Source organism: Myotis nattereri, assembly GCF_964212035.1.
Source record: "Myotis nattereri genome assembly, chromosome: 9".
NCBI classification, from domain to species: domain Eukaryota; kingdom Metazoa; phylum Chordata; class Mammalia; order Chiroptera; family Vespertilionidae; genus Myotis; species Myotis nattereri.
Window position 1 is genome coordinate 7,517,192 of NC_138084.1, and position 60,948 is coordinate 7,578,139.

The 60,948-nt window shown below is 57.3% G+C and overlaps 2 protein-coding genes across 3 annotated transcripts; one reads left to right on the forward strand and one right to left on the reverse strand.

The window, feature by feature from the left end:
• Positions 1–31,576: 31,576 nt before the first annotated feature.
• On the forward strand, positions 31,577–42,554 carry CCND1 (cyclin D1). 2 transcript variants are annotated; one of them, XM_081098496.1, is made up of 5 exons: positions 31,577–32,006; positions 33,496–33,714; positions 34,191–34,350; positions 37,706–37,854; positions 39,502–42,554. In XM_081098496.1, exons 1-5 carry the CDS (start codon positions 31,809–31,811, stop codon positions 39,664–39,666), a joined length of 891 nt encoding a protein of 296 aa, XP_080954622.1. In that variant the 5' UTR covers positions 31,577–31,808; the 3' UTR covers positions 39,667–42,554. The 2 variants fall into 2 exon arrangements, with proteins under 2 accessions (XP_080954622.1, XP_080954623.1); XM_081098497.1 differs by having other exon boundaries at positions 31,584–32,006; positions 33,499–33,714.
• Positions 42,555–46,920: 4,366 nt separating this feature from the next.
• LTO1 (LTO1 maturation factor of ABCE1) lies at positions 46,921–54,431 on the reverse strand. The gene is made up of 5 exons (XM_081098498.1): positions 54,255–54,431; positions 52,908–53,013; positions 51,818–51,888; positions 48,402–48,519; positions 46,921–48,216 (listed from the first exon to the last, which is right to left on the reverse strand). Exons 1-5 carry the CDS (start codon positions 54,302–54,304, stop codon positions 48,148–48,150), a joined length of 414 nt encoding a protein of 137 aa, XP_080954624.1. The 5' UTR covers positions 54,305–54,431; the 3' UTR covers positions 46,921–48,147.
• Positions 54,432–60,948: the final 6,517 nt, after the last annotated feature.

Genomic DNA, 60,948 nt, shown 5'->3' on the forward strand with positions numbered 1-60,948 from the left:
CTGACTGTGGTGGCGGTTACATGGATCGACACGTGTTAAAATTCACAGACCTGTGCATCTTCTCCAATAAAAGTGGTTTTACTGTATAATCATTTTAAACATAAAAAAAATAGAAATGGATGGAATATTAAGCAGCTTAGGAGACACAGCTGAAAGAAGACTTAATGAAGAAATTGTTTAGAAAGCAGCCCAGAGGAAGGATATGAAACTATGAAAGGATGCATTAGCAGTGTATGCAATACTTATAAAGAAATTTAGAGTCCTAAATATTCAGTGATAAGTCATATCCAAGTTGGGTTTATCTCAGGAATACACGATTGGTTTAGAAAATCTATTACTGTTCATTTACCACAGTTAACAGATTAAAAGAGAAAACCCAAATGATTGTTTTAATAAATGCAACAACAACAACAAAATTTAATAATACTCAGTGTCCAATCATGGTTTCAGAATCTTAGCAAAATAGGAATAAAAGGGAACTTCTTTAATCTGATAAAGAACGCCTATTAAAAATACCTATAATAATACTAATACTTAATAGAAAGATGCTGATAGAATTCCTTTTAAAATCTAATATTGAAAATTTCTATATAACCTCCATCCTAAGGTCCTAACCCCACGCAATAAGACATGAAAAAATATCAAGGAAGAAAGGTAGAGAAAAAATTCTTACTAGCTGTAGATGAAAATATTGTCGGCATAGAAAACCCAAAAATAACCTGTGGGACAAGCATTAATAAGAGAGTTAAATTAGATGAGTGGATACAAAACCAATATACAAAGGTCACCTGCATTTCTATAAAGCAGCAACAGTGAGTTAGAAAACACACACTTTTAAAAGATGCCACTTGCAATAGCAACAGAAACAAAGAAATAAAAATGATATAGCCTATGTCCATTGATTTTAAAAAAATTTTTTTAATGATATAGCCTTAGAAGTGAATCTGACAAAAACGCACCTATATATAAGATAAAAGACTCACTATTATAAAGGTATTGATTCTCCCCCAAGTTATATCTAGATTCAGCACAGTTCCAATACAAAGGAAAATTATGCCATAGCGCTGCTTTAATGTAGTGAAGTTTGGTCATTTTTACCATAAAGCGATGATTATACATTTGCCCTTGGACTTAGGACAAGGCCTGAGTTTCTTCACCTGAAAAACAAAAGGATGGAAATGGATGATTCCTGCCCCGAAAAGGCCTCTGGGGCTCTCGGGAGGGAGGGCAGGCCAGGTACAGCTGAGGGTTCTCTGAGGCCCCGCCCCTGCACTGCCCACCTGAAGGCGATGAAGTAATACCGTAAGCTTTGGCGGGAATGGGTCTAAGACTCCACCCCGAAACCTTGGTTTCTAACAGGACGGGAGGGTAAAGCAAATCACGACACGTCCAAATGTTATGTAACCACTGCAAACAGCTTTTAGAGGATTACATAAACATGGAAAGTATTCATGCCACGTTAAGTGGGGAAAACTGCGCCGGGACCATAATTACCGTTCTGAGCGCACAGACAAGATCCAGGATGCGAGGCTGCCCAAACTTAAGTGCCACCCGGAGACAGGTTGTGGTTGGCATACGTTTGATTATTAATTCTAATCGCTGGCCAAAACTCAAACATCCGGAGATTTCACAGGAAGGTCCAGATTTCTGGTGTCCCTCAAAAAGGTCAAAATTGACCAACACCGGACCAAATGCCCACGTGGGAAACAGTGGCAGACGTGAGCTGGGGTGGCCCCTCAGAAGGGGCCGCCTGCTGTCCTGCTGGCCACGCCCCCACCCCCGTCCCATCCTCCTTCTCCCCGTCCACGTGAGCGTGTGGCACCTGGATTGTGACGCTGTGTCAACACCTGCACGCTTTGTTCATGGACAGAGACACCCACGCGTGGGCTGGGCATCTCGCGCTTTCTCGTTTTCTCCTGCGGGCGCTCCTCGCTGGCTGTGTCTTACGAATCACAACCTGCTCTCAGGCCGTAAGCAGCTGCGGCCACTTGGGCATCTTTCTGTCTTCGTCACGGGCCCAGCCAGATGAGGCAGAACTCTTTCCTCCCCGAGTTCTCTTCCCTGCTCTCTACTTTCCTTTCTGCCTCCTCCTCCCCATGGCCTCTTCCAGCATGAGGTCTGTCTGCCTGCCTGCCTGTCTGTCTGTCATACCATCCCAGTTTGCGGACACTATGACCTACCAATCACGTGATACGAGAAAAGGTTTTTCCGAAGTGGGATGAGCGATGCCACGGGAAGGACACGCACCTGGGAAAACACTGCCACCTGTGCCCCACCCATCGCCCCGCATCCTACAAGTGCCAGCTCCGGGGTCCCTCGGCCCCTGTCCCTCGCGGATCAGCTTGTTCACTGGGAAGAAAGACCTTCCAGTCGGGAGCGAGGGGGAGGAGTGGGAGATGCGCCGTGTACCAGTATATGGAGAACGGGCAGAGGCAGGCTCAGGTCTGGCCTGCCTGCCGAAGTGGAGCATTTGAGCGCCAGCCCGGTCAGCAGGCACCACGAGCGGATCTGCAGGTTCGAGTCTAAGTCTGTTGGTATGTCCGGCCAAAAATTATTAACCTGAGCAGGAAGCGGCTGGCTGGGCCTTTTCGGAGAGCCAGGAGGACACACCAAGGAGAGGGGCAGGCACTTACAGCCCCGAGGCGGCCTCTGTCACCAGGGGTCATTCTCGAGGGAGAAGGAGCCGGATGGGGCTGAAGGGACCTGGGCACCTGCCCAGCTGGGACGGGCCACACGAGCTCCTTGGGTTCCCTGCAAACGAGTCCCGGTCACCACGGGGCACTCAGACTCGCGTCCCTGTTCTCGGGGACCTGCCCCCCACACCCTGAAACTGCGGGGAAGAGCCTGTGAAAGAACGTTTATAGTTTTATACTTCCTTTCCGTCTGTGTCCTGACTCTGGTTTCTGGTGGCTGCTTCTTTCCCATTCAGGTGAAATGCGCCAACAGAAGGTGGGCCATTTTAAAGCGAACGGTGCGCCAGCCCTGCCCCGTTCCAAAACGTCATCACCCTCCCCAAGAAAAGCGCCCCATTAGCCTCCGGCCCCAGCAGCCAGAAACCTGCCTTCTGTCTCTCTGGATCTGCCTGTTCTGGGCATGTCACGCACACGGAGCCTTACCGTATGTGTGGTCTCCCGGGTCTGGCTTCTTCACGGAGCACAGCGTTTGGGAGGCTCCTCCACACGCGATGGCTGAGTAACATTCATTGTATGGCGGGACCACAGCGTGTTGCTCCCCTCGTCCTCTGATGGACAGTGGGCTGCTCCCCGCTTTTGACTGTTGTGAGTAACGCTGCTGTGAACGTGTGGAAATAAGCTTTGGTGTGAGCACCTGCTTTCACTTCTCCTGGGCACGTGCCTGGGAGTGGAATTGCTAGGTCATGGGCCCCAGCTGCTCTCCTCCCCACCCCTGCTCCCCGGGGGCTGGGCATGGCCACAGGTGGGCGCGAGTGTGTGTGCATTGCTCTGCGTGTCTTTACGTGGCCTCAGCCAGACCAAAGCCATCTGAGGTCAGGGACAGACCGTGCACGTGTCTGTCTCCCCCAGGGGCCGGAGGTGGGGACATCAGAGGTGCCGCAGGGAGTCCAGAGCCCCGGAGGCTGGGGTTCAGTTTCTCTGCTGAAATGCTAAGAGCTCCCCCTCTGTCTCTCCCGGTGTGTCTTCCTGTGTCTGACTGTCTGTCTCTCCCTCTGTGAGTCTCCCTGTCTCTGCGTCTCTCTGTGTCTCTTCCTACACTGGTGACCGATGAGTGGGGAGTCCTCCCCTCCCCTCCGCCCGCCCGGCCCTCCTCCGGACGTTTCCCTCCCTGCCCGATGGGCTCTGAGGTATGTGGGATGGGCTTCGGCACCGCCTGGAGGGTTCTGGGGCTGAGGGGCACAGGGGAGAAGGAAGGGACCTACAGCACTGCTACGGCCTTAGCGGGAGGAGGTCCTGCCTCCCGTGGCTGCAGGGTGGCTCTGTCCTGGGTTTCAGGGATTCTGGAGGCAAAAAGGTCACTCCGTTTGCACATAGAATTGCTTCTCCTCCACGGGCAGCCTCCGGCCAGCTGTGGGCAGCCTGGGTGGGTTGGGGCGGGCAGTGCTGGCCTGGAGGATGGACTGGACACCCCCTCGCTCTCCCTGACTGAGACCCACACCCAGCCTCAATTTCCTCATCGGGAGAGGAGGGTGTGGCAGAACCGCCCCAGAGGCCCATCTGGCCGGATGTGGGCTGGTGCCGGCGGCTCCGAGCCCAGCTCGGTCCTTCTTTCTCGCTGTCCCCTCTGAGGTCGGAACAGGAGGCCTGCTTGCCCATCTCCCGAGCTGAGGACGTGAGGAAAGTTCTGGATGCAGGTCTGGCCTGGGGGTCCGTGGGCAGCACCGTGGCGGGTCAGGGCCCTGACTCCATGTTCCTCCAGGACTGGGCTGCCACCCGGCTGGCTCCCTGTTGACGGGGCAGCCTGGGTCCAGCCTCCTGGTCGGCGGGACCCTCAGGGGAGGCGCGGAGCTGCCGGAGGGACACGGCCTGGGCCACATTCGTGCAGGGAGGTGCCAGGCCGGCTGCTTCTCTGAGGAATTGCTCAGCCACACCAGAAACTCACTCCCGTGACTTGACCATCGCAGCCTGGCAACCCACCTCCCTGAGCGCTGATGGCAGCCGTCGCATGCGTCCCCGGGGGCCGCGGCCACCTCCGGAGAGTCCCAGCCACTCCGCCCGCGTCTGTCCCAGGATCCTCTCTCAGGAAAGAGAGACTCCGCTTTATATGGGGTTCTTACAAAATCTCACACTGCGGGCCTCTCTCTCGATATTTCGTTTTATAATAGACTTTTTGAGCAGTTGTAGGGTCACAGAAAAATGAGGGGAAAGTACAGGGTTCCGGTGTCCCCTCCCACCCCAGCCCCGCCTCCAGTTTCCCGTGTTAACCTCCTGCATTGGTGCGGAGCCTTTGTCACAGCTGACGAGGCAACGTTGCACCTTGCGATCAAGCAGAGTTCTGTTCACCTGAGGGCCCAGTCTTGGTGTGCAATGGGTCGGCACAAATACACGGCACGTGTCCACCACTGCAGGGTCCTACAGGCGGTTTCAGGGCCCTGATCCCCCATGACCCCCTTCCATCCTCCAGTCCGGACAACCACTGAGTTTGTTTGTGTGGGGTTTTTTAAAATATATTTTATTGGTTTTTTACAGAGAGGAGGGGAGAGGGATAGAGAGTTAGAAACATCGATGAGAGAGAAACATCGATCAGCTGCCTCCTGCACACCCCCTACTGGGGATGTGCCTGCAGTCAAGGTACATGCCCTTGACCGGAATCGAACCTGGGACCCTTCAGTCCGCAGGCCAACGCTCTATCCACTGAGCCAAACCGGTTAGGGCACCGCTGAGCTTTTGCTGTGGCCATAGTTTTGTCTTGTCCAGAACTTCCTATAGTTGGAATCATGCCGTGTATCCCCTTTGCGAATGAATGTTTTTCACTTCGTGGTTATGCATGTAACATTCCCTCACGCCTTCCCGTGGCTTCTGCGCTCATTCCTTCGTGGCGCTGAATGATATTCCATGGTGTGGATGGACCACCGTTTACTCATCCGCTGGCCTCCTGGAGGGCATCTTGGTTGCCTTTAAGCCTTAGCAATTATGGATAAAGCTGCTATGAACATCCGTGTGCAGGTTTCTGTGTGGACATAAGTTTCCCACTCCTTTGGGTAAGGACCCAGGAGTGTAATTGCTGGACTGTATGTTTAGTTTTGTAAGAGCTAAACTTTCCCCCAAAGAGGCTTTATTGCTTTCCATTCCCGCCAGCAACGCACAACAGTTCTGGTTGCTCCACAATCTCATCCGCACTGGGTGTTGTCAGCGTTCTGGATTTGGGCTGATGTTGTAGAAAACCCCAAATGATCCATTAAAACACTATTTCAAGCAAGAAAAGGGATCAGCAAGGCAGCAGACGATATTAAGTCATCAATAGCTTTCACACACACACACACACACACACACACACACACACATGCACGCGTGCACAGAAACTATACTGGAAGGGGAAAAAAACAAGCCTCAGTTAATTTCTTTAAAGATAAAATACTAAGGAACAAGCATAACGAGAACTTTAAAAGGCCGAGATGAGAAGTAAACTCGTCAGTGACTGAAGAACAGAAAAGACGACCATCGGAAAGACGAGCGGAGCGCGAGGTCAGTGCTCCCACGCTGCTCTACAAAGTTAACTTGGTCAAACCAAGGAAAATACAGACGTTTTCTTTGACTAGACCAGGCGGTGCTAACATTCATATGGGAAAATGAATAAGATAGCCAGAGGCACCCTGAAAAAGGGGGGAACAGGGAGAGGGGTTATCCTGGAAGATATTAAAACATATCAGAAAGCATCAATCATTAAAACAGGGTGGGACCAGAAATAAATAGACAAAGACATGGTGCGGAAGGTCCAGGTAGACTCGAATACAACCAGGAAAGAGAAGGCGTCTCGGAGAAGGCAGCCAGCAAGTGGTGGGGCAAGAGGGCAGCTGGGGGGGGGGGTGGCAAGCAGGCAGCTGGTTGGGGGGCAAGCGGGCAGCTGGTGGCATATGCCAGGATGAGCTACCAACTGGGTCCAAGAGTCAAAGGAGAAAAGAAACCAGAAGTGCCATAAAAGTGCTAGGAGAGCACAGGGAAGGATTCTTTCATAGCCCCACAATAGGGAAGGCCTTTCCATTATGACTAAAAATGTAAAAGGAACCCAAAACATTTAACTACATAAAAACTGAAATCTTCCACACGGGGGGTAAAAAAAGCACCATGAGGATAATCAGAAGGCCAGACTAATCAGGCTCCTAGAATTTTAGAACTAGAAGGACCTTTCATAGGCATCTTAGGGACCGTGTAAAATTATGGGCTGAACTGGGTCCCCCCCCCAAAAAAAAATCATATTTTGAGGTCCTGACACCAAGTGCCTTAGTGTGTGATCACATTTGGGGACAGGGCCTTAAAAGAGGTGACTAAGGTAGAATGAGGTCACTAGAGAGGCCTAGCCCTTATAAGCAGAGGAGATCATGACACGGACACACACAGAGGGACCATCTGGGGACACAGCGAGACAATGATCGTCTACACACTGAGGAGCGAGGCCTCAGGAGGAACCAGCCCTGTTTACACCTGGATCTTGGACCTTCAGCCTCCAGGACTTACAAATGTCTGTTGTGTAAGCCGTCTGTCTGGGGCTTTGTTATAAAAGCCACTAGAAATGAATACAGGGAGTATCCTGAGGACTAAGAGTATCTTGCTGGTAGGGAATATCTTGCTGGTGGGGAGTATCTTGCTGGTGGGGAGTATCTTGCTGGTGGGGAGTATCTTGCTGGTGGGGAATATCTTGCTGGTGGGGAGTATCTTGCTGTTGGGGAGTATCTTGCTGGTGGGGAGTATCTTGCTGGTGGGGAGTATCTTGCTGGTGGGGAGTATCTTGCTGTTGGGGAGTATCTTGCTGGTGGGGAGTATCTTGCTGGTGGGGAGTATCTTGCTGTTGGGGAGTATCTTGCTGGTGGGGAGTATCTTGCTGGTGGGGAGTATCTTGCTGGTGGGGAGTATCTTGCTGGTGGGGAATATCTTGCTTACTAAATCCAGCAGATTTTCCCATGAGACTCTCCCTACAGTCCCATAGGAAGCTGCTACTGATCCCACAGGTGACTGTTGGCCCTGCCCTGGCCTCTGCCCGGCTCCTGCCCCTTCTTGTCCCTGGCATTCTGATGCTTCCTGCCTGGGCAGAACCTTCCCACCTGGAAATGGTTTGGGGTCCCTTTTGGCAGCTGACTTCATCAGCCCCTCTCGGTCTCCCTTGGTGCCCTGAGTTTGACAGCCCAGCCCTCCCCCACCCCCACCCCCAACACCCTCTTTGGCATCACATGTCCCCAGCCAGTTTCCCACCCTCTCCGACGCTGCGTGGCCCTGGGTGAGGAGCCCGCCCAGCCCAGGACGGGGAGGCTGGGAGGCAGGGGCTTCCTGGATGGAGGGGCCAGGACTGATGGGATTTCCCCCCGTGAGCACAAGGAAGGGAAGACAATGCTCCGCCAAGCCACCGTCTGGTCACCCCAGACACTGGGAGACAACAGCAGCCGCTCGTTCTCTGGGTGTTAACTCGCTACAGGTTCCTCTGAAACAGCCTCCCAAAGCAGTCACGTTCCTCACAGCCCTTCTCTGCTCTGCGCCGTTTCAGACTCTGAGTGTCTGAGAGAGATATTCAGTCCTTATGCTCCAGATTTATTTATACTGAAATCGTCAAAATGCTTATTGGTCTGTCTAAGGGGATTTGGGGCTCTTTTTATAGACCCATTTAAGCCATGTTTGCTTTCCATCATTTCCGGCAGCTATAAATGAATGCAGACAGTCTCCACACACATTTCCCCACCACCACCCGCCCCCCATTCTTTCATTGTCAGAAAGTGCACCTCTGCACAGCGCCGGGAGCCGCTGACTGAGCGCCAGGACGCGGGTTAAAGGCGCTGCCCGGCGAGGAGGATTCCAGGCTCCGGCTCACCTTGCGCAGCGTCTGCGCAGCCTTCGGGAGGTGTTCTTGGGAGGCCGGTGCTCTGAGAGCCAACGACCTGTCCCTTGGAGTCCCCCCCACACCCCAGACCCCCCCCCCCACCCCTCACATACCTCTGCCCCGGGAAACCAGATCCCACACGAGCTAAACCTTCGGATGCCTGTAATTCCACGGCTAATGCTTAGCTTAATTAAGACATCGACTTTAATGGCATTCTCACCGATTACTTTAAGAAATGGCAGGTCCGTAAGGCGATATTTCCTGGTGTGTGCAGGGATATCATGATGAAATCTCCCAGTCATCATTTCAACACAGGAAGTTATCGGCTCCCTGGGGCGGCGCTCGGCCCGCCACACAATTGGCCCGCTGTTCCGGAGCGTTATTCAAGAGGCCGGGCATCCCCGTTCCCCAGCGGTCGGTCCAGGGGGGGAGAAAGGATCAATTGAGTACTCTAGCTCGGCGTATAGGCCTTCTCAATGTTTGGTTTGCTTTGATGCGAACGAAAAGTAAGCTCGATACATTTGAACTTGTCGCTTTATCTTTTCCAGATTTCTGTCGCGCCCCCAAGTCAGCTAAAGAAAATAGTCAGCTCGTTAAGTCAGCATTCCTCCATTTCCTTCTTTGTCTGTCTTTGTGCCCTTTAGTTTTAAAAACAAGCACCGTATTTTTATAAATTCGAGGGACCCGGGTGTTTGCCGTCCAGCAGTCACTCAGGTTCGAGGCCACCGAGCCTGGGCCACGGGAAGGCCAGCTCTGCCTGGGATCCGCGACGCATCCGCGTCCATCTGGTGGGCAGAGTCGTGGGGGTGGAGAGAGGGAAAGAAGACCTGTGTCAAACAGAATTGAGTACATGGTTTCTGAAATGAATTCTTCTCTCTAACCTGAGGGCTCTACCCTTTGCAGGATGGTGTCTTTTTGAGGCGTGCTGCTCCCTTTCCAAAGAGGACTAGCTGCCAGCCATGAGCAAATGTGACAACCGCCCTACGCTGCCCGCCGGGGCGTTCCTGGGATCCTTCTCCATCGTCAACACAGAGTCAAAACAGGGCACCGTTAGAGCGCGTCAGCACCCACGCGCCCTCCGCCCTCGCAGCCCCGGGCAGGCTCAGTGGGATGGCGAGTGAAGCTTCTAATGTCCTTCCTTAACCAGCTCGCCACGTGGGGTCCTAGGAGCTGCCCCACCAGCGTCCGCGGTGGGAATAGAGCCGGGGAGTGGGCCCCGACCTTGTGCGTGTGTCTCTTGTGAAGCCTTAAACCATGTTGACGTGGGAATGGGGGTCTCCTAACACGTTGTCACCATGACAACCCCTCCCTGCCTGCAGTCAGTGCCAAACGCAGTCCTGGAGACACTGGTGGGTGCTTGGGAAACTCAAGTGCGTAATCATTCCCCCACACATGAGGCTGACCGTGAGGAAACTGGGAACCCTCACTCAGACAAACAGTGAATGGAGCTGGCCGTGCAGTGTGGCCAGGACACCCCAGGGAGCTGCACGGAGCTGGCCATGCAGTGTGGCCAGGACACCCCAGGGAGCTGCACGGAGCTGGCTGTGCAGTGTAGACAGGACACCCCAGGGAGCTGAACGGAGCTGGCCGTGCAGTGTAGCCAGGACACCCCAGGGAACTGGATGGAACTGGCCGTGCAGTGTAGACAGGACACCCCAGGGAACTACACGGAGCTGGCTGTGCAGTGTAGCCAGGACACTCCAGGGAACTGGATGGAGCTGGCTGTGCAGTGTAGCCAGGACACCCCAGGAAACTGGATGGAGCTGGCTGTGCAGTGTAGCCAGGACACCCCAGGGAGCTGCACGGAGCTGGCTGTGCAGTGTAGACAGGACACCCCAGGGAGCTGGATGGAGCTGACCGTGCAGTGTAGCCAGGACACCCCAGGGAACTGGATGGAACTGGCCGTGCAGTGTAGCCAGGACACCCCAGGGAACTGGATGGAGCTGGCGTGCAGTGTAGCCAGGACACCCCAGGGAACTGGATGGAGCTGGCTGTGCAGTGTAGACAGGACACCCCAGGGAACTGGATGGAGCTGGCCGTGCAGTGTAGCCAGGACACCCCAGGGAGCTGCACGGAGCTGGCTGTGCAGTGTAGACAGGATCATCCCAGGGAACTGCATGGAGCTGGCAGTGCAGTGTAGCCAGGACACTCCAGGGAACTGGATGGAGCTGGCTGTGCAGTGTAGCCAGGACACCCCAGGAAACTGGATGGAGCTGGCTGTGCAGTGTAGCCAGGACACCCCAGGGAGCTGCACGGAGCTGGCTGTGCAGTGTAGACAGGACACCCCAGGGAGCTGGATGGAGCTGACCGTGCAGTGTAGCCAGGACACCCCAGGGAACTGGATGGAACTGGCCGTGCAGTGTAGACAGGACACCCCAGGGAGCTGGATGGAGCTGGCTGTGCAGTGTAGCCAGGACACCCCAGGGAACTGGATGGAGCTGGCTGTGCAGTGTAGACAGGACACCCCAGGGAGCTGCACGGAGCTGGCTGTGCAGTGTAGACAGGACACCCCAGGGAACTGGATGGAGCTGGCCGTGCAGTGTAGACAGGACACCCCAGGGAACTGGATGGAGCTGGCTGTGCAGTGTAGACAGGACACCCCAGGGAACTGGATGGAGCTGGCTGTGCAGTGTAGACAGGACACCCCAGGGAACTGGATGGAGCTGGCCGTGCAGTGTAGACAGGACACTCCAGGGAACTGGATGGAGCTGGCGTGCAGTGTAGCCAGGACACCCCAAGGAGCTGCACGGAGCTGGCTGTGCAGTGTAGACAGGACACCCCAGGGAGCTGGATGGAGCTGACCGTGCAGTGTAGCCAGGACACCCCAGGGAACTGGATGGAGCTGGCCATGCAGTGTAGACAGGACACCCCAGGGAACTGGATGGAGCTGGCGTGCAGTGTAGACAGGACACCCCAGGGAGCTGCACAGAGCTGGCGTGCAGTGTAGACAGGATCACCATGGACAAACTGGGGAAGAAAACAAACCCAGCCAATATCTGTCCCTCTCCCTCCCTCTGAACACCCTGGGCCCTATGCCCCAGCACATGCCCCGCCTCATCTCTCCTGGAAGGGGAGCCGGTACCGGCTTTGGCTCGGAGGCTGCCTTGCCCGGGGCTGTGAGATGTGCAGACCCATTATCCACTCAGTCCATTCAATCTACTCATCAGATTTCAATCACCAAAGCGTGGGTAGCACCCCCAGAAGCTGAGGCGGAGCCCCCGCTGGCCCACGTTTTCCGGGAACCCCTCTGGCAGGTCCCTGACACATGTGGGGCCACTGGGTGCAGGTGGGGGTGGTGATGGGACAGGGAGGTCAAAACGAGAAGCTGTCCCCGAGGGAGCCTGGGGTGGGACCTGCTGCCCCGTCCCCCTCGGGGTGGGGCCGACCAGGTGTTTGTGAAGAGGACCCAGGCGCAGGGCCAGCAGGTCCCTGGGCAAGTCCTCCCACAGCCGAAGTCCAGGCTCCTGCTTGGCTGCCAACTCTTCCCAGACCCTCTGCTCTCCAGAAGCTCCCAGCCCCACCTGCCACCTCGGGCCCCTGTGGTCAACCCACCGGAAGCCACTCCCCTGGCCCCCAAGCTCGCTGTGTCTCTGGGAAGCTGTGGGACCCGCCCAGGACCTCCTATTGGCTTGGCCACCATGAGCACTGGCCTGGGTTGTTGGCTACTACGAGCTCCCAGCCACCTCCCTGTCCAGAGGGCTGCGAGACAGTCACTGTCCCAGAAACCCACGCTGCAGCACCAGCCTGGGAGAGCCGCGGCCAGCGCACGGCCCATGCCTCCAGGGGGGCCAGCTCTGGGCATGATGGTCAGACACTTCAGAGCTCCCTGCGGGCTCAGGCAAGGCCAGTGCTCAGATGAGACCATTTGCTGAGCTTTCCCTTGGCCCCATCTTGCCTTCCTCACTTCCTTCCTCTTGAGCGCTCCCCTCATGCTCTGCCCCCAGGAAGCCTGACCCTACATCTTGCCCTTTTCTATCTGGCTCTGCTGCCCACATCTCCTCCGTGGAGAGACCTCCTTCTCCCTTGTTAAAGGCCGAATTGTCTCCTCAAACCTTCGTGCATTCAAGTCCTAGCCCCAGCCCCTCTGGGTGGCTGTGTTTGGAGACAGGGTCAGTAAAGAGGTCATTAAGATTAAATGCGGTCAGGAGGGTGGGTCCTCGTCCCACGTGACTGGGGTTCTATACAAAGGGGATATGAGGACACACGCAGGGAAGACCGTGTGGGGACACAGGGAAAAGACGGCCGTCTATTCGCCAAGGAGAGAGCCCTGCAGACACCATGACCTTGAACTTCCAGCCTCCAGGACGGGGACAGTAACAGTCTGCTGCTAAGCCCGGGGCCTGTAGAACTGTGTGCCCGCAGAAAGCAGACTTGCCCACCCTCCGCCCACCCACACTGTTTATCCTTCTGCACCCAGCTCTCCGCCCCAGGTCCTCTTGAGACAGAATAAGGCCCCCATCCGGAACATGCTCATGCTCATTATCATCATCCCTTCCCATCGAAGGTTTCCTTTCTTAACATTTTCATCTTTGCATTCCGCACAGGACCTCATAATTCTCAGTCTGTTGTCACGTTAAAAGCGGGCGCTGGGATTAAATTCCTTGACGCCCGCAGGCAGGCTGCCTTCCTCTCCCCAGCAGACCAAGGTCAGGGGCAGCCCAGATGCTATCGCAGCCTGGCACAGCGCAGGACGAGATCCTGGCCGGGCCTCAAACGCCGGCTCCATTCAGGTGGCCCTGGGGACAGCGCCTGGGAACTTAAATTTCTTCCCCTACCGCCGAAACCTTCCTAGGAAGTCGCTGACTGCACACACCTCGCCCGAAAGATTACAGGCGAAACCGAGCACCAAGGCGGTCTTGGTTCCCGGCGGGGCCCCTAATCTGCAGAGCCGGCGTGCCCCGCGAGATCCCCCCCAGAAGCGAGGCTGCTGGGGGTCCCCGCACCCACAGGTCAATTGTCCGATAGCGCTGGGCCAGAGCTATCTGCCCGCCAGACAACTTATCTACGTGTCAGAATCGGCAGCCATCCTCCAAGATGCTGGGGGGTTTTCTTCCTCGTTGAAATGGATCTTTTGAGAGTCAGTCAAGAGGAAAGAATGTGGAAGGATGGAGTGCAGTGGGTGCCTCGGTGAATGAGGCCCTTGATTATCCCGGGAACATTACAGGCGGGACCCGCTCTCTTCGCACACTTCCTTCGTTTCCTATAAATCTCACTGTCAGAGAAACTGCCCGTTTGTTTTCCCAAAGAAGGGGGAGGAAGCGTCCAGCGCACGGCGCGTCCACCCCAGCGCTCTCCATTGTCGCGGGCGCGGTTTTGAAGTGAGCGAGAGTGCAGGGTTCTCCGGCCCCCCGCGCCCTGAGAATCCTGAGAGCTGCTTTGCATAAGCTGCCTGTCGGGCAGAAGGGAAATGCAAATGCCATAGGATGGATTAGGACTGCCCGGCCCTCGCCCCGCGGACAATGGACTTCTCGCCAGACCCAACATCGGCGACAGCCAGGTTGCCTTTTTAAAAGGACTTTTGTGCATTTTTCTCCCTCGTAGGATTTAGCCGTCCCTTACAAGACATCAAAAGTGTTTGGTGCGGATATTCAGAAGAAACGAGACCTTTTTTTTTCATTTTTTTCCCCAGTGTGGCTGCCTTTGTAATAACAGACTTCTTATGTGCTGGATGCTTATGTAACTTAAGATGAAACGACATTTTATAGCCTCCTGGCAGCATGACGGGAGCCGAGCAGCGTACCTGGGGCTCCCGGGTGCCAGGGGGTGAGGAGGGGGGTCCGTGTGGGGCCATGGGAACGGGGCTTCTTGGGACCCACCTCCTGCTTTGGGATATTTCCACACAACTTTTCCTAAAGGCATGTAAAAAAAAAATATACCTCGGTTCATTGTGATGAGAGAACGAGATAGCACCGTGGTCACGGAGACCCACTGAGGGTTTGCCCGAGAATTCCTTAAGTAACTGGCCTCTGAGTCGATTTGTTTAAATGTCTGTGTCCCTCTCTGATTTGGAGACATTGAAACAAACCGGGCACGCAGGGGCTGGAAACAGAAAAGCCCGAATGGCAGGCTCTAACGAAGCGCGTCGGCTCATCTTAATGGGCCTCAGATGACCCAGCTAAGAAATGGGTCTAATTATACCCACTGCGTCAGACCGTTTTTGAAGTTTAATTAACACCTGAAAACGTTCTGAGATCCTCGGGTGAAAACAGACCAGACGGCAAGCACAGAGTGTTATTACGGGATCCAACGGGCCGCCTGCCTTTCCGCAATCAAACGCTGGGGCTCCGTCTGAACTCTGTCCCTTGCAGCAACGGCGGTTCCTGGGAGGTCCCTCTGTCCCCGACACCTGCTTCCCAGCCCACGTACAGGCTCTGACGTCTACGGGCCACTGAGGCCTCAGCCCAGTGCTCATCATCAGCCTGAACACACTCCGGAGCTACCCCATCCCCAGGAAGGGAAAGCAGAGCTTTGCCGTCTGCTCCGGACTCCTGTCCGTGTCTCCGCCATCACCCGTGTCATTTGGGGGCGACCGTGGTACCCGCCACGCCTGGCTCGGATTGCCCACATCACAGTGGTCTTTCTTAGTGAGCAGCCCAGGGGAGGGCTGGTGCATCGTCTTCTATTATTCTCTCCTGTGATAATGAAGTAGACGGACTTGACGGGTGGCAGCTGACTGGGTCTCTAATAACGGGGTGAGGGATGCAGGCAGTGTTGTGTTGCCTTTTGATCTGCCATCTTGGAGACCCGGGTGGGTGTTTTGCCTGGATCGTGTGCCCCCCGGGCAAGGAAAACGGACGGAGGATCCTGTGTGGTCTGACGCTCCCGGGCACCGGAGGACGTGAGGCTGCTGGGTAATCCGCTAAGCCATTTTCTCAGGGGTATTATGTGAAATTGAATAATTTTTATTTCTAACCACTGAATGGGCTGGAATGAAAGTGACGCTCACCTCCCTCGTGTGGCCTCGGGCTGTCCCTTCGGCCCGGGTCACGTCACCCCCGATGGTCACTCGATTCCCTCCTCTGTCGCACTCAGAGCTCCACACAGATGCCCCTGCTGTCCCGTCCCGCTGCCCCCCGTCCCTCTCCACCTCTCACCTAGCGCCATTTCACTCGGGACACACTGAGTCCCGCTCAGGACGCGGTGTCCACGGGGCGGGGGTGGGGCTGTGCCGGGTTCATTGCTGTCCCACCCCCACCCGCCCTGTGACGCTGCCTCATGCATCATGAGAACGAGAAACGGCCTCAGACAACTGGCCTCAGCCCCCGGGGCCCAGAGCACGCGCCATCCCTTTGAGCTCGGGGTCCTCGGAACGTGGACGCAGAAGCGAGTGCTTAGGCGCGAGTCCCCGTGGAGGAGAGTGGCCTCGGGGCCGGTGAGCAGGACAGGACAGGAGGGGAGCCACAGGGATGTGGGATCGGATCCGAGACTCCAAGGTGCTGCGGGAGCCTGTGGCTGCACTCCAGAACCTTCCTCTTGAGAGGGGGCGGGTCAGTGCCACCGTATCTGTCCCGGCCACCCTCCCCTGGGCAGAGCCAGCCCACAGATGTTGACGTCCTAGCGCTGCCAGATCGTGGGGTGTGAGTGGCAAGCACGTGCCCACAGGGGTCCTCAGAGAAGCCCGAGGCAGGACGTGCGAGGCCGGGCAGCGTGCACCTGCCAAGAGGCGCGCAGGTGAGTGAGGGCGACAATGTCACTCCCGCTTCCGGCCTTTGCTCTTGACTCCATGACTTCCTACCTTTGGGGACATGGCCCCAGAGAATGGCCATTGTTTGGGTGCATTCGCCACACAGGGCGAATGGAAGCCAGGCGGGCCCCCAATTCTGCTGGGTGCCCCCCCTTAGCTGAGTCTCTGAGAGGCAGCGCCCGCGTTCCCTCAGGCTGGCTGCTCCTGCTGACGGGGGTGGGACAGAGCTCAGGTTCCCACTGGGTGCCGTGACTCCCAGCTGTGAGCCAAGTTCTTGGTCCAGGCGTGTGGCAGTGTCCTGGGGCAGCTTCCGTCCGCCCTGTGATGGACGCAGAGCACTGGACAGTGTCCTCCCAGAGCAGAAGGGGTTGGAGGTGATCAATTATCACTAGGTGGTAAGCTGGTGCCCCCACGAGAGGGCCCTAGACAAGGTCCCTCGTGGACCTGCTGCTGAAAGGCTGGGCACCCCATGAGGAGTGGGGTGGCTGGAGGAAGACTGGCTGCCCCCCAGGACCGGCTGCCCCACCCACCCGGTCGCGGAGAGCCTGCCTGTGGGACAGGCTGTCTGGTGGCATCGAAGACCCACACGCTGTCTGCTCTCCTGCAGGTCCAGCACCTCTTCTCCAGGCAAACTCGCCGCTGATCCAAGCTCGTTCCTCCCAGGCTCCTGTCCAATCAGCCGAGCCATCTGTTCATGTCCAGGAGCCGTGAATTCTCTCTCTGGGCACGTGGGTGACGGGGGATGCTGCCTGAGGGTCCCCGCCCCACGCTGCCAGGGCCACTCCTCACTTAGCAGATATTGAAACAACCCAGGGAGCCGATGTGATCAATGTATCAGGCCGCGTGACCTGAGATTCAGGGTGACTCTGGTCCCTGTGAGGTATCTTGCCGGCCGCCCTCTCCTTGAACTCACCTCCACCTTCCTCCCGGGGACTCTTACCCTCCTGTAGGTTCCCGCTGCGCTTAAGGGGACATCCCCGCGCCCCCAAACCGGACCGTCCTCTCCTCCGTCTCCTGATCATTTTCCATTGTTTTGCGATGGTTTTGTAGGAGTCCAAGTCCCACCGGCTGGAAGCTCCATGTCAGCGGTTCTCAACCTGTGGGTCGCGACCCCTTTGGCGGTCGAACGGCCCTTTCACAGGGGTCGCCTAAGACCATCCTGCATATCAGAGATTTATATTACGATTCATAACAGTAGCAACATTACAGTTATGAAGTAGCAGCGAAAATAATTTTATGGTTGGGCCACCACATAAGGAACTGTATTTAAAGGGCCAGCAGGTTGAGAACCACTGCTCCAGGTGGAGCAAAGGAAGCCGGTACCACCCCGTCCAGCCCAGGAAGGTGCAGGAAGTAGCTCTCGGGTGAGCAACTGACGCAGGTTGCCGGGGACTGTGGCCCAGGGCACGGAACGGACAGGAGAGGGGCCGGGAGCATCAGGAGGGCCCCTGAGTGGGGCAGGAGAGGCAGCAGACACACCCACCCTGCCCTCTGAGGTCTCAGGCCGGAAGGAAAGGGTCCCAAGGACGGACCTACCTTTGAAATCTGCAAAACTGTAAAAGCTGTTAAGACAAAAAGGAAGCTTGGAACGTCCATGCTCTCCTCTCCACCACACACCCCTCAACCAAGCAAACACCGCAGGCGTCTCTGGCCCCCCGAGGGCAGGGTGAGGGCCTGGCAGGCCTGGCTGGCTGCAAGCGGAAACTCTGCCAAGGCGGGATGCTGCAGTCGGTCTGCTGACCAAACCCAGCCCTTCTGCAAATTGGCAGGTGGAATTGGCCCTGCGAAGATAAAAGCCTTGATTTGGGGGTTTGAGAGGTTGTTTAGATGTTTTTATTAAGTGCAAAACCAAGACGGGGGAGGGGAGAAATAATTGACTTCATTAATATTTTACTAAATTAAGTCAGAAACAATGGTAGTATTTGAAAGCAACCACTTCCATGGAGTTTTTATAACAGACTTTACAAGCTGTTTTTTCTTTTCCTCTGTTTTGATGTTTTTCTGTTTTAAAACTTGCTCAGCGAGGAGCCTTCTAAATTGCTGTTCACCACATAATTTTCAATTCCTGAGCCATGATTTTCCCCGCGCTGGGGGAGGCCGCATCTCCCCGCTCGCAGACGGCAGGCAGGCCCTTTCCTGAAGGGCAGCTTCCACAACGCGCCGCTGGGGATCATCGGTCGCGTCTGCAGAAGCCGTTCCCTGGAGCCGCACTCCCACGGGTGCAGGGGCCTCGGATGGGAGACCTCATGCTGTTGACCCTTCTAATTACCCCGGGGCCCATCTCCCGTCTCTCCACCCCCTGGACGCAAACATGTGGGGGTGGGGTGAGAAAAACCCCATTTGTGGCAATGAGATGGGTGAGACCAGAGCCTATGGACTGGATGTGCGTGTCCTCCCAAATTCCTATGTGGGAACCTAGCCCCCACGGTGATGGTGTCAGGAGGTCTGGCCTCTGGGAGACGACGAGGTCCTGAGGGTGAGGCCACCCTGCACGGGATCAGAAAGACAGAAAGGCCCAGGTGCTGAGCAGTAGGAGGGTCCAGACGTACTTGGAAGGTCTCGCTGGCAGGACCTGCTGACCTTGGACGTGGGCTTGAGGGCACCCTGCCAGTGAAGGATGGCTGCAAGGTTCGGGGCTTGAACCGGAGAAATGGGCTTCCACCCGCTGGGATGGGGGGCCCGCAGGTGAGGAGGGGGTGAGGGGAGGCGGGGAGGAAGTCAGGAGTCGAAGACGCCTTTGGGGTGTTTCGGAAATGTAAAGTCTGGACCTGAGCTAGTGGCCAGGCAGATGCCGCCCAGCGGCCCCGCAAATGAGTGTGGGGACTGGCTGGACAGACCCACCCGGGAGTGAGCAGCGTCCAACTGGCACCCACAGCCCTGACCTGGATGAGCATCGGCAGCACAAAGACGAGATTCGAGGGTGATCTGGGGAAATGTTGGCGAGCATCATTCCTGTCGCACCAGAGAGAGGCGCGGGGAGGTTTGCACAATCCTGGGATGGGAGGGAGGCCACCTATCTGCGGTCCCCCTGGGTCACCAGCGAGCTGTCCCCCCGGGTCACGCGAAAGTGGAGCTCCCTCCTGCCATGCCAGGGATGGCCCCGGGAGTCCCACCGCCAACTCCCCTCCTCCGTCCCCCACCCTGGCGTTCAGTGCCACCCCTCAGAGGGTGCTGTGAGGGCCCAGGCACGGGTCTCTCCCACTCTCAAAATGTAGCCTACTGGGTCCAGCCCCTGGTGCAAACCTGAGCCTCCCCTGGCGCCGGAGCATGTCATCACTTTGCTAAAACCACGGAATTAACCGGAAGCCCTTCCCCACCCAGGGACTCGCCTGCCCTCCGTAAGGAGGATGGGCCCCGCTCTTGCGGGTCCCTTTAGAACAGCTGGACGGCGGGCCATCATGCCGTTAACCTCCCACATACGCCTGTCCACGCTGTGGGAACGTCGGTCCTTCCGGGAATAATCACTCCTCCATTCAGAAAACTAGTATAAAGCAGATGAAAGGGGTGCGCAGTGGAAGGAGGATGCACGGAGACTTTTGAGTCCCCCTGGAAAGAAGAGGAAAATCGTATCGGTGAGCTCCAACCAGAGACACAGGCCAGGCACCCAAGCCCAGGGGGAAAGTGGCAAAATGCAGCCACACCTGGCGTTCATCCAGCAGTGCACGCCTGCCCACGAGTGCGTGGACGTCCACACTTTAAAACGTAAAATGAAAAATACTTTTACACTTGTATATACTGTAAATGCCGAGAAAAGTCTGGGAAGACGGACAAAACAATGTGACCATTCCCAGCCGGTAGGATGTTACAGGGTTGGGTTGTCCTTGTTTTTGCTCATTTTTATTTCCCATGATAAACGTGAATTACGTATCTGAGGAGAAAACACACTTTTTTTTTTTCAGATTTATTTTAACAAGCTAGGAGAAAATAGAATAACATTTTCCCCATCTGTGGGAAGAAAACAAATTCTGACTAAAGGAATGGAAACATCTCTTTGGAGACCAGACGGAGGAGTTCGAGGATGTAAAAAAAAAAAGAAAAAAGAAAATTAAACCTATCACATGTGTGATAAAATACAAAAAGAGCAACAGCAATGCGCAAATGTGGAATAGATGCAAATGAAAGCCAACCCTCCATGTAGATTGCTATAAAATATACAAGATCCGCCTCCAGTTTCAATTTCCTACGTGATCAGAGAGGAAGAAGGAAATACAGTTTATACACCAGAAAATTTGGGTAACAAATCATCAGATGGAAAAATGCAAAGCTTCTCCACTAGCAATTAAAGAAACACTAAATAATAAGAGTAATGCATCATCATTCCCTCCCCCGCCCCCCTGCCCCGCCCAATCCAGCTGAAAGAAACAAAATAAGACCCTGGAGGGGGGCGGGGGTGTAAAAAAACAGTACTTTCCCACATGGCTGGAGGGGCCTGCCACAATCTGGTTCTGTGTGGCAAGTTTTCTAGCAGCCGTTTCGTTTTACTGAGGGGGAAAAAGAGAACTATTTATACTTTTTAATAGACTCTTAAAATACGTTCTGAGGCAGTGTGTCCCAAGCAGCCTTACTGCTGGAACCCTGACCACAGCTGCCAATAGATGTGACCTCAAACGTGTTCTGTTCGCAAGCCAGCACGTTTCCATCCTGCAGGACTTCTCAGTGCCTTTGCAAACGTGCCCCAGGACTCTCCCACGTGCGTCGTATGGACCCAGGTCACTTGACCTCGGGATCTTCTTTCATGATAACTTTAGGAACATCTCACAGAGCGCTAGGCAACGGGGAACCAGACTGAGATGAAGAGAAATACTCCGTGTGAAGCTGCTATTTGTGAAAGTGAAAGCTGGGCCGACCTGCGTGTCCTACAGCCTCGGAAAAGTCACCCAAGCAGCTGTATTCAGCGAGAATCCCTGGAAGGCAGTCCCTCTAGCCTGCCGGTTAGAAACACAGGCTATTGGGACTTCCTGTTGAAGTCATGGAGCCCCATGACTCTTCTCTCCCCCTCCCCCCTCCTCCCCCCACCCCCCGCCACTCGAGTCCCACTTCCTCGGTGGCCATGGCTCAGGGAGTCCCTGTTTCATTGAGAAAACTAACTGGCTGCTTTATCATCCCGCCCAGAGATGGTATCTGAAATCACCGGGCCTGCTGCGGCCAGTCCGGAAGGCAGCTGGGGCTGGACGTTGGGTGTCTGTGACCTTTGGGGGGAAACGGGCCCCGCTGGTGGTGGCAGCTCCACTTGCTGGCCCTGCTCAGCTCTTAGCTCCTTAGGGTCAGAATGTGCGTTGGGTAAACTCATCCCCGTCTTATTCGATCCCATGTTCGGCGGTTCATTGGCCTGCAGGTTCCTAGTAAGCATTCCTGTTTGAAAATGTCCAGTCTTCTCCCAGCAAATGAAAGGGAGCAGGGATTCGCCCCACTTTGGTCACAGGGAGGAAGGAAAGGTTGAACCAAAGAAAGAGAAATAAAGCCAGAGCATCGAAGGCGATATAGACGCCAAAGGATGTCATATGTGCGCAAGGACAATGGTGGTGAAGGCAGGCCGGGGGACGCTCCGGCACACAGAGAGGGTGGGACCCACGGCTGTGCATACTGATTCTTCCTCCCATCCCATCCCATCCCACTCATCACTCCCATCCCTCCGGCACCCATCCAAGCATCTAGCGCACCCATCCTCCCAATTTTCCCACCACACACACACACACACACACACACACACACACACGCACACAGTGAGTCTAGCTTGGTGATTTAGGAAGCAAGAGAAATATAACAAAGTGGTCGCTAGCCAAAAAGACCCTTCTGCAACAAACCTCTGACCTGGAGTGGCCCGAAGGCTCTTCAAGCCAAAAACATGTCTTTTAAACCTTCGTCCCTTTCATTCCTTCGTTCCTTGGCCCAACATGTCTGTGCGGAAGCCCTACTGTGTGCCAGGCCCCAAGGTAGGATAAGGGTACTTGCCCTCCTGCCCCCCCCCCCCCACCCCAGAGCTCACAGTCTGGGACACGGACAGGCTCAGACACTGATGTCTAGCAAAAATGACTCTCGCCAGCCGTGTGCATTTGGAATAGACGGCAGACAGGGCGAGGCTCTGTATTTCCCAGTTCCCAGAGCCAGCCTGGGAGACGCAGCCTTCTCCCCCACCCCCCCCCACCCCCCCACCCCCGCCCCCGATCCCCCTCAGGAGTGGAGCGTGTGCAGTGCCAGTTTTGGTGGCTGCCTTGGGGGCCGGCCTCAGCATCTGGTCGCAAGCAGAGGTTTTTAAGTTTATCACATTAACTGTGCCCGATCCCCGGGTCCAAATTACAGGCCAAAGCCACAAAATTGTCTCCCAATCAGAGACGTCTTACCCAGCGCCCCCACAAACACCAATTCCCCTTAATCAGGGCCGGGGAGGGGCCAGCGCGCTCCGCCGGGCGGGCGAGCACCCTCATTTTTCCGATTTCGCAGAGTTGCCCGGCAGTCTCCCTGCAGTTCTCCTGCTCGTGCTCTTTGGAGGAGCTTTTGTGCCCGGCGACCAGAATCTCGTGGCCCACAGAACTGACAAGTGCCCGGCCTCCTTCTCCCGAGGCCCCCTCGGGTCTGACGCACATTGGAGGAGCCGGAGGGTCGGCATAATGTGTGTCCTCACGGTTTCCAAAGAGCTGCCTTTGCAGACAGACCCCCTTCCCCTCGCATCCCGGCTCCACAACAGGACTCCGGCACGTTCTCCTAACTCCACAGACTCCCAAAGAGACGTCTTCCCTGGCATCTCCCTCCCCTGAGCTCTGGGAAGGCCAGGGTGGCGGTGAGGGGACCCAGTGCCCTTGACCGAAGAGAAGACTGACCCGGTGAGGGACGCCGGAGGTGGGGCGGGGATTGAGCTCCCAAACCGATAAGGAGTGCGAGCTTCTTTGGTTTTCTGATGCTCTGGTTCTAGCTCTGGGCTTCTCGTGGCTGGGACAGAAGAGCCACATCCAAAGGCCTTGCGCAGTGAGGAGCCCTCCGCTCCCGGTGAGTCGGCCGCTGGGGGCTCTGCAGGCCCAGACCGGAGACGGGGAGAGAGGAAGAAATCAGGAGATAGGGATGACTTTCTCTTGTTACAGGTCAGAGCCCTGGGTTGCTGGGACGCTGAAGGTGCCGGTGTACTCAGTGAAAGTCAGAGCTGACGCACCGCCACCGCCCCCCCCACCCCCCATGCCTGTGCCCATGTCCCCGGGAGCCACCACTCCCCCCCATTGTCACAGCACACTGACCCACACAAGCTAATCAGGACAATGTGTCCATCCTGTCGAGTTTCTCAACTCACAGAAAACAAACAAACAAACATTTCGTATGCATAATTGTCTGTGGTTCCAGACATTAGACCTCCCTGTGGAAGGAATGAGAGAAAAGATCAAAGGGAAAAAGAAGAGGAGGAGGAAGAGGAGGGCAGGGCAGGGGGAGTGAAGTGGCTGAGATGTCCTCATTGAAAGTGTCCGTCTGTCCTGGTCTCCTGGGTCCCAGAGAGCAAACCCCACAAGGTTCTCCCTCGGCTGGAGCACCCCCTAAAGCCGAACCCCACTTTGCAAGAGAAATGGAAGGTGCCATGCAAAAACTACCATTATTCTAGCAGCTAGAACGTGGGTACGACCCGCATGTCCATCGACTGGTGGTTGGATACATAAAATGTGGTCCATGGGCACAGTGGAATATTACTCAGCCAGGAAAAGGAATGAAATGCTGATGCGCGCTACAGAACAGGGAGGAACCGTGAAAACATGCTGCAAAGTGCAGAAGCCAGTCACAAAAGGCCCAGGTGGTAGGCGTCCCTTTAAATGAAGTGTCCAAAGCAGGTACGTCCACAGAGACAGGCTGCCAGTGGGGGCAGGTTTCTTTGGGGAATGATGAACATGTTCTAAAATTGATAGCGGTGGTGGTGGCACCGCTTTATACTAAAACCACTGCCTTGTACACTGTCGATGTGTGAAGTTTATAGCGTATAAATTATATCCCAATACAGCTGGGGTTTTTTGTGTGTTTTTTAAAGGTGAACCCTGCAGTTTCCAGGTGCTTTGTAATCTGCCCTTTCCCCCTGGGCTTTAGACTGAGACAGCCAGAAGGCATCCCAGCTCTGCGGGCCTCCATTTCCCCATCTGTGAAATGGGAACCCGGTGGCTGTCCTCGGGCCGCTGGGAAGGTGAGTCAGGTACCGTCTGTGAAGATGCTGTGCAGGTCGGAGGTCTCCGAAAGCAGGGTCACATGATCGCCCCCATCAGCATCTCTGCTAGTCTCTGCCCTGAGCAGCCTGGGTGGACCAGGAGGGGCTGCTACCCGGGGTGGGCTCCTAACTTTCTTTGCTCCTCCTGCCTGGCCTGTAGGCCTCCTGGCCTTTTGACCCCTCCCCCTCCACACCTCACCCCCCCCCCACCACCACCAACCTCCCCCTCCGCCCCTGCCTGGCATTCTTACCTTCCTCACCACCGTCCTTATCTTTCATCTCCTCTTTCCAAACAGCCTCTATTACCCTGAAACTTGCCTGGGAATTCGTTGGTGGGTGGATTCTGAGCTTGGCCTAATCAGCCAGGAACCAAAGGGCAGGAGAAGGGGTGGGCGAGGCCCAGGTTCATCTCCCCAAGAGCCGCTCTCAGCTGCTTCCCGTGGCTCCCCACCCTGCTCTCTGCCCTCTGTGACCCTGTGGCTTCCTTCTTGCAGCGGTAAATTGACCTGGGAAGCGACAAAAGGGACTCTGAGACCTATCGTTCAAGAAGCACAGAGGCAACAGTCCACTCCACTCCCCCAGGACCAGGCTCGAAAGGAAACCCTTGGAGAGCTCTTCTCTGGCTGAAAGTACAGAAACCGGGCACAACAGCCCTGCTTGTCTGTGTCGATCTCATTGGCAGTGACGTAAGCTTTTTATTTGTTTAAAAAAAATATGGAGAGATACGTTGGATGTGACTTAATGAAGTCACAGTTTCAGAGTGTGGGATCGATGCCGGCTCTTTGCTAACACGCAGGACTTCCTCTGTGCGGGACTTAACCTTCGCCAAGCCGTTTCATCTCCGTGAAGACCCGTGAGCTCGGTCTCATCGTCTCCACCTGACAGGCGAGGAGGCTGAGGCTGGAGAGGGGTCGGCCACACGCAGAGCAGGTGCTGAGCTGGGGGTCCAGGCTGCAGTTCCAGAGCCCACCCTCCCCAGTGCTTCGTACTTCAAACCCTAAAAATGCTTCGAAGCCGCTGCTCGCTAGGCTGTCCACCTCCTCGCCGCCTCCGCCCGTACCTGTCAGTTTCCACCCCTCCTCATTCTCGGGTGAAGGCTTCTCTGTGCGCCTCCTCGGGATTCTGCTGGCGGCCGTCCTGCTCACGACTTCTGCTTCTGCAAAGCAGTGAGCAAGACGGGGACCTGCAGAAGGCACCTGCCGATTTGGCCAGGAACCATCATTTGAAAAAAATATTTCCCCCCATGCATGACTTCCCAGCTCTCCAGTGGGAAACCCCGAGACAACAGAGACCATAACGCAGTCGAGTCTGGGCCCTGTCCGTCTGCCCCTAAATGCCCAACAAACCAAGTCCTTAGCACCTATAAGGATTGAATCGCCCATTAGATGCAATTAATCTTTCTCCCTCTCCCTACCTCTGGGGCAGCCATTTTCAACCGGTGTGCCACGGCACACTGGTGCGCCACAGGAGTTCTTAACACATGCAATACCTAACTAGTCAGGAGCCTGACCTTTTCCCTTGGACGGTCAAATAAAGGAATGACAACAGCCAATACAATAGCTGTCCGATGTGAGTGAGTCAAAATTAGACCTTTTTCTTGTGTCAGACACAGGCTAAGGCTTCACACCTATTACCTTAATTAATTACTCTTCTCCTCGGCCTTGGGATGAGCACAGTCACACCCCTCTTACAGATGGGGCCAGAGCTCTGCCCAGGCTGCACGCTGCGGCAGAGGTGGGCCTATGTGTGACGCTCTTGTGCAGTCTCCCAAGTGTGGCTGCAAGCACCCTGGCAGCTGGAGGCAGTGGCTTGCTTTTACGAGTTCTTGAAAAGGGAGGTGATTATCCTGATCAGCTTGGAAGGAGCCATGACACAGAGGGAGGCACAGCCCAACCATCAGGATGCGGGTCTGACAGTCAGCTCATCACGGCTGCCAAGGCCGTGACTCTGGACCAGGTGACTGTGCCTCAGTTCCCTCACCCATGGAGATTAAGTTCTGAAGATTAAGTGTTGACAGTGACAGGCTTCCTGGCGGAGGGAGGATCACCTGGCAGGAGAAATGAGGAACTGAGGACGGGGACATGAGTAAAGGCTTTTTCTCCAAACCTGCAGGAGTTCAGAGCAAAGGGGCCAGCTCCCTTACACCACTGGCGCAGGCGGGAGGGCTGTCACCATGATGGGCTGGTCACCAGCCTTTTCTGTCCACATCCCCATGCCCGCCTCCACGGGAGGTCGGCCAGCACTCTGTCGGAGCCAGGATTCCGAGAGGTGGCAGTGTCAGGAGGGCGTTCAGAATGCCATTCACCCAGCCAAGCCTGGGGGGTCAGGGTGGGCCCCGGGAGGCACAGCGCAGGCATCCTGCTAGTTAAGGTCAGGTGCTCGGAACACCCTCTGAGGAAGGAACCTGCAGGACTTTTTCTCAGTTATGGTGGCTAGCAGATATTTTCCTTTGCGCTAAGCACCCCCATGCATTCCGCACCCCAAGCACACCATTGGACCGAGACACGGATTGATCTTGATTAGTAAAGAAAAGAGAAAGAAACGATAAGACAGCTGCAGCTCCTCTCCTGCCCTGTCACAGCTGGGAAGTCATAATGGTCACGGGTCCGGTTCGGTCACGTTCTCCAGATGGACAGTCACCCTATTCCGGACAGCAGTGGGGCCTGAGCACCCTTCCCGCCTGTCTTGACAAAGAGACATGTCATGGCCTCAGCGGTACTACTCTCCTTGTTACGTAAGAAAGCCGCCCCGGTCTATACTCTGGGAGAGGGCCGGCGGGCACTCCGCTGGCTGGGCCCTGCGGCCGCCCTGCCTGCTGGGAGGTCCGTCGCGCTCCGGCGCCGCGAGTGCGCGCCTTCTCCAAGCCTTACGGTAGCGGCGGCGCGCGGAGCAACCACGTGGCGGCAGAACCGAGGCCGCGCGGGAATGCGTGGAATGCGGGGCGCAGCCCGCGCTGCTCCGAGCCAAGGCCTGGGTGCCTGCAGCGTGCGCTCCCGCCTTCCCAGCCCAGCCGCACCCCCGCGCCAGGCCCGGTCACCCAGGCCCGCCAGGGCAGGTCGAGCCCCAAAAGAGCACCGGGCGGGCGGCGAGGCTTAGGGACGGACAGCAGCCCATTCAACCCCGCAAACCCCACGCGCCCAGAACTCCCCGGTGGGTCCAAACCTGTGTCCTGCCACCAGGCCCGACAGCGTTAGGCCGGGGGAACCACAGGGAGGGAGGGGTGCAGGGCGTTAGGTGTGGGACCCCTCTTCGCTCACCTAAAAAGCCCCTCCACCGCCCGATCTGGCAAGTGTCCAGAGCCCCAGAACCCAGAGGATCCCCGCCACCCACCCACCCCCAGAACCATGGCGGAGGAAGGAAACTCTCCAGGGGCAGAACAAAGCTGACCGGAAGGCAAAGGATCCGGGGTCCTCCCCGCAGTCTCCCATAAAAAGCGAGGATGGGGGCCAAGCGACAAGTCCTAGAGGCGAGGGCAGGGGCCTCCAGTCCTTCGTGGGAGGGGTGGGCTCGCCGCAGGCGTCGAGGAGGTTTAGAACCGGTCGTCCTGCGGAAGGTCCCGTCCCGCACCTTTCCCGCCCCCCCCCCCCCCCCGCGAGTCCCCGAAGCGGTTCCCTGCGCCTTGGTCCGAGGCGGGGTCTGCTCAGCCCCGGTGGGTGGGCGAGGACACGGCTTCCTGGGTCATTACCCCCACCCCCCGCCGGATCTGCCGTAGTTGGAGGTGGTTCGCATCTCGGTCTGGGCGCCCACGACACGACACGTGGTCAGCGGCCGGCCAGGGCCTGAGCCAAGAGGCCGGGAAATGCCCAGTGGACTTGGGGTTTCATGTTGCTCGGGTATCAGGCGATGCGTTTTGAGGGGCAAAGATCAAGGAGCTAGAATCTCTTCTCACCTCCAAAAGCGCACCTTCTCCCTGGGGACCCCAGAGGCAGGGGAGCCAGCCTCCTCCCACACCTTGGGGTTTGCTTTTCACATCCACGCACACCTCGCCGGAGACTTCAGAGGGGGCAAGGGGTGTCCCCATCCCGCATCCTGCCATTCCTGCGACTGGGGTTCGGAGGACGGGTTAGTCTGTGTGCGGCTGAAACTCATTGATCAGGGATAGAAACGCAAGTCAGGGGGCGGGGGGTGGGGGGTGCGGCTGCCCCGGTGCCCAGCTTGTGACTGTTCCAGGTAAGCGCCTGGGGCAGAGGCCGCAGCTTCGGGGCGCCCCGGTCCGCACTGCGCGGCCCCAGCGGAGCTACCGCAGCACGTGGGCCGCCATGCGTGCCCCCAAAGCCAACAGCCTGGAGGAAGGGGAGCCCGGGCACCCCCGGAACTCCGCAGCCCTCATTCGGAAGCGTTTTTTCTAGGGCTACTTAAGGGCTTAACAATGAAAAACTCGCGGAACTGGAGCCAAGTCCTTTCAAGTCGCCGCCAGGTATGCGGCGGCAGGTGCCCCCACCTGGGTACACCCCTCCCGCCGCCCCGGTCCTCTCGGGAAAAGGCGGGAGCCGGAGGTCGACACCCGTGGGAGATCTCCACTGGGCCCCGCACCCCCTCCCCAGAGCCCCCGGCGGAGCGGAGCGGCGCGCAGCCGCGGTGCTTCCCGAGGTCGGCGCCGGGCGCCGGATCCTGAATGAACGCGCTCCCTGGCCCCGCGGTGAATGGAGGTTCCCACAGCCAGGGACGGAGGCAAACGCGCTGGCTGCGGAACCCGCCCTCCGGAGGCCAGCTCTCCGCCCTCCGCGGCCACCCGGGTTGGGGGCCAGGGGCCGAGGAGAGCGGAAGGTGATTTAAGTTACTTTTAGATTTCCTTTCGAACCAACGTGGTTCCCCTGCCGATTGGGCCGCCGGCCCTTTGTCTACAAATGGCTACCAAGAAATGAGAGCGGAGCACTTTAAATGAGCCCAGAATTCGCAGATCCTGCTTCGTGGTGGGTTGGGGTTTTTTTTTGGTGTTTTTTTTTTTTTTTTTTTTGCAATGCAAAATTAAACTACAACAGTAAAGTTTTTTAAAGTTACTTTTCTCTTAGAAAAAAAAATGTTAAAATAAGACAAATGCATCCTCTGCTCTCCTAGAAGGAGCAGCCCTCAAGGGCCCCCGGTTTGGGGCCCCCTCGGGAGTTCTGGGGAACGCAGATCTGAGCTCCCCGGTGGGGGGTTGGGCGGCAGGCGCTCCCCGCCTGGCCCCAAATTCCAGCGCCTCCCCCACGGGTTCCTGGACGGCTCTTCACGCTCACTGGCCGGGCTTGCACTTTTGCGCCCGTCACTGAGCGGGGAACTCAGCGGAGTTCCTTGTTGAGATCTGCCTGGCCCCGCCTAGTAACAGCGCCGCACCCCCATTGGCTCATGCTAATTCCAGTTTCCTCTGCCTCCCGGGCTGGGGGTGGGGGGAGCTCCCTCAAGGACCCGGAGCCCGTTTGGCCGAACCTCTTTATGCCCCGCTGCCCCGACCGTCGCTGACCCGCCTCGGGCCGACCAGGGGTGCACGCGGGGCTCGGACCCCCAGGTCCCCGGGACAGGAGCCGCCTGGTGATAGCGCGCAGCCTCATAAATCACCCCGGCGGCCACCGGGTCGGAATTTTATGAATGAAAAAGCCGCCCGGCCGCCCTCGTGCGCAGGCTGATGCTGCGAGGCTCCTGAGTGCCCCGAGCAAACGCGAGCGTGGGTGCCGCAGCGACACGCGGTGGGTGCTCCCTGCTCGGGCCACCCACAGCTCCCGAGGCGTGAGCCCGGGGGTAATTGCCATCCTGCACCCGGAGATTTGTAACCCTAATTCCCGGCGGGGGGAGGGGAGCGCGGGACGAATCGGTTCCCAAAGAGGGGGTGTCTTGCCTTGGTGTGTCCCCCCTTGCAAAGGGGAGGGGTCTTTTTTGTCCTTTTTCTTTGAGCCTTTACTGTTAGGGGATACAGTGGTTTGATGACAGGGAAGTAAATGAACAGTTTTCTTAATTTGGGGCAGGTAGTGTAAAACTTTGCAAAATGTAAAGATTTGGTAAAATGTCCCTATGTTTAAAAAAAAACAACAACACAGAACACTACAAAGATGGTATCTAATAATAAAACACTTTATGTGTTCTTTTATATATCTTAAATTTGTGAAAATATTGGGGACTCTCTCCTAGACCCACGAACATGTGTAGATTTTTGTTAAAAAACCATCAGGTCAGTACACCCAGTTCCTTAACTGATAATTGTTATTTTTGTTAGCCGCTGCCATCCCCTCAGGCTCGGGAATGCAGTCCCAGCGCAGATGATGAAGGTGAAGAGAGTCCACACCCCAACAGAACCAGTTAGGGAGCTTCCGGTGGTCTTGTCCCAGACAGAGAAGCCACTAATATTTCCAGTCATTTATTTCACTTCTTAATTTTAAAATGAGCAGGACAGAGACCACTGTTTTGCTGCCTTCTATAAAGGGTGTTTTTCTAGCAGTTAAATTGCCCGGAGGGGTGGGGTGGGTTTTGGGGACCCCCGCAAGGATGGACTTGGCCAAGGTAGGAAGACAACCCGCAGATCCCCCGGGCGAGGACGACAGGATGAAGGAAATGCCGGCCACCATCTTGGGCTGCTGCTGGAATTTTCGGGCATTTATTTTATTTTATTTTATTTTTCGAGCGAGCGCATGCTAGGCTGAAATCTCTTAAACATTTAGTGCCCCCCCCCCCGGGCAATGACCCCCCTGCGCACCGGAATGAACCCTGCAGCAGGGCTGTGGGGCTCTACCGGTGTCGCTGCATGTTAAATGGTTCCTGAAATTTACACGTGTTAATGAAAATGAAAGAAGATGTAGGCGCTGAGATTCCTTGGCCGCCTCTCCACCCGTGGGTGCCTCGTGGCGTTCTCGGAAGTGCGCCCATTCTCCCGGCACGGATATAGGGTGTCGCCAAGCCCCAGAAGCCCCCTTCCATGTGGTCTCCCTCCCGCCCCCCACCCCCCAGCCCCCACCCCCGGCTGCGTGTGGCCTGCCCGCCCCTCCTAGTTGTCCCCCTCTGCAGAACCACCTCCACCCCACCCCACCCCCGAATCCCAGGGGACCCACTCCGGGAGAACAGCCCCCCCTGCACCCCTCTTCCCCGGCGGGGAGAAAGGCTGCCTCGGGGCGATTTGCATTTCTATGAAAACCGGGCTTCGGGGGCCACTCGGCTGCGGGACTCAGCCCCTCGCCGCTCCCCGACGCTCCGCGCCCGCGCCCCCTCCCCCTGAGCCCGCCCCCGCCCCCCCCTCCCATTCTCTGCGCGGCTTTGATCTCTGAACAACAGTAACGTCACACCGACTATAGGGGAGTTTTGTTGGAAGTTGCAAAGTCCTGGAGCCTCCAGAGGGCTGTCGGCGCAGTAGCAGCGAGCAGCAGCGTCCGCGCGCTCCGGCAAAGGGCAGAAGAGCTCGAAGGAGCGCGGGGCGCAGAAGCCAGAGCCGAGCGCAGACCGATCCCTCGACCCACCTCCCGCCCCAGACCACCCAGTAGAGCCCCAGCCATGGCACACCAGCTCCTGTGCTGCGAGGTGGACACCATCCGCCGGGCGTACCCCGATGCCAACCTCCTGAACGACCGGGTGCTCCGGGCCATGCTCAAGGCAGAGGAGACCTGCGCGCCCTCTGTGTCCTACTTCAAGTGTGTGCAGAAGGAGATCCTGCCATCCATGCGGAAGATCGTGGCCACCTGGATGCTGGAGGTGCGGGGCTCGGGCGGCTCCCTTAAGACCCCTGCAGCTTGTTGCCCACACCCACATTTCTTTGCCACGAGTCTTCCCTTTTCTCCCACTCTAACTTGGAAGTTTGCCGGGGTTGCTGCTAGGAATCGTATTTTCAAAATATAAAGATGTTGTGGGTATTTTTTTTTTTTAACTAGGAAGGAGTGGGGGCGTTAGAAATACCTTTTCCTGGGGGGAGGGGAGCAGCCGGCGAGGGGTCCCATGGGGAAGACCAGTGCCAGGCGCACCCCAGTTGGCTAGAGGGTGCGGGCGCACAGGCTGGGCGCCCTTTGTGGCCCCCCCGCCTGCGCCCGAGCCCCGCTGCGCCTCCTCTCCCAGCCGCGGAGCCACCAGCTTCATGGGGAAGGGGGCACATATTTGACTTTTAAATTAATATCCGTGGACACGTATGCAAGGGCCGCTCATGCCAGTATTATGCGCCATCTTTGTTCTTTTATTGCAAAGCTAAAGTTTATTAATAATTGGGGGCAGGGTGGGGGAGGGGGACAGCCGGCGAGGCGCTGGAGCCGCGGCTAGGGGCCAAACGGTTGCGAAGAACTGGTTGGAGGGATGCGGGGACCGAGCACGGGCATTTTGGGGGGACCCCACTCGAGAAGGGGGGCTCTTTGTTCAAGCAGCAAGTCCCGGGGTGCCCTGCACGGCTAGCCTGAGCCAGCGAGCACACCCGGCTGCAAGGTCGCGTGGCCCCCAAGGCTCTGAGGATTGACCCCCGTCTGCAGGGGTCTCCGCTTGGGTGATCTGTCTGGAGCGAGCCAGAGGCTCGGGTCACATTTTCAGACTTTCAGTGGGCGCCTGAGGAACTCACAAGTATTTTTAAATAATTTTTGAAAGTGCGGCGTGGTGCCCTTGCGCGAGAGAAACGGTGCCCGCGCCCAGGGATGGGGGGGACCCTGATTTTGAATTCCTGGGGATCTCCCCGGAGCCTGCAACGAGCTCCAGACCCCCGGCTCGGGTAGAGGGCCGCTCAGTGGTCATTTTCAGGGGTTTTTTATGTACCCAGGTATTTTTTTTATATTTTTAAATATTTTTTGAAAAGATGACGTCTGGGGAAATGCGGCGCGGCAGCCGGGGACGCCACCTTTGTGTCTCGCAGGCGCTGCGAGCGTGGCGCCCAGCCCCCCGGCCCCACACCCCATTTGATGCGACCCTGGCCCAGGCGGGCCCCCTAGCACCCACCCGGGCCAGGGTCCCCAGGGCCGGCAGCCCGCGCACAGGGCACGCCGCCCAGCCGTGCCCGCTCCCGCTCCCGCTCGCCGAGCCAGCTTCTGGGCTTTCCCTTTCAGTTTCAGTAGGTGGGTATGGGGGACACTCGGGGGAGGTAGCGCATCAACGGAAGCGCATGCCGCCCCCTCCCCGACCCTCCGTGCGCTCGGAGACCCACGAGCTGGGTGGGGGGCGCGGGGTTCCGCAAGGGGGGCCCGGCGGGGCAGTCACGGACCCGGCACCCCAGCAGGTCTGCGAGGAGCAGAAGTGCGAGGAGGAGGTGTTCCCGCTGGCGATGAACTACCTGGACCGCTTTCTGTCGCTGGAGCCCGTGAAGAAGGGCCGCCTGCAGCTGCTGGGGGCCACCTGCATGTTCGTGGCCTCGAAGATGAAGGAGACCATCCCCCTGACGGCGGAGAAGTTGTGCATCTACACCGACAACTCCATCCAGCCCGAGGAGCTGCTGGTAACCCCACTGCCGCCCGACACCCCGTTGGCCAAAGGACCCCGGGATGGGAGGAAGGACGGGAGACCCTACTACCGGGCCCCTTCCAGGAGCGAGCGCAACCCCGCCGCCCCCCATCCCCGCCGCCCCGCCTCACTTTTGCTTCCACTCCCAACGCGGCTGAATCCCTAGCGCGGCCGAAAAGTGGACGGTGCGCGCCCTCTAGCGTCCACAGCATGGGCAGCGCGCGCTAAGGACAAGGTCTTGCGGGTGTTCGGTGCGGGAGGTCTTTTTCTGTCGCCACGTGTGAACTGTCATCTGAATAATGAGCAGGAGTCTTTTCACGGGTCACATTCGCTTTTTTGATCTGGGATTGCATGTTGCCCCCCATTTCCTGGATCCCCATCACTTCTCTCCAGACCCCGGCCCCACTCGCTCCCCCCCCACACCCCCAAAGTTCCCCTGCACTTTTCATGTTTGGTCACCCATTCCCACAGCACATGGAGCTGCTGCTAGTGAACAAGCTCAAGTGGAACCTGGCGGCCATGACCCCCCACGATTTCATTGAACACTTCCTCTCCAAGATGCCGGTGGCCGAGGTCAACAAGCAGATCATCCGCAAACACGCCCAGACATTTGTCGCCCTCTGTGCCACAGGTAGGGTGGCTAGCTGGTCGGCCGGCCTGATCTCCCTGGGTGCTCCGGGCGGGGCTTCTTGTCTTCTGCCTCAGTTTCCCCACCAGGCCCCTTCTGTTCTCAGAAGTGCTCCTCTTCCCCTGTTCTGTTGAGCAGAGGGCTCGGACTGTAGGTGAGGCGGCGGGGGGGGGGGGGGGGGCGGGGGGGTGTCCTCCTGGGGTTGGGAGGCTGGTCTGCCTGTGTCCAGCTGCCTTGGTTTCTGCTCCCCCGGCCTGCCTCTCCCCACCTCTCTCCAGTCCTTTCCTATGTCCTCAAGGAGTCTGAGCTTTGGGGCCCCCTTCTGGCCTCTCCCAAGCTGGGCCACCCGCCAGGGGCGCCTACAGGGGTGGGGAGCCCAGGCCGCCAGTGCCTGCACCACGTGCTCTGGGCCGCCAGCTTGGCCCTCCCTGAGGCCCTGTTAGGGGCGCCTCAGCTGAGCCTTGGGAGGAGCTTTGGAGCAGCCTGCTGCTGTGGTTGACGGCAGGGGGCAACATTCCCTTCCCTGGCTCTGCCCTGGCCCCAGATCCCAGCGGCAGCCAGCCTTTCAAAACCGAGTGTGGACACACACACACACACATACACACACAGTATTGCCTCCAGCTTCCCCCAGCCCCGATCCTGACCCCCTGGGACTGCTTCCTGTTCTCCCTGGAGACCCTGACCGTAGGCCCCAGGCCCCAGGCTCCAGGCCCCATCCCACTTCTGACATCACATCTCTTTGGGACTTACTCTGGGCAACCTAAGGGCCACACTTTATCCAAGGGGGAGGCTGACCTCTGGTGTCCTCCCCACCCCCAAGAAGCAGAGCCCCCAGCCTGGCAAGTCCTTGCACCCTCCTGATGTCTGGGTGCTCTAGTGGCTGGTATTTCTGGGTTAGGCGAGAGTTGGGAAGATTGTGCTGGCCTCCCACCCCCCTCCGCGTCCTTCCAAGTGAGGCATGGGGACCCAGGAGGAGAAGCCAAGGACACTGCTGACTTGAATGGACCGGACTGGGGCGCCCCTTCTCCAGGCGCTCCAGCTCTGGCCCTTGGGCAGGGGTGGGGAACTTCCACAGGCTGTCCCGCCTCCCTCACTGGGGAGCCACCGGGAGGGGCCTCCAGAGACTCTCAGACAGCCTTTTATGGAGCTGAAAGTTGTTTGGAAAAACAGCAAGTTTCCTGGAGATAATACGAGGAGTGGTTCTTGCACACCCTACCCTCAGGATGGCTGGGGCAGCCTGGAGTTCCCCCGCTCCCGAGATCCCCCGGACAGCGGGGTGTGTGGCCTGTGAGTGCTGGCAGTGAGGGAAGCAATCCTGGCACACAGGCTGCAAACTGGCTTTGGTCCAGCTCCCTAGCTGCCCACGTGGGGCCCAGCAGGCACCCGGGCCTTCTGCTCAGATACCTGCGGTGACCCAGGTTGTTGCAACCATTAACTCCAGGGCGGGGCCCCAGAGGGAGCAGCAACCAGCCAGGTCCCTCGGAAGACGCTCAGGGCCCTGGTCCTGACTGTGCCCCCACAGTTTAGAGGTGACTGAGATGCAGTTGTGCCCTTAGTCACAAAGGGGCCTCTCAGATGGGAGTGACGTCATTGAGCTCAAAAACAAACATGTTATGTGAGGTGGGCGTGAGCAAGGGCCCCACTGAAAGGTGCCATGGGGGTGGGGGGGGCTCTGCTCTCCCTACACCCGGAGACCCGGCTTCCTGAGTCCCTGCACGTGTGCACACGCCACCGCCTGGCTGCCTAGCTTTTCCTTAAACGTGTACGTGCATGTGCACTGGAGCCTTTCCTATTTTTCTTCTTTTTTATTTTTGGTTAATCTTCACCCGAGGATATTTTTCCATTGATTTTTAGAGAGAGTGGAAGGGAGAGGGAGAGACAGAGAGACATCAGTGTGGAGACACCTCGATTGGTTGCCTCCTGCACGCACTCTGACCACAGCCGTGGAACCTGCAACCAGGGTACATGCCCTTGACCAGAATCGACCTGGGACCCTTCAGTCCATGGGCTGACCTTCTATCCACTGAGCCAATGATGGCGAAGATGCCACACCCAGCACAGGCTCCAGGCTCAGGGCCCCCAATCCCCCCATTAAGATGCTGAAATCAGTCCCCCCTCTCCACCAATAATCCAGGTGCGACAAAAAGGCAGCCTTGGCCATAGCTGGTGCTACTTAGGTGCCCGTACTGACTCCCTCCTCTGTGATAGTCCCAGCTCTAGGAGCTCAGGGAAGGGGGAGGGCAGGGGCCCACCCTACCAGGTAGAGAGTTTCCCTACAGTTTGGGGCGGGAACAAGCTGACTCTGGGGGAAGATGAAGTGGGGACGAGCGCAGGTTTAGGATTCCGGCTGTGCCTGGGTTGGGCCTCGCAGGTGGAAGTTTGAGGGTTGGCAGGGCGGGGAGAGGCACCCCTGGATCTGGGAGAGGCTCGACCCACCGGTGCAGGTGAAGACCCTAGAGCAGTGGTTCCCAACCTTTTTTGGCCACGCCCCACCTAAGCATCTCTCAAATCCTGATGCACCCCCCCCCGACATAAAATTCTTATAATTCAAAAAGTGAACTCCTATTCATGTGGAGGAAGCCTAAAAGGCCATTAATTTGGTCTAAACAAGCTTCCAAGGAGCATGGCATCCATGAAAGAGAAAAGTAAAAGAACAAAAGGACAGTTGAAGTCCTGAGGAAGAAATCACTAAGAAATTCTTAACTATAATATGAAATTATATGGAAAAATAGCAAATAAAGTTTCAAAACATAGAGAACTGAAATGCATACATATGTCAATATATATTTATATACTGTGCCTGAGGCCCCTAGAGCCATAAGAAATGCAAAAAATTCACTGTTGACTCACTCTCGAACCGCCCCCCTGTGGGCGCGTGCCCTACGCTGGGAACCACTGTTCTAGCGGATGGCAGGTCTCCGTCCCTGCGCCGGTGCAGTCACTTACAGGCAACACCTCTGCTCCCTGGCGGGCTCGTCATCCTTCACTTGTGTAAATGGGCTCCGTGTTCAAAAGGCTCGCGCTGACAGGACGAGGTGGGGTGTTCGCTGTCACCAAGTGCCCTGACCAGGTCTCTGCTGTTGGTTTCAGGCGGTGGGACTGGCCAGGGCCGCTCCAGGGTTCCGTTAGTGAGTGAAGGGCACCAGCTCCCGCCTGAGGCACATCCGGAGCCCCAGGGCCCTTTCTGTGCCGGGGTGGGAAGAAGAGCTGGGTTGCAGGGACTCCCACACTTCCTCAGCCAGACCCTCGAGTGAACACCCAGGCAGCTGTTTGCTGGGACAGGCCCTGACAAGGGCACGGATCACGGGGATCCTGCCGTGTCCGCACTCACGGCCCCTTGCCTCTCCCTCTGCTGCAGATGTGAAGTTCATTTCCAACCCGCCCTCCATGGTGGCTGCTGGGAGCGTGGTGGCCGCAGCGCAAGGCCTGCACCTGGGAAGCTCCAACAGCTTCCTGTCCTATCACCGCCTCACGCGATTCCTCTCCAAAGTGATCAAGTGCGACCCAGTAAGTGAGCGGGCACTCCTCCTGCACGGGCAGGGGCGGACCTGCTGGTCCCGGGGATGGGATACCCAGTGCTGGGTGTGCAGCCACAGTTCATTAGAGGGGAATGCTTGGACTAGTGCCGAGGCCCCCCGGGAGGACGGGCTGGGGGCACAGGACCAGGCACAGGCTGACAGCGCCAGCTTTACCCACCTCTCCTGGGGACTCCTTTGGAAGAAGCACCTCCCAGGACTTGCAGACAGGCCCTCCAGAGCCATTGAGGCCTCCGGGAAGAGGGGCCGGCCGGCAGTGATGCACACCCTCATGGGTGTGCGGTGGGCCCAGGCGACTTTGGGCCACAATGTGGATGCCAGTAAACAGCTGCTGTGAAAGGGCTCCCGTGAGGTCTGAGGTGGTGACTGTGGGCCCTCTGGGCGCTGCTGCTGCAGCTAGAGCCAGAGGCGGCGGTGATGTCTTTAAAAGTGCCATTGTTTTATTCCCACTTTATTGCTTTCCTTAAAGAATTAAAATAACCATTACAAGGTTTATGGCCTTTACCAAGTTAGACCAGCGTGGTTTGGTGGGAGTGAGTGACCGCTGACCCCAGTCCAGGTCTGGCTTGGGGTGCCTTCCCGTGGCCCACCCCGGAGCTTTTGGGAGGCTCCGGCCCCCGGGCAGGTGTCATCTCACCTGTACCACTCAGGGAAGGAGAGGAAGGGTGTGAGACAGACACCTGCCTGTCCTCTGGCCAGTGGCACTAGGCTGCCAGCCTGTGTCCCCAGAGGGTTCGTTCTTGTCTGTAGAGATGGACTCCCCTCTGCCTCTTGGCGCTCACGCTCACTTCACTCTCCGCTCTCCAATGGCCAAGGGAGGGGGCGGGGAGCATGCTCACTAGAAATGCCGCCAATAGCGGGCGGGCGGGGAATCAGTTGAGGCTGAAATGTGTCCGTCTGGTTATGCAGTGACAGACACTGCTCAACTAAGACAGAGATACCCCCAAGGGGGGGAGGGGGCCCACCTGGGTTGTCTGCCTTTCTCCAAAGCTGGACCTCAGGGACCAAAGGCAGCTCATCGCAGAGGGGGGCTGCGGTCCAGGTGGGCACTACGCAAGGCCGGTGCAGCATCCAGGATGCAGGCCGAACCGTATAAAGGGTCCCAGGCCACCCAACCGTCATGCACAGTCATGCACAGTTAATGCCTTTGATGGCCACTCACCACCGAAGGCTGGTCCACCGTGGGGCTGACAGCAGAGGTTAAGTCCAAAAGCAGGGCTCAGAGGGCCTCCCTGCCCTGGATGGAACGGCTGAATTCACCAAGGACAGTGGCGGGGCCAGTGGGAACGGCGGGGCCAGAGACCAGAGCCCGGCAGTGGGATTTCAGCGAGAGGCCAGGGCCCTGCTGCTGGGCACACAGGGACAGGCGCATCTCCATTCACACACGATGGCCAGCAGCCCTGTGGTCCTTGGTCCTGAGTGGAGCCATCACTGCCTGGCTGGCATGTGGGCTCCTCAGGCTGGCAGCTGCTGGACACAGGCCCATGAGGGTCCGTCCTGGGGGGCGGCGGGGCAGCAACTTCAGGTCAGCCTCACTGCTAAATCACCATTCAGGTTATGGTGTGTTGGGGATGGGCCCTTCCCCTGAGGCCCTGTCCCCCTGCCCGCTACCCCCTAGGACTGCCTCCGGGCCTGCCAGGAGCAGATCGAAGCCCTGCTGGAGTCCAGCCTGCGCCAGGCCCAGCAGAGCCTGGACCCCAAGGCCGTGGAGGAGGAGGAAGAGGAGGAGGAGGAGGTAGACCTGGCCTGCACACCCACTGACGTGCGCGACGTGGACATCTGAGGGGGCTGGCGGAGGGAGGGGCCGGCCCCGGGGGGCTCCCTTGCTGGATGCGCCCCTCCCGGACGGGCCACGCCAGAAGGGAAAGCTTTCATCTTCTGTTGTTTTTTTCCTTTGCTCTTTCTCCTTTCTGTCTCTGACTTAAGCAAGAGAAAAAAAAAGTACCCAAAACTGTCGTTAAAAAAAATAAGAAAAATATAGTAGTTGCATAACCCCAAGCTCTAGGGGGGAGGGAGGGTTGTGCTACAAAAATAGAGGACTTTATAGCCCATAATCGACTAGTTTTGTAGGACTGTGTCTGCATTGTAAGGGTAGGCATTAACACAAGGAGCGAGTCTGCAGGGGGGCTTAGATTTGATTGATGTGTTTAAAGCAAAAAAAAAGCATAAAAATGTTCTAAAAAAATTTCAGCAAACCATGTTTAAAGTAGAGGAGGGTTTTTAGATAGAAAAGTGTATTCTTGTGCTTTCCTGAGGAGCACGGCTTTAAGGCGGTTGTAGGCATCCTGTATCTCGCTTGCTCATGCATGTAGTCACTTTATAAGTCATTGGTGCGTGTTTATTTCGTAGGTAGGCGTGTACGTAACCTCTTCACCTTGTCCATGGCGGATGTAACCTGTCGGGTAGAGTAGTGTATTTGAGCATCACCGAGTGCTAATCCTTTCTTCCCGTGGACCGGCCACCTGAGCGGGTGTCGGGCGCCGGCCAGCGCGTACGCTCTTACAGGAGAAGCCGAAATAGCAGCGTCACAGATTCTATTTTTTTAATCCTCGCATTTTTGTAGTTACCTGTGGAGGAGGCGCTGTCGGCCGCCCGGCCTGCAGCCTGCTCAGATCCAGGTGAAACCCACAGCCCGGTTGTTTTGTCTCCTTCTCAATGTTCTAAACCCATTCCATTTCAAAGCACTTTGGGTCCGGCAGTTCTGGGGAAGGTCTCTTGTTCATGGGCGGAGAGGGGGGTGGTTCCCAGTGGAATGGTTGGGATAGCCACGTGCGCGTGCGCAGACAGGATCGCAAGGCCCGTGCAAGTCGCCACGGAGTTCGCGAGGGGGTGTTGGGGAAGGCGAGGTTCCAGTCAAGGAGAGAGTGTGCGTTCTCACGTTGCCAGGATGTGACGTTCCTTTTCCCGTAGAGAGGTTCAAGTTTAGGAATCCTTTGGTGCCAACTGGTGTTTGAAAGTAGGAGCCTGAAAGGCTTGCCTAAAGGACGTGTAGTTTAAGGGTTAGGAAGGTTTTAACACTAAAATATGTAATTTATAGTTAAGGCTAAAAAGAGTATTTATTGCAGAGGATGTTCGTAAGGCCAGTATGATTTCTCAAGTAATGCACTCTCCCCTTGACTCAGACACACAGCCTGCTACCTTTCTGTGGCAGGCTCGATACTGCTTAGAGAAGGTAGGTCCTTTTATAGGAGGAGGGGGGAAAGTCCCCAGGAAAAAAACAAAACAAAACACAGACACGTTGATCCAGCCTGTCTGGTGTTCCCCGGCGTGAGCCGATCTGAGAGGCATCGGGGACAGGAGAGTTAGGGTCCCTGCATCGAGCTGTTGGAGCATCATCTCACCCCCACCCCTCCTTTAAAGAAATGCTAGCAACCAGTAGACAATGCACATCTTGGCTGTGGACCTTGGAGTAATGACTAAGTGGTGCGTGTTGAGGGAGGAGGCGAGAGCGCCCAGCCTGGTGCTGGGAGGGGACGGGAGGGAGGAAGTGCGGGAGGGGAGGCAGGCGGGACCACGGAGGGACAGGCTGCGCACCCCGTTTCTTATTCGCTGCTATCGATGACTTCCCAGCGTGTTTGGAAACAGACTCACCACGCTTCTTTGTCTCTCTCACATTGTTTTGCTGCTATCGGAGGATCAGTTTTTCTGTTTTACGACGTCATATACTGCCATGTTCTAGTTTTAATTTTCTCATAGAAAAATGTATTACGGATGCCTTTTTCTTTTTGGTAGACTTTTTTTTTTTTATGTGATCGATTTTGATGTAATGTGATTACTGCTCTATTCCAAAAAGGTTCCCGTTCCATGATACCTCATGCTTCACTTAGCCATGTGTAGACCAGCGGCCAGGCCCCTGTCTGGCCCCGCGGCCTCCTGCTTCGGCAAACAGACACTCAGACGAGATCCCCGGCGGGCCTGGTGGGGACGGGCGCCGGGTTGCGTGCGGGCGGCCACCCGGCGTCTGAGGACCAGCCAGTGTCCGCGTCCGCGTCCTTCCCTGCGCCCGTGGCGCTGGACTCTCCATCTGCCCTAGCATCGACCATCCTAGTAGCTTTTACGGCTGTGTTGTTTGCATATAGCTATGAAACTTGCGTTATTATTATTATTGTAACAAGTATGTCTTGTGTGCCGCGGTGGTGCCGTGCCCTGGACTGGTCCCGGCCCCTGGAGTCGCTGTTTCCGGGCTGCGGAAGCTGTCACGTCCCAGTGCTCTCTGTTCAGGGCCGCGTGATGCTAGCTACAGAGGCTGCGGACCTCGCCGGAGCCAGCCGTGGTGCTGTGCGCCCGAGTTGCCTAGCATGCTGCCGAACCAAAAGAGCCTGCACCTTTGGGGGCCCTGCCCGAAGGGATGGCCGTGTGCTCCGAGGCCCCGCTCCGCAGGACCCCAGCTTCCGCTTACCTCAACTCTTCTGGCTGCAGCATCTGTGTCTGAACCAAACCGGGTCCTTGAGGACGGCCCGTCCTAGGTCTGTCCCAGTGGCGGGTCGGGAGCACCGCGGAGTCTGTCCTGTGGCCATCAAATCTGTGAGGGTCTGGCAGGTGGGCACTTGGTCTGTGTGTGGTTGTGGTTGCACACCGCGGCGTTTCCCAGCATGGACATGTAACCAGCACATTTCCAGCGGAAAACAAGACAAACATGAAAAGTCTAGAAATAAAATTAGTAAAAACCCCACCGTGGTGCCTGTTTCCTGGGGCAGGCGGGGAGCCAGGGGCACAGAGCCTGGTGCTGAGGGCTCCTGGGCTGGGGGTGACCGGCAGGCAGGGTGCCAGGTCCTCTGTTGTGGGGGGCTGCCCTGTGCACGGTGGAGTGTGTAGCCGCATCCTTCACCTCTGCCCACCAGATGACGGCACCTCCCCAGTTGTGACAACAGAAACGTCCCCAGTGGCCCAGGAATGGGTGAAGCTCACAGCACAGGGGTTGGGGGGGGGGGTGCACTTGGGCCCCAAGAAGACTTTAGGGAAGCCATTGCTTCTGGCCGGGTGACGTGACTACCTGGTGGTCAAGACCGTCTTCCAGCTGCATTTCGCCAGTTCGCCCTCCCGGGCTGTCTGCAGATAGGAAAATAAACAGGTCCAGCCTTCATTACCCCTCTCCTGGAGCAAACGGCTGTTTGCTCTCGGTGAGTCACGGTTCCGAGGCCCAGGCTCCTGGAGAGCACAGCACTGCGTCCAGGCTGCATTCTGGTGGCCGTTCACACGGACTGGTGCCCGGGAGGCTGGTGGACACCTGTGGCAGCTACCTCGGCGTCCGCGCACCGGGCGGGTGTCAGCAGGCCTTGGTCCCAGCTTCCTGGAGGTGGGGGTCCCCTGTGTGTCCGTGCCCTGGCTGTCAGATAATTCAGTGAGTGCTGGAGAACAGCTCTAGCCCAGGTTACCTGTCAAGGATGTCACTACTTGTCAACTCACTGCGGCCTGTGTGAACTGCCCTGCCCTGCCCGGAAGGGCTCTCCTCGGGGCTCCCCGTGGGCACCCTGAGGCTGGCAGGGCACTGTGGCTTCTGGGAGGAGGTGTGGTGTGGAGGGGCTGGAATTGCTGGGTGGGAGGAGACATGAGGCCAGGCTGCCTCGGGAACCTGCAGGGCGCTCCAAAAGGGGATCCCATGTGGCAGGAGGCCAAGGGACAGTCAAGTCCGGAGAAGGCGCCTTGAAGGTCAGGTCCGGGTCCACACCATCGTGGCGGCTCAGCCCGGGACGAGCTAGGCATGTCGATGCAGGGGGCCCAGGGACATCTGTGGCCTCCACATGTGTACAGGGGGCTGAGCAGTGGCTCTGACACCACCAGGGCCCAGGGCATGTTGAGGAGCAGTCCTGGGGGAGGGGCAGTAGTCTGAGTGTTGAGTCCCAGCAGGAACCGGGAGAAAGGAAGAGGAAGAGCGCGCCCTGCGCGGGTGAATGCCTGGGGGGGGGGGGCTGCGAGGCATGGGGATTCAGGGTCCCTGTGCAGAGGGTGTGTGAGGGCTGCCTGGTGGACAGAGTGGAAGGCAGAGGCAGGAACCGGACACAGCCCCCGACGGGCTGCACAACTACAAGCACAGAGGTCTGGGCCGAGCAAGGGGGTCCCGTGTCCCCCACAGCCCTGGCTCCTCTGGGAAGCCCCCATGTGAGGTGTCTAGAAGGCTCTTCTTCTGGGTGATGCCTCGGGCCCTGACCTCTCAAGCCACCCACAGCCCCTCAGGTGCCCGCGCACACTCATATGATGGCAGTGAAGGCCCGTGCCTGTGGCGAAAATAAAAACTGAACTGTTAGGGACTTCATTGCCCCTGCTGCAGCCCCACTGCCCTCACCTGGGCCTGTCCGGCCTCCCAACCCAGCTCCCTGCTAACCCCTCCTGGGGCTGCTGGCTCCTCTGGCTCCATCCAAGGTCCTAACACCTGGCCCTTCTCCCCCGCCCCTCCCCTTACTCCCCATCTGGCTCCCTCCTCCACCTCCCCTAGCCTGTTTCCGCCCATGCCTCCTGCCTCCACTTCTGAGCCCAAGGAGCTTCCCCTCTGCTCCCTCTCCAGGCTCCTGCCAGACCCCACCACGTGCCCTGGGTTGTGAGCCTCAGGACAGGCGTCCCGCTGATGCTCTCTGCCCCCAGTGCCAACCTGGCAAACACAGAGGGTACTGAGAACTGGGAGCTGAATGGAAAGGGCGCGAGTGTCCCACAGGTCACCCAGATGCCTTGTGAGTTAGAGAAAGAGATGGCCCTGCCTGACCCAGCTGGCGGGGTGGGGGTGGGGGGTAGAGGACAGGCCAGCCTTGTGAGGAGGTGGGGGCAGGGGACTCTCCAGGGACCCAGCAGAACCAGGAGGCCCCAGGATGCAGCGGGGCTATGCGATAGATAGCGGGGCTGCGCGATAAGGACAGACCGTTCCTTGCTGGGGCCGTGGAGGGGGAGAGGTGGGGCCCCAGAGCAGGCAGCTCCAGATGAGATCACAGCCATGAGGCCCCTGGGGGCGGCTGCAGTGCCAAGCCCCCCACACCCCTCGGAGCCCATCCTGCAGACCATCCACCCCAGCAGCGTGGGGGTGCGTCCCGCAGGCCGGGCAGCCTCTGAGCACACAGGGCTGTCATCCCAGGAATGTCTTTGATCAGGTTTACACTGAGGGGAAGCAGAGCAGGGCCACTAATCCGTTCCCACAGTCCCAGCGCTGGCCCCCAGCCCTGAGCCACACCAGGGCCCAGCACACAATAGCCAGGGGGCGGTGGGCGGGCAGCTCCAGGCTCGGGCCTTGAGGCCCACATCCGGGGGCACTGTCCCCGCCACTCTCCACTCTCCAGGAGGATGGGGAAGAGAACTCTGCAGCCCTCCACTATCGCTGCGGTCAGCCCCGAGCCTGTCAAGGACGGCAGCGACCATCGATCCTTTTCTCCCTCAGCTCAGGCAGCTGGGACAAGTCTCCACCGCAGGCTCCTGAGAGCCCAATGGTCTGACCCCAGGACCCCCACCCTGGAGCCCGGGCCGTCCAAGCACGCGAGGGCCGGTTTCCCTTCCCAGCTGCCATCACGGGAAGAGAACTGCTCACGTTCATTGAGCAGACTGGGCACCAGGCACGGGTTAATGTCCAACATAAGGTTTCTCCCTAAATCTTGAAACAACCCTCCCAAGGTAGGCGACAGGCAGGGGGCACACCGGTGAGGGGGGCCCTCCGGAGCCCACCTTCCCACGGGCGTAACTCTCCCCTCTTCCGGGTCAAGGATCAGAAGATAGGCTTTACTGGCCACCCGGTCTCTGTCCAACCTCAGCCGCTGAGCAGAGCACCGCAGGCAATGGCAAACGAATGAGTATAGCTGCGGCCAGGCAAGCCTTCTCCGCCAAACGGGCAGCAGGCTGAGTGTGGGCTGCGAGGGTTGGCTTTCTGGTCCCTGTGGTAGAGGAGAGGCGGAGGGTCACACAGCCAGGAATGCGTCCGGGGCCAGGGCGGTCTCGGGAGCCTGCACTCCCGTCCATCCTGGGCTGCCTCGGAGAAGAGAGGGCGCGGCCTTCAACAGTGGGCTTGAAAACGCACAAAGCCTGCGTCTGACTCCACCCAACGCAGCGCACACAGCAGCCCAGACAGAGAAAGGGGCCTTGTCCGTGTCCTGGGGCTGCCGTAACAAATGACCACAAACTGGGTGGCTTAAAACAGCAGCAGTTCTCTCAGTTCTCGAGGGTGGTCGTCTGAAATCAAGGTGTCGGGTCCCTGCTCCCTCCCAGCTCCCGGGGGCTGCGGGCACTCCCCCCCCCCCCCCCAGTCCTTGGCTAGCTCATTGCTCTGATCATGGCCTCCGTGTCCTCATGGCCATCTTTCCTCTGTGTGTCTGTCTTCACGGAGCTGGGGAATGAGGGAGTGGGAAGAGGGCAGGGACGGCTTCCTAGAGGAGGTGACCATCGCACAACTCGCTTTGTGAGTTTTCATGTGACCTCAACACGACCCTGAGAAACACCACTGTAATTTAGAGATATCAAACACTATGATTAACAGGCCAGGACCTCCCAATTTCCAGTCATTCAGGTCCTTAATAAATGAAGAGAGGAATTGGTCTGCGACCCGGGGGGCTGACTCACTGAGCTGGTATGACTGATCACAGGACACGAGAGGCCAGCAGAGGGGCGTGCTTACCCCTGACCGGCGACAAGCGTTCCTAGGAACTCGGTCTAGCTCTCCAAGAAGGGGCTAGGCAGGCACAATCAAGTCCAGTGTCTGGAGACCCTGAGGATCGCTGAGGCAGCTCAGCCCCGTGTGATGGGAACAGAGGAGGAAGTGGCTGCCCACACTCACACGAACACCTGGATGGGAGAGGCTGAGCTTGAGGGGGAGGGAGAGGAGGGATGTGGGCAGGAGGGACGAGTATAACTGCTGACAGGCGGCCGGGGCGGGGTCACGGGGAACTGACCGTTGCCTGAGCATCATGGGCACCATTCTTGCCCAGTAACAGTTCCTCCATGTGCCGATGAAACAGGTGGGCAGAACGCTGCACGGGCTGACCCGCTGCGCCTTCCTCTGTACCTAGACCCCAGTACCCCAGGAAGTACTGGCTGGATGTCGAGTTATAAATAGTCCCAGACGGCCTTTTGCTTTAAAATACACTGTTTATTTTTTTTCCTCCAATTGTAAAAATAATACATTATAAAAGCAGATAACAGAAGACACAAAATCCACCAGGGAAAGCGGCAGAAACCCTGACTCCCACCACCGGGAGAGCCCTGGGGGGTGTGCGCCCCAAGGACCAGCAGAAGGCAGTGCCAGGGCAGCACTGCAGGTCTGCCTCCCCCTCCCCGCCCCGTCTCTGTCAGCACTCGGCCAGGGCACAAAGTGGGAAGAAAATGCTGGTCAGCCCCGCAGGGACTCCCGGCCCCCGGTCCCCACACCCAGAAGGAGAGCTCACAAGACGTTGTGGACGGACTGTAAGGCTGGAGCAGACTTGGTCACCTTTTTATTCATCGTACTCCCAGCTTCAGAGGTACCCCCTCCAACAGGAGCAGATGGGAATGGCATGCCATCTGCCTGGGCACGTGGGGGGGGGGGGGCACGAAGCACAGAGAAGCGTGCTGAACCACTCAGCTCAGGGGGGGCTGGCCGGCCTCTCCCTGTGCAGACACCCTCTGTGTGGGACCAACAGAAGGACTCCCACCCAAAGGACCCCAGTGCCTTCCACACAGCGTAGCCCATCATTTCGTCTCGTTTAACACGCTCCCCCTTAGCCACGTTTAATGCTGCAAAGCCCCGCCCCACCTGCAACACCTAGCACGTCCGGCCCCGAAGTCCCGCTGGCCTCTCCTCTCGGCCGGCTCCACAGGTCTCAGCCCCCCGCCGGGAAAACGGGATGACCCACCTGGCGGGCTAAAGAAGGGACCAAATGCAACAGGGAGGCACGCCACACAGTGCTGGCCCGGCCCAAGGTTCAGTAAATGCTGCCGCACACGTCACCACTTCCCGTGCACTTACTACACGGCAACCCTAGGCTCCCGTTTCTGTCAAACAGTTCCTGAGCGCCGGGTCCAGCCTGGGGCACCCGCTGGGCCTAGAAGCAGCAGGGCCCGCCCGCCGGGCAGGACCAGTGAGGCCAAGCCAACTCCAGGCAGACATGAGGGCTCCACCAGGGCCTCGCTCAGACTACAGGGCAGACGGGCTCAGGCCTGTGCAGGCTGTGGGGGCACCCAGGCGACACAGGCAGGTTCAGGGAGGAACCCTCCCTCGAGAACAATGAATGCCCCATCATTGTTTTCCTTTCATCAGTTTTAAGCACTTAGCATACGGACATCTGTTCCTTCGTGTTTCATCTTTGTTCATCTGTCATCCTCAAAATGAAAGTCCAGAACCTTCCACACTGATTTTAAAGTCCGGCTGAACGTTTAGTAATGAACAAAGCTGAAAACACAAAAGAGAAGAGAGGGTTTTTATAATCTTGTGTATTTTGACTCACAATTGGAGCATGACTACCTCTTGCTGCAACTTCTGTCTCCGTCACCCAAGTCTACACCGACCCCTCATCGGTCAAACAGCCCCCAGGGCCTGCGCCGCTCCTGCCCCAAAGTAACACACGGTGGACAAACCTGTTTAAATTTCCCTCTAATTCTGCCTAAGTCTTCGTGAAGGTTGGCATAAGTAGGGTCACCGTAAGGGAACTTCTGAATCATGCTGATCAAGGATTCTAAGACCTTCATCTTTTTGCTGTAAAGTACAGAGATAAAGACTTTTAGTCCTTTGTACACAACAGGCTCAGACTGTGTAACAACTACGGCCATCACTCACTTAAAAGTAACAGGCACGTTAATGGGCTGAGTTCAGAAGCTGGATGATTCATTTTCTTATTACAATAAACAATATTTGTTTACCTAGCAACGTGCTCTTGCCCACTCCCACGCCTCCACATCAAGTGCACTGAGCGGACAGATATGCCTCCATCCCAGGCGTGGAGCTGGGGGGCTGGGACAGCCCCCAACAAGCACCCGACCGCTGCCTCCTTAGGTCAGAGACATGGACAGATCAAACCAGGCAGGACAGAGCGCCGGCACGATGGAGCCTGCTCTGGACCTGGGGGTTTCTGGGACCTAGACACCTCGCTCCCAGAGTTCAGTGGCAGGTGAACCAGCAAGCCCCTCCCTGCAAAGGGCAGGCGCGGTGTCTGGTGTGTGAGTCCAGCTCCCGTTCCCAGGAAGACAGAGCTCTGGGCGGCGGTGGTTCTGCAGGAAGAGCAGCCCCGAGCGACCGCTCCAAGGAGCTCAGTTACTTAACCCTGAGCCTCGTGTCCTCATCGGTAAAACGGGGCGCTCGCAGTGACCCTACCGGCTTTCGAGGCCACCGATAATCTACGGAAAATCCAGAGCCTAGTACAGAGTAGGTGCTCAGTAAGTTTAGTGTCCTCGCTCCACCAGACCCTGGAGGCCGGGCCCCACCTGGGGAAGCTCAGGGTGAGAAGTCCTAAGTGTGCGCATCTGGGTAACGTGCCACAAGGGATCCTGACGGGCACCGCCCCGGGACCACACCTGAGCATCTGCGTGTCAAGAGTATGCTAGTATTTGATTAATGGGAATTTCAAAGAATTTATCCTGGAGGTGAATCAACAGCAATTCAAAGCAACCAAGACCTCCTGCATGCCTGCTGCATTGCTGGCTTTAGACACAGGTGTGAGGGCGTCTGCCAAGCAAATCTCTGGACCAGGACCATGGTGGCCACCTCTCTGAGAAAGTGCAGCACGGTGAAAGGTCAAAGCAAATTAATTAAAGCAACAAAGCACTTGGTTTCCAGGGAGATCGCAGGCAGAGGCCAGCATGCGGGAAACAGTCGTATTTGAACATGATACGAAGAACACCACCATTTCCAACTTTGCAAGCAGCGACTTATTCTTCCCTGGTCAGTGACACTGCTCCGAACACACCCAGCCACGTCAGTGTGTGCCAGGAGGGCGTGGACCGCTCACAGCCACCCCAGCTCAGCCTTGGCCCAGCGTCGGTCTGTGTGAGGCTTCCCCAGACTGCTAACAGGGGCAAAACAGCAGCTCCAAGTTTATGGAAGAGCTACGGCCGCCAGGCGTAAAGCACCATCCTCAGTCTGAGATACTGCCATCCGTGGCTCCTCCGCTGTAAAGAGCCCAGTTCCACTGCGTGCTGATGCGGACGCAGGTGTTTCTCTCTCAGCGCCCTCATTTGGGACATAAAGAAGCAGAAGATCCTCTATCAGCTTTCTACCATTTTTTCAAAATTGTACTGACCTACAAGAGCCAAAAGCTGCTGGCCGTTCCACCAGCAATTCCCCCGGCCAGGGCACTGAAATAGAGGCCTCTAGGTTATGCTTCTGAGACCCGCGGGCACTGCTGGCAGGGTGGGGGCGGCCGCAAGGTGGGCTGCGGACATCCGCCTGCCGGTGCCAAAGCTGCGGTTCCTGCTCTCTGACAGACTAGGCACAGGGAACCCCTGCTCTGGGCAAAGACTGGAGCCCTGGGTGTGGGTCCAGGGCAACATGCCTCCACCCGCCAGCAGACCTGGCACTGGGGAGACTCGTGGAGAACTCCAGGAACGCACCTCCCCTCGTCTCTTCATGGATCGGAGTGGAGAGCCAAGCTCAGCTGTGACTGCCACCCAGTGGTGCCCCAGGCTGCCAGCCACTGTTCCAACCAGATCACCAGCCCCCCTGCGCTCCCGCTGACTCCTCAGGGGAAAATCCCTGCAGAGGCGCCAGAACCTGGTCAGTTTCCAGCTCTCCATGCAAATGGATGGCTGGTGAGCAGACAAGCCAGAAGGCAAGCAACTTAGAGCCAACCACTCAGCCGAAAGCATCCTGTTCTTACATCCGAATACAGGGGGGGGGGGGGGAAGCTCCAGAAACTCAAAATATCTCACCTACGACGAGTCACGGAGACGGGAATGCCACCTTCCCTGCGCTGTCACCCACTCTCCTCACGCCCCTCCCAGGCCAGGCCAGGCCGCCAGGCATCGGAATGAAGACAGATGCTACGGGTCACACCAAGAGAACAGTTTAAAATGCCCGTGACAGCCAAAAGCATGGTGCTTCCCAGTGCAGACGCCTGTTACACACTGAACGCCTATCTCATTGGATCTGGTTGGCTACGTTAAAAAACTGGTGACAGTGAAGCCACCACTTCCGAGCCCTAGTCGTACCGTGACTACTGTGCTTTGTTAGACATCCAGGTACAGGTGAGGGAGAGGATATAATCAACTTCAACATTATTTTACTGGCAGGGTATCCGAAGGCCACCACTGCTCTGAGTGACGCCATGAAAAGCCGGGAACATTAGAACTCCTGGGAAGTAGTAACAACTGGTATTCATCAGACACTGAAAACATGCCCAGGACTGTCTATTACGGCAATCTCCCCTGACCTCGGGGATACAGTCCAAGACCCCCAGGGGACGCCTGAAACCATGGATAGTACCCTGCACTACATATATTGGTTCTTCCTACACACACACACCTCTTCACTTAAAGAACACACTTACAGCTTCTCCATGGCGTGTCCTGATTGCCGGCGCCACCACTCTTGCACTTTGGGGCCCTGATGAAGTACAGTAAGGGGGGCCTGACACAAGCACTGCGATGTCAGGACAGTCGGTCTGATCACCGAGGCGGCTACTAAGGGACTAGCCCGCAGGCAGTGTCTGCGGCATGGATTCGCCGGACACGGGGACCATCTGTGTCCCGGGTGGAACAGGGCGGAACGGCATGAGGTGTCGTCACACCACTCACCATGGCGCACAATTAAAACTTGTGAGCTGTTTATTTCTGGGGCTTTCCATTTAATATTTTCAGACGACAGATGACTGAAACTGCAGATAAAGGAGAATCACCATACTATTTCCTATTAATTTCACAACAACATCCAAGTTTGGCCTGGTTATTTCCTCCATTCTGCAGATGAGAAGACTGAGACATTAAGTGCCCAAGGTCATAGCAAGCTACGGAACCAGAACTCCTGGTCCATACACTGGAAAAGAAAGGAGTCTCGAACTTACCTGTCTTGCTCAGTTGCACGGCTGTGCAGGAGACATCTCCAAGCAAACGCAAACCCTTGGTAGCAGCCGATCTGCGAATTCACAAATATTTAAGAGTAAAATTAATACGCAACTGGCTATACTCGATTTCATGATCAAGCCCTCTAAACAAGAGGGGGGCGGAGGGCAGGGGTGCTTCTTGTATTGCTATTCTGGAATTAGGTGTCGAGCATCAGGAGGGGGAGTTAGGTCAAGTCATCAGTGGGGCAGCCAGTCTCCAAGCTGGGCCCACGGACCCCACCCCCTCCGACTGCACCAGGGTGGCCAGTATAACCAGAACCTGGAGGAAAGGGCACACATGACTTCTGAGGCTAGACACACAGACAACATCACCTGTACCTTGCTGTTTTGAATCACTCACTCACTCAAGGTCACGAGGACATTACAGCAGACCCACAGGCGAGAACAGCTGCCGTGCGAGCCATCTCACAAGTGGCTCCTCCTGCCCCAGTGGAGCCCTGGCTGGTCTGGCACCGTCATCAGGAGACCCTGAGCCATGAGCACCCAGCTCAGCTGCTCCTGGTCTGCTGACCCTCAGAAGCTGGTGAGAACCAATGTTTGCTGACCTCAGTCCATATGTTTTGTGCTGACTCTTTCTGCAGCCGCAGATATCTATCTCACGGTCATGGCTGCCTCGACTTAGCATTCAGGGCCAGACGTCTGTGAGGGCCAATGTAGGACGAAGGGTAAAGAGAAGGAAAACCATGGTGTTTCCACCTCAATGAAAATGCAGTGTTCCCACACGACACAGAGCTGTTTTTCTGAGTGAGGACTCAGCCGGCTAAAGACACGAGGTGGCACCGTGACCCTCGCCGGCCACGGAGGTGGCTGCGGACTGCTCTTCTCGCTCCCCAGCCGCACGCACACCGCATTATCTCCATCAGCAATGTGCACTGCCGGTTCTGTGCTAAGAATATTTCTCCATCAACATGCTGCCTAGTCAGGGCCATGGTAAGAGGCCTGAAGTGCTGGCTCGATCAGACTGATCATCAAAGTAAGCTCTCAACGGTCCGTGAGCAGGACCCAGGGCTGCGTGGGGACGGCCACTTACCTCAGACCCAATTTTTGCTCCGTACACTGTGCCATGCTGTCTTCCTTCAATTACGCCCAAACTACTGCCTTCTTCATAGCCTTCCTGGTACCCTTCCCCGTGGAACCTGCGACAGAGGCGAAGCGGGTTTGAGCAAACAGGAGAGAGGGCATTTTTCCTGGAAACACTTCTCTCCCATAATGCCCAGACCCAGCAAGACAACGCAGAGAACAGTAGATAAAGTGCAGACTTTAAGTCAGAAGGCTTAGCTTCCAATCCCTGCTGTACCCCTTCCTACGTCTGTCCTCGGGCAAGTCACTGGACCTCCTGAAGCCCACCTGGCCCCTTCTGCGATGGGGAGCGTGGCCTCGTCAGCGAGTCCCACGCCTGGCGGAACACCAGGCACACGCAGGGAGACTCCAAAGATGCCAATGCAAGAGCCTCGCCCCAATATTCACTGAGTCTGGGGTACGACTTAGGAATCTGCTTTCCGACACCTCCTAGGTGACGCTGGTCTGAGAAATACACAGGGTTTCCCACCACATCGGAGTAGACGGCAGAGGAAAATGCCACTGGGTCGCCACCAAGCGCCCGGGGGCCTGGGGTATAATTCCAGCTCTGACTCTGAGGGCTCAACAGCAGAAATGGCACCCTTTAACCCCCAGTCACCAAAGAGGAAAGGTGCTTGTCGGAGCCCCTTAAAGAGGCAGGGTATGTAGGTCTGGCCTGTTTTGGTGGTGTGACCCTGGACAGCGACCCTGCCTCATCTGGAAGGCGGGGCGAATAACACAATCTCCTAAAACAGATAATGGGGTAGGGGGTTTGCAACGCTCCAGTCAGTGTCAGATTCACAATAAGCTCGAAATAAAAGTCAGCAGCGACTGATTGACATCTATTGCCGTCTCAGAGGCACAAAGCAATTCACAGCTCCCCTCGTCACAGCCCCAGGCGCCCCCGGAGGCTCTGGAGGGCCGGGGATGACGTCTGACACATTCATCAGCACGTCCGTGAATGCTGCCTTATGTCCTACCACGGAGGAACAAGAGAAGGGGGCAGTGCCCAGATGGCAGAGGTCTGTCCCAGCCGCGGACGGGGCGTTCCTGGAGGAAGGCAGTCAACAGACCGAGCAGATGCCTGGGGCAGCCCCGCACGCGGAGGCGGGTCTGGAGGAGCAGCTGGGCACGTGGGGCCCGCCCCGCCCCAGCGGCCGAGGAGTAAAGGAGAATCGACAGGAGCTCGGCCCCACACGTGCCCGCTGCTTCTAGGGCCACAGAGCGCTCCTCCAAGGCCCACGCCCGCGGGACACCAGGCCCGAGCGGCCACTGCACCCCAGTAGCTGAGAGCGGACCCGAGAGGACGGGGACCCACCTGTTGTCCGCCATCACGATAGCGTCAAACAGGTCCTGGCCCCCGGCCATGGCGGCAGCCCGACCAGCCCCTGCCCGCGGGTTGCGCCACCCGGCGCTGCTACCACCACCGCGCGAGGCTCGGGCACAGACGCACCTCTACCGAGTAGGCGAACCCTACTTCCGGGTTCGGTTGCGCGGGGCAGGCCGGGAAAGGACGGCACGCCAGAGGGTCCAGCAGCGCCGGCGCGGGGCCGGAACGCGTGCGCGGGAACGGAACGCGTGCGCGGGGACAGCGTCGGGCAGCGTGGGGCGGTGCTGCGCAGGGACGAAGCCCCGCCCCCGGCTCCCGTAGCCCCGCCCTCGGCTCCCACAGCCCCGCCCCCGGCTCCCGCAGCCCTGCCCCCCAGCTCCGCAATGGGCTTGTAGGGCCCAGCAGGGAGCATCCACCTCGCCGCGGGGTGGGGGCGTGGGGCGTGGCACGTGTTTTGGGTTTTACAAAAGCGAGCAGATGGGACTGAATTACTGGGAAGAAGCTGGGAAAGCCAGGCTCTGCCCCGGGGGGTTGGGGTGAAAAGTTCCAGGAAGGGCCATTCCGGGTGGTCACAGGACCCGACCCTCCCCCCGTCCTCCCGCCCCCTCCCACCTCTCGCTGACCGACTCACAGCAGGACGTTGGACCCCAGACCCCACCAGGTCCACGGCAGCCGGAGCCCAGGGTCTGCGAGCCTTGGTTCCGGGAACGCATGGCTGCCTGGCGACGTGGCTGAGCAGCCGCCTGGCCGGCCTCACACTCGCTGGGAAAGGCAGTCATAAATGTTGGCATCCCCTCTCGAACTTTAAGTTATTTGAAAACTGGAAAGAGAAATGTGTGTGTCCTTCCCCTCCCCTGGCCGTTGCTTGATTTTAAAGCAGAAGCAGAGTAATTCATAAATCGTGCAGAGTCCAGATCCAGTTGTACAGGAGGGTGTGTGAGAGCAGCGGGCGCCCCCACTGCACCCAGAGGCACCCCCCCCCCCACACACACACACACACACTTTAAAAATTAGTATCTAGTTTTACTTCTCCCATTTGTCGTTTCCGGGAAAGAGACTTTCTGAACACGACATTTTAAAAGGTGCTTCCGACTATCAGTGGAATATAGACATGAGTGCTGGAAGCATTCATTCTCAAGGGAAAAAATAAGCCTAAAGCAGGTAGGCTTTCGTCACCGGCCCATTGAACCCTCTCTGCAGGCCTCAGGGAAGCAGTGAGGCGGGAACAGCAGCAAGATGGCCACCGAAGTCTCAGAAAGAAGACACCAAAGTATCATGATTTGTATGCGTGATGGCCCATCTAGAGACCCCAAAATAAGCGTTTAAGAAAGTCTCAGAATTGGTAGTAGCAAAAAGAAAAAAGAAAAAATTCACTTGCTTTCTGCTATTCTAACAATAATTAGTAGTAGCCAGGGCATGGAGGCTGGGCAAATCCACTCTCAATAGTCACAATAAATTGCTTAGGAATAACAATTTTGCAGAATCTATGTGAAGAAAGCTACAGCCACACCCTGATCCTTGGTGGGAACAATTGCAGCCAAAATTCCACATGATCTGGGGGAAATGTGTCAAAATTCTAAATGTCATCTGGATGAATAAACTGATAAGAATAACTACGATTTTTTTTTTTTAAAAAAAAAGAATGATATGGAGAATTTGCCATACCAGATATGAAAAATAGAAAGTTTCAATTAAAATACTGTAACACGTTAGCTCATGAAGAAACCAGATGAATGAAATAGAGTAGAATGGCCCAGAAAGGGATTCTCGTATGATATATGATAAAAAGAAGCACAAACTAATAGGGAAAATAAATGTGGAGCAGTTACGATAATGGAAAAATTAGCTGTTTGGGAAAAGTCCAGTTCCATTTATATCTCACAGCATTCATTAAAATAGTTGCAGACAAATTAAAGACTTAACTTCTTTTTTTTAAAAAAAATGGACATGTAATAATCTAGTGGAACGTTCAGGTGAGTCTGGAGATGCGTTTGTAATGTATAAAAAGCCATGGAGAAAATCACAAAGGAAAAAACTGTGAAGATACAAACTTCTGCACCTCAGAAGCGGTAATAAAATTAGAAACCAAAGGACAATCTGGGGATACATTTGTCATAAATATGATAACTAACGGCATACTGTTTCTGGTATATAAAGAACTTGTGCAAGTGAATAAGAAATAAACGCATCCTCGCAGGGGAAAAAACAGGCCTAATTCACAGAAAAGCACCGGGAAGCAAGGACCGCCTTAGGAGTGGGCGCGGCAGTGCCAATAGAAAGGAAAATAGGATGCTGCCGTTACCTTTTACAATAGTTAAGAGGAAATTCTTTTTTAGAAGGGAAAGATGTTATCATTGCCCGCAGATGCATAAATTAAAGCCACCTTTCATTCTGGCGATGTAGAAAGATAGTAAGGGCGTTTTAAATGTCTTTAACTTTGACCTAGTAGTTCCACGTCTAGGACTTCATCTCGAGGGAAAAAAAAAGGGAAAAGTGACAGTTTTTTGTACAGTGATGTCCAGTGCAGCGCGATCTGTAAAGGCCAGGACTTAGAAACCGTTTAGGGTGACCGAATGGTAAACCGATAGCACCTCCCCGCGGTCCCCCGGTGCACGGAGGCCGCTCTAACCAACCGAGCCGCACGGACAAGGGCTACACGATTACGTTTTTAAAAATAAGGAAAGTAAGCCCTGGCCCGTGTGGCTCAGTTGGTTGGGCGTCGTCTCACGCACCAAAAGGTTGGTCTGACTCCCCATCAGGGCACATGCTGAGGTTGCCAGCTCGATCCCTGGTTTGAGCGCATGGGGAGCGGTCCATAGATGTTTCTCTCTCATATGGATGTTTCTCTTTCTATCTCCCTCTCCCTTCCTCTCTCTCTCTAAAAGTTGATTAAAAACTATATTTTAGCACTAGCTGTTTGGGCTCAGTGGATAGACTAGCCTGCAGGCTGAAGGGCCCCAGGCTCGATTCCAGTCAAGAGCGTGTACTTTGGTTGGGAGCTCCTCCCTGGCCCAGGCCCTGGTCAGGGCTCTTGCAGGAGGCAGCCAATCGATGTGTTTCTCTTCATTGATATTTCTCTGTATTTCCTTCTCTCTAAAAATCAATGGGAAAATATCCTCAGGTGAGGATTTTTTAAAGTATATTTTTAAAATAATGAAAGTGAACGTCTTCTCAGAGAGTCGCCGTGGTTTCCCACTTCAACAGAGCTCGGACGAAGCCGGCGCTCACCTATCCCAGCCAGCCACCCAGATGCAGCCTTCGCCACCTCCTCACAGGGCCTCGGACAGCCCCAAGGCCCCGCCATAGCCACCACCGTCCCCGCGCCACGCAGCCATCACTCCTTAGCCGCCCACCACCGTGACCACACCACGAGGACCAAGACCACGGCAACGACAATGACAGCGATGCTGACCATGGCGACAGCGACAACCACCACATCCACCTTGCAGGTGCGCCAGAACTACTATCCAGATCTGGAGGCGCCATCAACCAGCAAATTAACCTGGAGTCCACGCTGCTTTCCTCTGCTTGTCCCTGTCTCACTACTTTGACTGCAGTGACATGGCCTTGAAGAATGTTGCCAACCTTGGCCGGTTTGGCTCAGTGGATAGAGCGTTGGCCTGCTGACCAAAGGGTCCTGGGTTTGATTCCGGTCAAGGGCTCCTATCTGGGTGGCAGGCCTGGCAGGCTCCATCCCCTGTAGGGGTGAGTGCCAGAGGCAATCCATCAACGTGTCTCTCACATTGACGTTTCTCTTTCTAGCGCTCACTCTCTCTCTCTCTCTCTCTCTCTAAAGCCCAATTAAGAAAATTTTTAGAAATAATGAAAGTGACAGTCTTTGTGGAGAGTGGCCGTGGTTTTCTGCTACAACAGAGCTTGGACAAACCCGGGGCTGTCCCCATCCCCGCCAGCCGTCCAGATGCAGCCTTCGCTACCCCCCGCCCCCAGGCCTCTGCCACCGCCTCCCCCAGGCCCTGCTCCGCGACCATCCCAGCACCACGCAGCCGCCTCTCCTTAGCCGCCCACCATGATGACCACGCAACAACGATGGCGGAATGACGACCACAGCGACAGGGACTTCCACCACATCTCGCAGAACGACTGCCCGGACTCGGAGGCCGCCATCAACTGCCAGCTCAGCCTGCAGCTCCACGCTCCCTACGTCTGCCTGTCCCTGTCTGACTACTTTGACCGCCATGACGTGGCTTTGAAGAACTTTGCCAAATACGTTCTTCACCAGCCCCTGCGGAGCGGGAACGCGCTGAACAACTGGTGACGCTGCAGCCCCGCTGAGGGGCAAGCCTTCCTGCAGGGTCTCCAGAAGCCAGACCTGCCTGGCTGGGTGGGTGCAGTGGTTGGGGGGGGGGGGGTGATAGCCCGCGGACGGAGGGCTCGCGTGTTCAGTCCCACGGACCGAGAGGTCTCGGGTTCAACCGAGGAGTTGAGGGTTCGATTCTGGCAAAGGGCACGTACCCCGGTTGCAGGCTCCATCCCCCTGGTCGGGGTGAGTGCGGGAGGCAACCCGTGTTTCTCACACCGATGTTTCTCTTTCTACCTCCCCCTCCCTTACACTCGCTCTAAAAACCAATTAAAATTTTTAAAAGAATGACAGGGACAGTCTTTGTGGAGAGTGTCTATGGTTACCCACGTCAACAGAGCTTGGGCGAACCCGGCGCTCACCCACCCCAGCCGGCCGCCAGGATGCAGCCTCGCCGCCACCTCGCAGCACCTCGGACAGCCCCGAGGCCCCGCCAGTGCCCCATCCTACTGCCCCCGTCCCAGCGCCACCACCCTCGCCACCGCCACTGCCACTACCACCACCCCTGTCTCAGTGCCACCATCCCACCACTACCACCGTCCCAGTGCCCCTGTCCAAGTGCCACCATCCCAGCGCCACCACCACCGCCCCTGTCCCAGTGTCCCCGTCCCACCACCACCACCGTCCCAGCGCCACACAGCGGCCTCTCCTTAGCTGCCCACCATGATGACTACACAAGGAGGACGATGACTGCACGGCAATGACGACCGCGATCATGGCAGCAATGACGGCGATGAGGACAGGCGACGGACTACCACCACCTCCACCTCGCCAGCGGGCTCCCGCTACCGGGGCTCGGAGGCCGCCATCCGCCGCCAGATCAGCCGCAGCTCCACGCTTCCCGCGTCTGCCTGTCCGCGTCTCACTACTTTGAACAGACGATGTGTCCACGCAACGAGGACGAGGATGCGCGGCAATGCCTACCACGGTGACGACGGCGCGGCAATGGCGGCAATGGACCGCGCTGACAGCGACCATCTCCGCGTCCTCCTCCCAGGCACCAGGACTACTACCCGGACTCGGAGGCCGCCATCAGCTGCCCCCCTAGCCTGCAGCTCCACGCTTCCCGCGTCTGCCTGTCTGCCTGCCTGTCCGTGTCTGACTATTTGACCGCCATGACGGGGCTTTGAAGAACTTTGCCAAATACGTTCTTCACCAGCCCCTGCGGAGCGGGAACGCGCTGAGAACTGGTGATGCTGCAGCCCCGCCGCGGGCCGAGCCTTCCTGCGGGGTCTCCAGAAGCCAGGCCCGCTGGCCGGTGGGCGCAGTAGTCGGGGCGTCAGCCCGCGGACGGAGGGCTCGTGGGTTCAATCCACGGACCGAAGGGTCACGGGTTCAATCCACGGGTCGAGGGGTCGCGGGTTCAATCCACGGGCCGAGGGGTCGCGGGTTCAATCCACGGACCGAGGGCTCGCGGGTTCAATCCACGGGCCGAGGGCTCGCGGGTTCAATCCACGGGCCGAGGGCTCGCAGGTTCAATCCACGGGCCGAGGGCTCGTGGGTTCAATCCCACGGACCAAAGGGTCGCGGGTTCAATCCACGGGCCAAGGGGTCGCGGGTTCAATCCCATGGACCGAGGGGTCATGGGTCAATCCACGGGCCGAGGGCTCGCGGGTTCAATCCCACGGACCGAGGGCTCGCGGGTTCAATCCACGGACGGAGGGGTCATGGGTTCAATCCCATGGGCCGAGGGGTCACGGGTTCAATTCCACGGGCCAAGGGGTCGCGGGTTCAATCCCATGGACCGAGGGGTCATGGGTCAATCCACGGACCTAGGGCTCGCGGTTTCAATCCACGGACGGAGGGCTCACGGCTTCAATCCACGGACCGAGGGCTCGCGGGTTCAATCCACGGACCGAGGGCTCGCGGGTTCAATCCCATGGGCCGAGGGGTCACGGGTTCAATTCCATGGACCGAGGGGTCATGGGTCAATCCACGGACGGAGGGCTCGCGGGTTCAATCCACGGACCGAGGGCTCGCGGGTTCAATCCCATGGACCGAGGGGTCATGGGTCAATCCACGGACGGAGGGCTCGCGGGTTCAATCCACGGACCGAGGGCTCGCGGGTTCAATCCACGGACCGAGGGCTCGCGGGTTCAATCCACGGACCGAGGGCTCGCGGGTTCAATCCACGGACCGAGGGGTCGCGGGTTCAATCCCACAGGCCGAGGGGTCGCGGGTTCAATCCCACGGACCGAGGGCTCGTGGGTTCAGTCCACGGACCGAGGGCTCGTGGCTTCAATCCACGGATGGAGGGCTCGCGGGTTCAATCCCGTAAGCCGAGGGGTCACGGGTTCAATTCCACGGAAGGAGGGGTCACGGGTTCAATCCCACGGACCGAGGGGTTGCGGGTTCGATTCTGGC

Excerpts from the sequence above, each read along its gene's own strand:
- CCND1 (XM_081098496.1), top strand. The coding sequence starts at position 31,809 with ATGGCACACCAGCTCCTGTGCTGCGAGGTGGACACCATCCGCCGGGCG. Across the intron at positions 33,715-34,190 it reads TCCAGCCCGAGGAGCTGCTG|CACATGGAGCTGCTGCTAGT; the intron begins GTAACCCCACTG and ends CCATTCCCACAG. Across the intron at positions 37,855-39,501 it reads AAGTGATCAAGTGCGACCCA|GACTGCCTCCGGGCCTGCCA; the intron begins GTAAGTGAGCGG and ends GCTACCCCCTAG.
- LTO1 (XM_081098498.1), bottom strand. The coding sequence starts at position 54,304 with ATGGCCGGGGGCCAGGACCTGTTTGACGCTATCGTGATGGCGGACAAC. Across the intron at positions 53,014-54,254 it reads ATCGTGATGGCGGACAACAG|GTTCCACGGGGAAGGGTACC; the intron begins GTGGGTCCCCGT and ends CCTCTGTCGCAG. Across the intron at positions 48,520-51,817 it reads CGTGCAACTGAGCAAGACAG|CAAAAAGATGAAGGTCTTAG; the intron begins GTAAGTTCGAGA and ends TGTACTTTACAG.